Source organism: Pleurodeles waltl, chromosome 3_1 (genome assembly GCF_031143425.1).
Source record: "Pleurodeles waltl isolate 20211129_DDA chromosome 3_1, aPleWal1.hap1.20221129, whole genome shotgun sequence".
Classification (NCBI taxonomy): domain Eukaryota; kingdom Metazoa; phylum Chordata; class Amphibia; order Caudata; family Salamandridae; genus Pleurodeles; species Pleurodeles waltl.
This window is the reverse complement of record NC_090440.1, coordinates 1,528,204,469-1,528,276,557: the sequence shown is the minus strand read 5'-3', so window position 1 is coordinate 1,528,276,557 and position 72,089 is coordinate 1,528,204,469. Positions and strand designations below refer to the sequence as shown.

The 72,089-nt window shown below is 46.6% G+C and overlaps 1 protein-coding gene across 1 annotated transcript; it reads right to left on the bottom strand.

Moving 5' to 3' along the window:
• Positions 1–41,577: 41,577 nt before the first annotated feature.
• Positions 41,578–65,242, bottom strand: PTAFR (platelet activating factor receptor). Its single transcript, XM_069225112.1, has 2 exons — positions 64,631–65,242; positions 41,578–44,747 (listed from the first exon to the last, which is right to left on the bottom strand). Exon 2 carries the CDS (start codon positions 44,695–44,697, stop codon positions 43,639–43,641), a length of 1,059 nt encoding a protein of 352 aa, XP_069081213.1. The 5' UTR covers positions 44,698–44,747; positions 64,631–65,242; the 3' UTR covers positions 41,578–43,638.
• Between the last annotated feature and the right edge of the window lie 6,847 nt (positions 65,243–72,089).

Here is a 72,089-nt window from a genome sequence, read left to right as displayed (position 1 = left end):
CTTCACTGCAGCCAATTCACCCACCTCAGGGAAAATGATGTAGCTCCTCACGTATTTCATCAGGGCAGACAACACTCTGGATAACACCTTCGAAAACATGGGCTGAGACATCCCAGAAGCAATTCCCACTGTTGTCTGAAATTACCCACTTGCCAAGAAATGGAGTACTGACAGGACCTGCACCAGAGGGGGAATCCCTGTGGGTTGGCGGATGGGGGACATCAGGTCGGGCTCCAGCTGGGCACACAGTTCATGTATAGTGGCACGGTTAAGACGGTAGGTCAGGATAATGTGGCGTTCTTCCATTGTCGACAGGTCCACCAGCGGTCGGTACACGGGAGGATTCATCCGTCTCCTCGCCAAACCCAGCGGACGGTGCCTAGGAAGGACAACATGGAGCACACAGTCAAGCAACCCACAGGTACGTACTCACAGCTAGCACAGTAAACGATTCTCTATGCAGTGAATGGCGTGTCTGAGTGGCTATGCAAGGCCTAGGCCTGTGTGACGCAGTTGAAATTGAGCCATGTGGACCCTCGAAATGGCGGCTGCCTGACCTGTGAAGTGTGACAATGGGATGTGAGGTCAATGCGCTGGCGTGGCACACCGCGGCGGGCGGCGGGCGAAGACCGCGGCGCGAAGCCGCATTGGTTAACATTGAAGCCTATGGGTTTCAGGAGCCAATGGCGAAGGGCGCCGGCGGTGGCGGTACGCACCGCCGCGGTACGCACCGCCGCGGACGTGACCGCCATTTTCTATCTACTTATCCACTTGCGACTTGAACTTTCACAGGAGAGGACCTATACTGCAAGTGTTGCTGTGACCTCGGTCTGGAAGGGACAATGGCTGCTGCGCCTGGGGAAAGGGCCCCTGCCTTCACTGGAGAGGAGTTGGAGAAACTTGTGGATGGGGTCCTCCCCCAGTATGCGCTACTCTACGGTCCTCCAGACCAACAAGTGAGTTTAATTCAATCTGGATTTGGGGCCACTGGCTGGCTTGGGGGCCTGGCGGGGGGCCTGGCTGGGATGGGGGGCGTTGGGCCTGGCTTGGGGGCCTGGCGGGGGGCCTGGCGGGGATGGGGGGGCATGTTGGGGCTGGTGGGGGGCCTGGCGGGGATGGGGGGGCATGTTGGGGCTGGCGGGGGGCCTGGCGGGGATGGGGGGCATGTTGGGCCTGGTGGGGGGCCTGGCGGGGGGCCTGGCGGGGATGGGGGGGCATGTTGGGGCTGGCGGGGGGCCTGGCGGGGATGGGGGGCATGTTGGGGCTGGCGGGGGGCATGGCGGGGATGGGGGGCATGTTGGGCCTGGTGGGGGGCATGGCGGGGGGCCTGGCGGGGATGGGGGGCGTTGGGCCACTGGCAACGAAAATGCAGACAAACTTGAACGTGGTATTTCTCCCTCCCTGTACGTGTCACATAGGTCCGCGCCCATGAGAAGATCGGGATTTGGCGTGCCATCGCCAAGGAAGTCCGGACCCTGGGGGTCCACCATCGACGGGGCACCCACTGCCGCAAGAGGTGGGAGGACATCCGCCGCGGGACCAAGAAGACCGCCGAGTCTCTGCTGGGGATGGCCTCCCAACGTAGGCGGGGTGCCTGCCGTCAACTGACCCCCCTGATGTTCCGGATCCTGGCGGTGGCCTTCCCTGATTTGGATGGGCGGGTGAGGGCAGCACAGCAGACACAAGGGGGTGAGTACAAGCATTATCTACTCTGTTGTCGCGCAGTGGAGGTGTCTGGGTGGGGGAGGAGGGCTGTGGGTCCCCCTAGGCCAGGGCGATATCTGTAGGCTGGGCCCCCCCGTAAGCCCCTGTGTCCCCAGCCACCACCCTCAGTAGTTTGTCAGTACAGCCATCCCTGGGCCGTGTCATCCATGGGTGCAGTTGTCAACTCTAGGCGTGTAGGGCATGTTCCACGGAATGCGTAGCGGACCCCAAGTGCGCAACTTAGTGCAGGGGGCATCTGTGTCTGTCATGTCCGCTAACTGTACCGGAGATCCATGTACTCAATATCCCTTTATTTCTCTCTCCCCCCCCCCCTTTTTGTGTGTCTTTCTGTGCTTGTGTGCATCAGCATCATCAGGCGGAGGAGAAGTGGCATCGGGGCAGGAGGGAGCTGCATCTCACATGGCCCAGGAGGGCCATGCCACAGAGTCAGACTGGACCAGTGAGACGGAGGGTGAGGGGAGCTCCACAACGGGGACGACTGGACCCTGCAGCGACACGGACACGTCCTCGGAAGGGAGCTCCCTTGCGGGGGTGGCACCATCCGTGCCCCCCGCCATTACAGGTACAGCCGCCACCCAGCGCACCATCTCCGCCCTCCCAGCAGCCCCTCAGCGTTCGCCCCGTGCCCGCTCTGCCAGGAAGGCGGGCATCTCCTTCGCCCCAGGCACCTCAGGCCCTGCCCCTGTTACCCCCGCTGCCCTCAGTGAGGAGGTCATTGACCTCCTCCGAACGCTCATTGTTGGGCAGACTACCCTTTTGAATGCCATCCAGGGGGTGGAGAGGGAGGTTCATCGCAGCAATGCGTACCTGGAGGGCATTCATTCGGGTCAGGCTGCCCATCAGCGATCGTTCCAGGCTCTGGCCTCAGCACTGACGGCAGCCATTGTCCCTGTCTCCTGCCTCCCTCTACTAACTCCCTCCTCCCAGTCTCCTGTTCCTCTGCCTGTCCCACCCACACCATCAGACCAGCCTGCACACACCTCAACACCCAAGAGAAGCTCATCCAAACATAAGCACCACAGATCACGCAGACATTCACACACGCAACATTCCGATGCAGACATGCCAACAGTCACTACCACCTCTGTGACCCCCACCTCCTCGTCTCCCTCCTCCCTCCCTGTGACGTCTACACTCACACCTCCATTCACCTCACCATCAGCCAGTGTTTCCATCACCAGCACACCCTCCACTCCAGTCCGCACACGTGCAGTCACCACCCCCACTGCCATTTACACGTGTCCTCTCCCACTGTGTCTGTCACCCCCTCTTCCACACCACACAAACGCAGCCACCCACCCACCCAACAGCCATCCACCTCACGACAGCCTATCCCTCCTGCACCTGCACCCAAAGACAGCAAACGTGACTCACCTACAACCACATCCTCTCCCTCCACTCCCATTCCCACTGTACCTACCACTCTCCATTGTCCCAAGAAACTCTTCCTCGCCACTGCTAACTTCTTTCCTGACCCTGAGCCCCCCCCTCCTTCTCGTCGGGTAAGAAGAGCACCTCAGCCACCACCAGCCCTGCAGCCCCCTTTACAAGGGTGCAGGGGTATTGGAGCCCACCAGCCCGCATGTCTGGATCTTCGCCCAGCAGCAAGGGGACAGCCAGCCCACCCCCTGGGAAGAGGAGCAGAAGGCGGAAGGGGCGCCGCAGGAGCCCGGCTTCTACATCCCCCCCGGACACCACCCAGACACAGTCACCAGCCACAGCTCCAAAGGGAGGAAAGGGCCACAGACTCCCGACTAAGGAGGGCAAGGGCAGCAAGTCGAAGAGGTCAGGCTGCAGGCCTGCTGCCCAGGAGGAGCCCACCACCCCCATAGCCGCTGCCCAGGGAGGACCCAGCCCAGCTGGCCAGGAGGGCCCCACCACCCACAGCCCAGGTGGGCATTGAAGGAGCACCATCCCCGCTGCCCAGGAGGGCACCACCAGGCAATGAGCAGTTGGCCATAGACCGGCCGCCGGCCCCGCCGTCTCAAGAACCGCTGAACTGGGCCCCGCCGTCTCAAGCACCGCTGACCTGGGCCCCGCCGTCTCAAGAACCGCTGAACTGGGCCCCGCCGTCTCAAGCACCGCTGACCTGGGCCCCGCCGTCTCAAGAACCGCTGAACTGGGCCCCGCCGTCTCAAGCACCGCTGACCTGGGCCCCGCCGTCTCAAGAACCGCTGAACTGGGCCCCGCCGTCTCAAGCACCGCTGACCTGGGCCCCGCCGTCTCAAGAACCGCTGAACTGGGCCCCGCCGTCTCAAGCACCGCTCCGCTGGGCCCCGCCGTCTCAAGCACCGCTGAACTGGGCCCCGCCGTCTCAAGCACCGCTGAACTGGGCCCCGCCGTCTCAAGAACCGCTGAACTGGGCCCCGCCGTCTCAAGCACCGCTGACCTGGGCCCCGCCGTCTCAAGAACCGCTGAACTGGGCCCCGCCGTCTCAAGCACCGCTCCGCTGGGCCCCGCCGTCTCAAGCACCGCTGAACTGGGCCCCGCCGTCTCAAGCACCGCTGAACTGGGCCCCGCCGTCTCAAGAACCGCTGAACTGGGCCCCGCCGTCTCAAGCACCGCTGACCTGGGCCCCGCCGTCTCAAGAACCGCTGAACTGGGCCCGCCGTCTCAAGCACCGCTGACCTGGGCCCCGCCGTCTCAAGAACCGCTGAACTGGGCCCCGCCGTCTCAAGCACCGCTCCGCTGGGCCCCGCCGTCTCCAGCACCGCTGAACTGGGCCCCGCCGTCTCCAGCACCGCTCCGCTGGGCCCCGCCGTCTCAAGCACCGCTGAACTGGGCCCCGCCGTCTCAAGCACCGCTCCGCTGGGCCCCGCCGTCTCAAGCACCGCTGAAATGGGCCCCGCCGTCTCAAGCACCGCTGAACTGGGCCCCGCCGTCTCAAGCACCGCTGAACTGGGCCCCGCCGTCTCAAGCACCGCTCCGCTGGGCCCGGCCGTCTCCAGCACCGCTGAACTGGGCCCCGCCGTCTCCAGCACCGCTCCGCTGGGCCCCGCCGTCTCAAGCACCGCTGAACTGGGCCCTTCAAGGCAAGACCCGCTGAACTGGGCCCTTCAAGGCAAGAAGCGCAGAACTGGGCCCTTCAAGGCAAGAAGCGCTGGCCCTTTGGCAGACGTGGCAGGGCAGGATCTGTCTCGGGCAGGGCTGCAGGATGTCCTCTGGCCAACATGCCTCCTCCAGTGGCAGTGGGGTCTGTTATGGACTGTTTGGACTGTGGCTTTGCTCTCCCCAGGATGGCCCAGTGGGCAGGCCACCCACTGTATGGACTGTATGGACTGTGGCTTTGCACTCCCCAGGATGGCCCAGTGGGCAGGCCACCCACTGTATGGACTGTATGGACTGTGGCTTTGCACTCCCCAGGATGGGCCAGTGGGCAGACCACCCACTGTATGGACTGTATGGACTGTGGCTTTGCACTCCCCAGGATGGCCCAGTGGGCAGGCCACCCACTGTATGGACTGTATGGACTGTATGGACTGTGGCTTTGCACTCCCCAGGATGGCCCAGTGGGCAGGCCACCCACTGTATGGACTGTATGGACTGTGGCTTTGCACTCCCCAGGATGGCCCAGTGGGCAGGCCACCCACTGTATGGACTGTATGGACTGTGGCTTTGCACTCCCCAGGATGGCCCAGTGGGCAGGCCACCCACTGTATGGACTGTATGGACTGTGGCTTTGCACTCCCCAGGATGGCCCAGTGGTCATGGAGTCCCCTCGTGGATCTGGCGTCGTGTACTCAAGTGGCTGAGGTGCCCCCCCTTCCCTTCCCCCTGAGGTGCCTGTCCTATTTTCTTTCTGATGCCCCTGCAGTGTTCTCTCCGTGGAGTTCTTGTCGTGGGACTGGGCCTTGCCCCTTTGCACAGGACCCCTGTGGTCCACGGACAGTGGTTGGACTACATTTAGTAGCTGTATATATTTTGTACATAGTTTATTTATTTATTGGGATTACTGGTGTCCATATTTCAATATATCTGCCCGTTTATGATCTCTTCTTTTGGTCTTTGCATTATTTCGGAGGGGGGGGTTTGTGGGTTGTGACAGTGATCTGTGGGAATGCATTGATGTGTGTGTTGTAGTGGGTATGGGTGGGTGGGTGTGTGCCGGTAATCTTTTCCCTCCCCTGTGTCGTAGGTGCAGTACTCACCGATGTCTTCCGCGCCGCCGGGCGTGCTCCTGGTACAGGAGCAGGTATAGGAGTGCGGGGATGACCTGCAACTCGGGTTCCATACTGCCGGAATCTCGCGTGGAGTGCGTAGAGGTGAGCGTTTTCCCGTTCGTAGTCTGTTTCCGCCGTGTTTTTATCGGCGGTGCTCCCGCCCCGGAAAAGGTGGCGGATTGGTGGGTCGTAATAGGGTGGGCGGTACATTGTCTGCCGCCTGGCTGTTGGCGGGGACCGCCGCGCTGTTTGTCTGTCCCGCCGTGGCGGTCGGAGTGTTAATGCGGCGGGCTGTGTTGGCGGTTCCCGCCAGGGTCAGAATTGCATATTTTGGACCGCTGGCCTGTTGGCGGCTTGGCCGCCGCATTATCACCGACCGCCAGGGTCAGAATGAGGGCCAAAGTCTTGTGATTTAACGTGAGCATTGCATTTCACCACGGCAATTTCAAGAGGTAACTGAATCGCATGTAACAAATCCTTAATTTGTTCACCATTTTTCACAGGAGAACCAGAAGATGTCATGAAACCTCTCTGTGACCACAATTGGCCAAAATCATGTACAATTCCAAATCCATATCTGCCGTCAGTATAGATAGTGACTCTCAGATTTTCAGCTGCGTGGCATGCCTTGGTAAGGGCAATTAGTTCTGCCACTTGTGCGGAATACACTCTCTCGAGCCAGGAAGCTTCAATGATACCAGCTATGGTACATACAGCGTAGCCGGCTCTCAGCATTCTGACTGAGTCTCCCAAACAGGATCCATCAACAAACATAATGCAGTCATTTTCTTTTACCTGTGTATCTTGAATATCAGGGAGGGGCTTGGTACATAGTTCTGTTACCTCAAGACAATCATGCTCCACTTCCTCTTCATTATTAATTTCGGTACTCTCAGCAGGAAGTAGAGTTGCCGGGTTTAATACAGTACATCGCTTCAGTGAAACATTAGGTGACCCCAGTATAATTGTCTCATATCTGGTAAGTCGGGCATTTGTCATGTGCTGAGTTTTGGTTCGAGTCAACAAAATTTCAACTGAATACGGAACCATTACTGTAAGGGGATATCCCATCACTATGCCTTCACACTGCGTGAGGCTTTGACCAACTGCTGCAACTGCGCGCAAACAACCCGGTAAGGCTGCTGCGACAGTGTCCAAGGTAGCTGAAAAATATGCTTCAGGGCGATTTGCATCTCCATGGACCTGTGTTAAGACAGACAAAGAACAAGCATCACGTTCATGACAAAACAGTAGAAAAGGTTTCGTGTAATCAGGCATACTCAAAGCTGGTGCCTTGCACATGCACTCTTTCAAATCCATGAATGACTCAAGCTCTTCTTTGGATAAGGATATGGTATACGGCTCATCCTTAATCTCTTTACCTGTCAGTTTTATCAGTGGTTTAGAGATAATTAAGTTGGGTATCCACTGGCGACAATATCCCACCATTCCCAAAAACATCCTGACATCTCTCTTTGCCGTCGGGGGGTTCATTTGAAAAATGGCTGTTATCCTTTCCTTTGATATTCTCCTGGACCCTCTTTCAATCAAATGTCCTAAGTACTTCACCTCTTTTTGACAGTACTGCAGCTTCTTTGGTGACACTTTATGTCCATTCTTCCCCAAATGGTTCAGTAAGGCGATTGTGTCATACCTACAGTCATCTTTTGTCCTGGACGCAATCAGCAAGTCATCAATGTACTGTACTAGTGTCGAATTGAAAGGCAGTACTAAGGATTCTAAGTCCTTTTTCAATATCTGATTGAAGATGGACGGTGATTCAGAAAACCCTTGAGGAATTCTGCACCAACTGTACACCATGTCCAGGAATTCGAAACTGAATAAGAACTGGCTGTCCTCATGAAGAGGTATCGAAAAGAAAGCTTGTGACAGGTCTACAACGGTGAACCATTCAGCATCACACAGGACCTGAAACATAATCACTGCTAGATTGGGCACTATGGGGCAACACTTCACCACAATCTTGTTTATTTTTCTCAAATCCTTCACAATTCGAACTTTCCCACAAGGCTTTTTCAGACCTATTATCGGTGAATTACATGGGCTACTCAATACTTCCTTCAGGACTCCTTGCTTTACATAGTCTGTGATTATTTGTGACACCTGGATAAGAACATCCTGTGCCATGTGATATTGTGGCACCTGGGGAAACACTGCATTTGGTTTCACTTGTACTTTAACTGGTTCTACTCCTTTTATCAGTCCCACTTCTTTTTCTGTCAGATCCCACACTTTCTCTGTCACTGTTCCCTGTAACTCGGCAGGTAAGTCAATCACTGTAAGCATCGGGAACAATGTAATCAAAGGGTAATCTTCATTTGTAGTTCCTGTCTCTAACTCTGTGAACTGACCATCATCTCCTTCATCATCACTGTTTGTCTGCACCTCAATTCCATCATTGGAACAGGTAATCGAACATTTAGTTTTACACAGTAAGTCCCTTCCCAGAAGGGATACTGGACTTGAATCGCAGACTACGAACTTATGCAGTCCCTGGAAGTTGCCAATCTCAACTTGCACTGGATCTGTAATTGGGTTTGTCAGGTACTGGTTTGCTACTCCGACCACTCTTATGGTACGCCCTGAAAGTGGCAATTTCGGAACCTCTGCACTTCTGACCGTGGAGCGTGTAGCTCCAGTATCAACCAAGAATGAAACCTTGTGACCCATTACCTTTCCTTCTACATAGGGTCCCCTCTGATCTACCTCTAAGGACGCTGCAAGCCTGCACTCTTCACTATCTGAACTGTCATCGGACCATTCCTCATTCATTCCATCTTCACCACGCAATGGGAATTGCTGTACTCTATTATTTTGGCTCATTACTTGACCTGTGACCTGCTGAGGAAGCATCACCTGTTGCTGTCCCATTGGAGCCATTGGTAGTTGCATTTGCTGTCTAGGTACCATGGGAACCTGCTGTTGAACTTGCTGCATTTGTGCTGGTTGAACAAGCAGCATTTGCATTTGCTGCATGGACTGTAGCCCCTGCATCTGAACCATGTTATTTTGGAAGTTCGGATTTTGATTTCTCAATTTTGGACCGCTCACATTTTGCAATGTACCGACATTAGTGCTTTGTTGAACGACACCATCCTGCACCACATTTGGGCATTCCCGCTTCCAATGCCCCAAGCCCCCGCACACGTGACATGGTGACATTCTTTTCATTCCTTGTGCGTCATTTTGAACCACAACAGTATTTATGTCTGGACCGTGATTCACAAAACCTCGACCTCTCGGTTGTACCTGAAACACACCATTTCCTTGCGGTTGCTGCTGTATCATCTGTTGAACTCCATTACCCTGCATTCCTGCCTGCGCTGCCCTTATCTGCATCACCATCACTTTCTCCTTCAGCTTTTTCTGCTTCAGCTCGATCTCATCACTACAGTTTTTCGCATACCGCAATACCTTATCAATCGGTTTCGCTTGCCAACAGATCAAATGATTCTTAATCATCTGACTAACCTCTGGTCTCAGCCCTTCAACAAATCTGAACACGAGATGGTTCATGTCTTTCGGCTCAATGGTCTCAGTACCACTGTAATGTTTGAATGCCTTCAACAATCTCTCATAATAAGCATGTATTGATTCCTCAACCTCCTGTGAGGTCCAGTCGATTTTCTGCCAATCAGTCACTTTCGACGACACTTTCTGCTTCAAAAATTCAATCACTTTATGATAGTACTTCATTACCTCCTCAGAGGGTGCTCCGGTCACCTTATCCCTTTCCGGCTCCTTCGTCGGCCAGTCTACCCTTCTCTTGCACTCGAGCTATAAGTCGGGCGGAACAATGATCTCAAACAAGGTATTCAAGTCTTCCCAGAGACACTTCGCAAGCTTCACAAACCTATCTGTTTGTTGGTACCACTCGATCAGTTTCTCCCTCAATCTGGGGTAATCATTTGTAAAAGATAGGATGTCTCCTCTGGACCACAGTACATGAATTAAAACCCCACCAGCTGTCTCTCTTATTGGTAGCAATTTTACAGATTCCGTATCTGGTGTAGTTTTGGCTTTACTCGATCCCGGACTGTCACCTTTCTCCTTGTCTCTTTTCTTTGCCCATCTGCCTTCCCACTTTTCTAACGCTCCCCGGATTTGCGCACTTTGCAATATTTCCTTTAAATGTGCTTTCATTCCGGCAGACCTCATATGCTCGAAGTCTTTTGAATCAAAGTACAACCTGTAACTTCTTTTTAAATGTTTAGTGTTCTCAATATCAATATTGTACTTGTCTGCCAGGTTCGCTAATTTCTGATGTACCTTGCCTACTTCTTTAGTAATCTTAGGACACAGATATCTCAACTCTGCTTCTGTGTATGACTCTAGTCTGTTCACCCCCATTGTTCCTTCCACTAATTCAGCAGATTCCACGCCCAGTCTTACAAAGTTCAGATAATCATTTTTCTCTGACCTTTCCGGTTCTACTGCCGTTACTGTAGTCTTTTGCGTAGTAAAGGGCTTCTCTAACCACTCATTCAACTGTTGTACCGTAAAACCTTGCAATGAGATGTTCCCTGCATGCATCATTGGACTGTGAAGCCTTCGTACTTGTTGTTTGTGGGGTTAATATCCCTAGCCCTGCCTGCCTCATTGCTCCCAACGGTGTTTCAACTGGGCTAAGGTCTATCAAAGACCTTGGGTTTTCAACCGCTTGCTCTCCTGAGGCCATTAACTGAGGAGTTCCTATGGACCCTCCTCTTATTATATCTTAGGTCATTACTCCCTGATCACATACACCAGGCTTACCTTGTGCATATAATGGCACCAGCGGACCAACAGTAATTGGCAACGATATTGGAGCTGGTGTCTGACCCGGTCCCAAACCTCGTGGAGCTGCGACTCCAAAGGTCTGGCCTTCTGAAGCCGGGGCAGGTATTAACGGAGGTCCAGCTGCTGGGTTATTTCCTGGTATCAGTTGTGGCTGTGGCTGGTCCAGTAACTGTGGAGTTGACTCAATCTGCACTAACCTTGATTTTGTATATATCGGGTCCGGCTGCACTATCAAGTTTGTAGTAGTCTCCAGTACTGGGATGTCTGGGTAGATTCTCTGTATCTGCGGTGGAGGTTGCAACTGTATCTGCATGTCTGGCGCAGTTGGTACACTGTCACCATTCTGTATCGAACCCGTATCACTAGTCTGTGCTGTATCAGTAACTCCCTTCTCCTGCGTCTGGTTTCCAGGACCCGCACTAGTGCTCGGAGCATTGTCGCTTACCGCATAAGGTGGCAGGCGATCATGTAATATCCGATCCAGAAATTCTTCGTTATCTGAATCTTCCTCTTCTTCCCAAGCTCTTTTAGTCTCTTTAGGCTTACTAGAGTCTTTGACCGTTTTGCATGTGGCTTTCTTTCCCTGTGCCTCGTCTCCCTGTGTTATTGCTGGGAACAATTTTAATCCATCAACTATTCCTCGTCTCCACATTTTACTCTCGTTGTCCCATCTAGCCTCAGCTAAAGTCTTTTCTGCCCTTTTTATTCTCCTTTGGAATTTTTCTTGCCGCTGTTTAATGGCCATTAAATCCCAAATTGCTAAAGCCTCATACTGTGCTGGCCTCGGAGGTGGTTCCTGTACACTTAACATCCACCTTAGATTTTCTAGCACCCTCGTATTGAACGTCCCATGTTCTGGGAACGCCAAACATCCCTCTTTTTCTGTCAATTTGCGCCACTGTTTCATTCATAAACAAGGCGCAACACCTTTTTCCTCCATGACTATATAAGCTGGAGTTCCCTCAGTCAGTGTAGGCTCCCCTTCACTCGCCATAATGTAGGCGTCTCCCTTCAGAGCACTCTTAAAAGCTTAGACAAAATTTGTTTTTGCGTCTTTTTTTGTTGTTGTATTTAATCAGAAAGTTACTTTAATTCCCAGGATACTCTTCACCCACCTTTCTCAATCTATTGCCTTTCACGGACGGCAGCCAATCCATGCGCGACCCCTCTCGACAACTGACCTATCTCAGCGCGGCACCACTGACGCCACACTCACACACTGCAGCTGACAAAGTCTGCGGCTCGTCCGCCCCTCACTGGATTCACACCAAACTAATGCAAAAATTACTGTGAGCACCTCAACAACAACAACAACACAAATCTGACAGTTTACTACAGGTAGGGTATCACATCCGCTTCAGAAATTTACAGAGTTTTCACTTGAAGCCTCGGCCGCTACTCTCTCCTTCTCAGTTCCCGCACCCGCAAGCAGAATTCGACCCGCAAATCCTACTCTCGACTTGTCAATGGTTTGCTCTAGTGCACTTTAGAACTTGCCAAATCTCCATTGAAGGTTTCACACATACAACTTGACTCAAACTCAACTTGTCAACCACGCCCAATTGACCTAATTAAACCGCACAAATTACAACATAAACCAAGTGTCTCCTACACTTGTCAATATACTCTGGAGTCTTAGACCACGACGGGTCCGTACATGAACAACCAACCACATGGATAATTTTGAGCACAAAGCTCCAAACTCATATGAAGTACGTCGACTTCCCTACTCTCATACTGCAGAGTACGCCCACTCCTACTAAAACAACATTTACCTGGCCTAAATACATACAAACTTCACAATTCACCTGCAAAAATGCATAAGCTGAGCAAGCGCAAACCCTACACCACACAGGCTATGACGCCAAGAACATCCCCAACTTACTTAGGCAGGCTCCGAGATCCCGGGAAAGTCATGGTGAATTTAGAAACACATCATACCTCCAATTTGCATTATCTCAGAAAAACAGTTTAAACAATGATTCTCCGTCCTGGGGCTCCAAAGGGCCAAACCGTCACTCTGCTACCAGAACTGTTAACGCATCCCTTTATGATAATTTATTACACATCAGGACTCGTTTTAGGCCAATGAATCTTTTGACCCAGTTGAGAGACACCTTAGGACGAGATAGCTAATCAATATGTCAATCAATATGTCAATAATGTCATCAATATTTATAATACCAATACATTTCACTTTAGCCAGAGTCATTAATCAATTCAAGACGCTACCATGACCTTTCAGCCATGAATAACCACACCAGTTTAATAGAATGTTATGTTTTATTCCCTATTAATTACAATCTAAAAGCAGATGCGTTAATCTCAACACCAAGAAACATAATAGCATAGTCCCAATATGGCAACTTTGGTAAGATTTCATTAAGGCGAGAATCACAAACATCAGAACATAACACGGCGTGAACATAGATCAATTTAGCAGAGTCTCATTAATGCGTCAGTTCAACAAAGCATAGATTCGGTCGGTTGTCTATTTGCGTCAATTTAATGAATACCTGTCCTAACCACTGATTAGCATCCGCATGTTGGGCTTCATGCAAACAATTTAGAACACCAGTTTGGAAAACATCTAGCTAAGGTCTCTGTCAAAAGAAAGCAGTTGGTACCTAGAAAGGAAAAGCAAACAGACAAATTACAAATGCATTGTCATAATTACCCTCCAAGGATTAGGTCAGCACACGGGTTCAGTCTTCGTCGTCAGGACATCAGTCAATCGCCATCTGTCAAAACTCGGCTCTGGGGCAAAAGGGCACTTCCCTCATAAGGAGGTAAAGTGTAAATGGGCAATTCTAAGGGCGAGGATGGTTATAAGTAAACCAACAAGTCACCAAACAGAGTGACAAAGTTTCTGGATAAAATCAATAGCATTCCCTACCTAATTCCCAATGGCTTCCCGTGACATGGGTTTTTATCCCCTATTCATTGTACATTCCCCCAAAATTCTTATTGGACATTTGTTATACCCCACTATCTTTAACCTATTAGAAAACACATTAGGTAACCCAACTCTTCACCCCATATTATTTTATAAGTCTTTGATTGGTCTTCCTAATCGACGTCTTCAGAGGTGGCACGTCCGGTATGATTTCATCCTTCCGTAATTCTTTGCACATCTTTGGTCAGGAGTTCCATTGTCTTCACCGGTCATGAATGACCTTGTACATTACATTGATCTACACTGTTTCAATTTACTTTTAACATTTATTCTGCAAACGAGAGAAGGCGGTGAGAACGGATCTTACATGGTTACATTCATCTTCTAATTTGAAGAAAAAGAACAGGCAGGATTGTGTCCCTTTGTGAGTCAGCATAATGAAAAATAGAAAAATGCATTTAATATGAGAGCCAAGCAGCTAAGCTTCGGCTCATGCTAACTTAAGGCCTATGAGGATTTCAGCACAGATTCATTAACGCAAACATTAGTATAACTTATTTTAAACATAATATAAACATTTTAGTCCTCATTATTAGTCTACATATACATTGGTGGCCACTCCCCGCATTTCAAGTGCACGTTTAAGCAAAATTACTATTATTATAGTTTCTATGCAGCATTATCACACATAAATTCATAAACATTTCATGTTAATATAGATTATATAAGCTACGCTCTCTCATTACAAAACAAGGTATTTTAGGGCACAGTGAAAAGAAAAGCATATTTATCAATTTAAACGAGTTAGGTCAACTTTCAGTATAAACCCTCAAAATTTGAAGTGGAAAAGAAATCAAAGGAGGGAAGCGACTAAAAACAAACCTGGAGTAGAACCCTCAGCTCAAGGGTCTGTGATGTAGACCACTAGACAACAAGTAACCCTGCCGTGTTCTGTCAAGACATACCTATGACATACACCCCACAAATCATGAGACCTCAATGTTCCTTCACTGCAAAGGTTTAACAGTCAAAAGAAAAGTAAATGAAGAGGCACAATGCCATGACCTACTGGGATTTAAACCTTCCACCTTGTGAGTGACAGTCCAAGAGCTTTACCAGTAGGGCAGAAGTGACTCTAGTCTGCGCTGCATCAAAATGTAACTATAACATTTGAACCAAACAAAGATCTTGGCAGTCTGACTCTTTAACATAGTGAGACCATTGCAATAACAACTTCTCTCTCTCTGTCTTCCATCCCATTATGGGCTGGAAGAGAGAGACAGACAGACAGAAAGTAAGAGATTCAAGAGAGGGAGAGAAATTGAGAAAAAAAAAAGAGATTGACAGAGACACCTCAAGAGAGAGGGAGAGTTTTTTTAGGCTTTGATGAATGATATACATAGAATGAGATATTTTAGGACAATGTGAAAGTAAAAGTGTATTTGTCAATTAAAACAAGTGAGATCATCTTTCAGTATGAACCTTAAGTATTTGAAGTTGAGGGGGCGTGACCACACAGGCCAATTTGACGGGCGCGTTTTAGGCAAACTCTGCAGGATGTCGACAATCTGCCTTATACATGGACCTGCTGCGGGGTAGGCAAACATGTCAACCGGCTTGGGGGACTGAGAAGTGCTGAAAGCAAGGGCCTGGAGAATGTGGGGGTGCGCGTCCTGGTGACGTGCACCATGGTGCAGGGATGGGTCGCTGAGAGGACGCCTGATTCGAGGACCGGACGGCTGGTGGTGGTTCCATGGTCTGACACCGGACTAGTGCTGACTGCAGTTGGCAGTTTGTCAGCACTGCTTTGATCCTTTACTCTTCACTCTGTGGCCTGGGGAGACTGGCTGCCTCGCCATGGGCCAGAGTAGGCCATCGCCACTGGCGCAGGCCCAGACGAAGATGGATCAGTACACGATTCCCAACCTGGCTGCAGATGATGCCGCTGGAGCGGCTGGCTCCCCAGACCTCAATGCCATCCTTACGGCGATCCACGACTCACGGGATGCTATGGAACACAAAGTTGACGAACTCCGAGTAGACCTCCCATTAATCCAACAGGACTGCGGGAGTGGCAGGGAGGGTCACCGAGGCTGACAAGTGTATTTCCACAATGGAGGACAATTTGGCCACCCTCAAAAAACAGGTATTGAAACGTATGTCTTCAGTGACCGTACTACACAAACGAGTGGAGGACGCGATTAACCAGGCACAGAGCAACAATCTGCGCTTGGTGGGCCTACCAGAGAACCTAGACAACCCTGATCTAGCTGTGGCCCTTAAGAGGTGTTTTCGCATCTGGGTGAATGCAGAGAAATTACCCCCCACATTCATCATAGAGCGGACACACCGGTTCCTGGTGCCTAGACTGCCTGTCGGCACTCCTCCCCACCTGGTAATCCTGAAGATCCTGAACTTTAGAGACTGTTACTCGATCTTGTGCGATTCCAGGACCCAGCCAGATCTCTGATACTAGAACTCCAAAATCTTGATCTTCCCAGACTACTCGAGGGCAGTGCAGCAAAAAGCGCAGATCTTTTGAGGCCGTTAAATAGAAACTGCGAGCGCTGAATTTCCTACATATGCTGCTCTTCCTGGCCCGCCTGGAAGTCATTTTTCAATCCTATACATATTTTTTTGAGACTCCGGAGCAGGCGTGGGAATGGGCGGTGGAGAAACGCACCCTGCAGACCCAAGAACCAAACGAGATTCTGGGGAGCTTGGGGGGACCACCTTGCCAGCCCGATCACGAAAGAAGTGCTCCTGTTCCCGGATGTCACGAGCTGGTTGGGGAGCGGAATGGATGCCGGTAGACCTCGCCGCTGTGTGAGGTGTGAACGGAGGACGGCCTGAATACTGCCCTGGTGGCTACTCCTACCGTTTTTGGCTCGGGGGAGGAGATGCCGACTCCTTCAGACTGACTGCAGGTGCTGTGGCCCGGCTTTTGTTGATTAATCTGCTTCTGTCGACAAATCCATATCTAAGGCATTGTTTAGCTGCAGTGGTCCCTAAAACTGAGTTATATCAGCTTGCTGGGATGCAAGATGTATTGGAAGGGGTGACAGATGCTTTGGTGGTAGAAAAATGGGGTGGGGGTGTTGGGGGGTTCACGGGGAGTTGTGTTGTGTTGCTATATTTTCATTAATCGCTTGTTTTCTAGGTTAGCTGTGTTCACAGTGAGTATCCTTATGGGAAACATATTGACCTTCTCTGCCCATGGCACCCCACGCGCTCAGCAGTTTCGATCACATGAGGGAGCTTGGCTGAGCCCACCACATTCATACATTCTAATACCATTCCCACAATACTGTTTTAGAATGTTAATGGTCTGCTAGATCACATCAAGAGATCAGCCGTTCTGCGATATATTAAAAGGTATCGCCCTGGTGCTGTTCACCTGCAGGAGACCCACTTGGTTGGTCGCCAGTGTACATATCTAGGTCGTTTTGGCTATGACCGGGTGTATCATACTGGATTCTCCAGAGGTTCTAGACGGGGCTGCCCTCATGCTCCATGAGTCGTCGCCCATGTTGGTGGCCTAGACCCACGCTTACCCCCAGGAGAGGTTCCTTGGCATAGAGGACCATCTGGCCATCAAACAGGCCAACCTGCTTTCCTGTTATGTCCCTCCACATTTGCTTTGGCCCACTTTGACTACGCAGCAGGCCTTACTGTTGACCTTTCCAAAGGGTATCACGATCATAGAGGGCAACTTCAACGCAGTCCCAGACCCTACCCAAGACACTTCCGCTGACCCTCACCCCGGTCGGTGTTCTGGAGCGGCATGCCTGTCGACATGGACGGACTCATTGGGCCTTTGCAACATGTGGCATTTCTGGCAATCGCTAGTGAGTGCGTTCACTCATCAGTCTGTGGCCCACCACATATTGGCGTGGATAGATCTGATATGGCTCCCAGTGGTGGATCTCCTGGCCATGACTCCGGTCCAGATTTTTATCTGTGGTATCTCTGACCATGCTCCCATTTTGATGGGCTGGGGCACCCCCTCACAATCCCAGTGCCCGATGTGGCGCTTTAGTGCATGGTACCTGAAAGACCTTGAGTGTTGACTTCATAGAGCAGGAGCTAAAGAACTACTTCAGAGAAAAGTCTGAATCGGTGGCAATGCCAATGACCCTCTGTGTGGCTGGCAAACCCTCCCTGAGGGAAATTATCAAACAATATGTCAGGCGGCGAGAACCCCAGTAAGCCCAATTGATAACTGAGTTAGAGAGCAGGATAATGGACCTGGAGCGTCGGGGTCTGCGGTCAAACGGGGGAGAACTGGGAAGACAGCTGGAGTTCCTGCATGCAGAGTTCCACCAGGCATCCCTCGCGGAGGCTAGACATTGTTGGCAGACCTTTAAGCAGAGGGTATATGAATTAGGTGACAAGATGGGGAAGCTGCTATACTGCAACCTGTGACGTCTCGGCCCAGGTGGTGCCGTCCATCAGGGACGGGACGGTTTCTATGCAGTAGGAGGTGCAGATGATCGCTCATACTTTCGCCTACTTTTAAAAGGATCTCTATGTGCCAGTCCCTCAACCCTAGAGGAACAGGAGAACCCCATTCTGGGGGATATTCCACTGCCCTCCATCCTAGCCACACTGGCTAAAGAGCTAGATCTACCTTTGACAAAGGAGGATGTAGAAGATGCCATTTCAGGCCTTCAGTCCAGGAAAACTTCTGGTCCAGATGTCTACCCTGTTGAATAATATAAGAAGCTTTGCTCACAACTGGTGCCCCATATGCTGAACGTGTATGAGGAGGTGCTTCAATGTGGCTCCTTCACCCCAGGTCTTGACTGCGTCACGATCGTGGTCATACCGAAGGGTGACTTATCCCGGGATCAATGTTTATCCTATCGCCCTATTCAATTGATCAACACAGATTTAAAAATATATGCTAAGATTCTGGCGACCAGAATGCCCAACACGTTGCCCCATTTGATCCATCCCGATCAGTTCAGGTTTATGCTGGGCAGGGGTACACGTCATCGTATATGACAGTCCCAGGTGGTGCTCTCGCAGAAGGAGAGACTGGAGGGTGGGTTGGCACTCCTTTTGGTAGACTTCCACAAGGCTTATGATACCCTGGCTTGGAACTTCCTTGAAGATGTCATGGTGTGAATGGGCTTTGGCCCGACATTTTGGAAAATGTTCCACCTCCTTTATCACGACACCACAGGTGCGGGTTAATGGCGTATTGTCAGACCCCTTTCAAATTTGAAGTGGAACGCGCCAGAGATGCCCCCTCTCCCTTCTGCTATTTGCTTGCTTATTGAACTGTTGGCTTGCCTTCTACATTGTGACCTGCTCATCAGTGGCTGGAGATGGGGGTCAGATTTAAGGATCGCTTGTCCCTATACGCTGACGACATCCTGGCATTTCTGGGGGTGAGCTCCAGACCCGTTATCTTGAGCTCCTGACACTATACGGCGAGGCCTCAGGGTTGAGATTGAATCTCAGAAAGCTACTACATGTAGAGGTGTGAGGAAACGCGGGGCTGTGTCTGGTGCCCGGATATTCTGGTGAGGCGGAACTCATTTAAATACTTGGGAATCCACCTATCCCCTCTCCAAGATTCAAGTTGGCTGCTAAACTTCCAGCCCTTACCCCAGGGTCTCGCCAGGGACCTGGCTCTCTGGCGTCACCTGCCGCTCAACCCATTAGGCTGTAATGCTTTCTTCAAGATGATCTGTCTTCCTTGCTCTTGGTATGTCCTGACAAACTTCCCCTATTTGGTGCTTTGTACTTGGTTCCGGTCTCTCACCTCCAAACTCGCCTCCTTTATATGGACTAGAGGGCGACACAAAGTGGCTTTTTGCTCTGCAATGAAATTTCCCTACGAAGGCGGACTGGGGATACCAGATATCTACATATATTATCTGGCTGCTCAATTATTACAGATCAATGAATGGTTCACTGGTCGGTGCGATGACCCGGCTTATTGTCTAGAGCTCTATCGCCTGGGGTTCAAGGGCCTGCTGGGCTTGCTGTGCGGTGGTGCAATCCTGCGGGCCGTGCCTGAATGTGCTGTGCTGGAGGGTGGCCTTACGACTAACGGGGTGGTACAGGCGCTTTACTAAGCTGACACCCTTATGGCAGGGCACATGGTTGGGGCAGGTATCCCAGCTGAGGGGCTATAAGCAGTGGGAAAACCATTGGGATTACCTACCTGGGGGACGTGTACGATGGTGACCACCTGAAATCCTTCCAGCAATTGTAAGACCAATATGCCCTGGCCAATGCCCAGTTCTTTCGCTTCTTCCAGCTGCACCACGCCCTGCGGGCCATCTGCCGTCTGTCCTGACCCTTCCGGATCATAGCCCTCTTGAGGCGAAACTTCTTATGAACCACATGGGGAAGGGAGCCATTACCCAGATCTACTGCTCGGTGCTTACAAATGCCCCTGACGGCCTCCCTGAGTTGCGGGAGAGGTGAAGGGCCTGGGTGGGGGAGCTAGATTAAGACAATTGGATAGAGGCGTACCTTGCACCCAGAGAACTGGCGATATCCGCACGCTTACGGATGGTGCAGACCAACTACTTCCATATGACATGCTTGTCCCCAGTGCACCTACAACCCATACGCCTGGTGACATCTCCCGGCTGTTTCAGATGTGGTTACCTGGAGGTGCACCTTCTGCATGTACCTGGGGATGTCGGGAGGTGTGTCCCTTTTGAGAGGTAGTGGAGCGAGAGTTTTCTGAGGTTCTGGGACACCCGATTGAGTTGACTGTCAAGGTGCCACTGCTGGGGCTTCTGGAGAAGTTGGGGGGGTGCAAGAGCTGATCAAACTTTTGTGAGGTTGCATGTCTGGTGGCCAAAAGAGACATTGCACAATCATGGAGAAGCCCTATGGCACTATCGGTGCTGAACTGGTGAGTTGGGATGGACTAGTGGTCTCAATTATAAAAACCAATATATGAAGCGCGTGGTTGCCCTTGGAAATATGAGACAATTTGAAAATTTAGGGAAAATGCCAATCTCATCATGGTTTGCTTCTCTGAGTGGAATAACTTAGTTTATGTGGGAAAAAGGGGGGATTGTTGTCAATTGTACTGATCTGTTTCAACTGATTGAACTGCTATGGACTCACTGTCTTGTTTACTTTCAAATGAAATACAATTGGTTATAAAAAAAATATTTGAAGTTGAAAATAAATTTAAAAAGAGAAATGACTACAGACACATGTGGAGTAGAACCCTCGCCTCTTCATGTGAGGGTCTGTGACCTTAACCATTAGGCCACAGGGTACTTGGTACTTTCCTGTCTCAAGACATGCCTATGACACAGATCGTGATAGCACAGAGATGTGAATGTTCCATCACTACGAAGGTGTAACAGTCAAAAGAAAAGTAAATAAGGATACACACTGCCATGACATACTAAGATTTAAACCTTCCCTCTTGTGAGTGACAGTCAAAGAGCTTTACCAATAGGGCAGAAGCTACTCTGGTCTGCACAGCATCAAAACGTAACTATAACATTCCAACCAAAGATCTTGCTAGTCTGACTCTGAGTTATTTGTATGGAGAGTTCATTGCAGTAACAATCTCTCACTCGCTCTCTCTTCCAGACAAAAAAGTGAGAGATTGTGAGAGAGGGAGAGAAATTGAGAGAAAGAGATTGACAGGGAGAACTTGAGTGAGAGAGTGGGAGAGAGATTTTTTAGGCTTTGATTTATGATATACGCTGAATGAGGTTTGAACTGCCAATTCGAACAGGCAAGTGCACCCACTTGCCAGGCCCAAAACTTCCTTTTTACTTCATGTAAGTCACCCCTAAGGTAGGCCAAGGTAGTCCCATTGGTAGGCTACAGTGTATTTAAAACGTAGGACATGTGCTGGTGTGTTTTAGATGCCTGATAGTGAAAGACTGCTAAATTTGTTTTTCATTACTGCAAGGCCTATCCCTCCCACAGCGTAACATGGGGATTGCCTTGAAATATTTTTTAAGTCTAATTTCCCAATTGGAACAGATAGAGGCATGGAGTTTGGGGTCTCTGAACTCACAATTCAAACATACATCTTTTGGTGAAGTTGGTTTTGGAATTGTAATTTTGAAAATGCCACTTTTAGGAATTGGGTATTTTCTTGCTTAACCATTCTGTGCCTCTGTCTGGCTGTGGAATAAATGTCTGGGTCAGGATGACAGTTGGGCTGTTTGTGAACTCACTCTAACAGTCACATGAAGGAAGCTGAGGTGTGCCCTGCATATCCTGATGGGTTTTCTGAGCTAGAGTGGTGGGAGGAACTGATACTGCATAAGGGTTGTGCCTGTCCTTACACAAAGCAGTTTCCAACCCCCTGGGGTGTGTCTAGGGCCGGGGCACGAGGGTAGGGTATTGTTCACTACAAAGTCTTCTCTTTGAAGTTTGCCTATTTTAAAGATAGAAATGGGTATAAATACTGGGTCACTGACCCCACACCTTTAGAACACTTCTTAACTGCGGACATTCTACCAGGAAGAAGAGCTGGGTTCTATAGGAGGGACTGCCACTCGGCCAGTTGCTTTGTTGTGCTGGCCTGCTGCTTGATGCTTCTGCTCTGGGAGTGAAAGAACTGGACTTTGCTTTCTAAATCCCACTCTCCAAGGTCTTAAATTGAGCTTGTCTCCTGTTAAGAAGTCTCAGGGACATCAACGTCTTCAGCTGCCAGTCCCTGGGCTCTCTTGTTGAGAATCTGACTTATTTACTGGTACCAAATCAAGTCTCTGGGCCCTTGGAAGTGAGCTCTGGTGAGAGCTAAGAAGAAACTAAGCACTTTGACTCCAGAGTGACTTCGGAACCGTTTAGTCTCTCTGAGTCCAACGACCTGCAACACAGGCCCAATGCCACCACAGCGCTCTGAAGTCCACCATAGTGTGAGTCCAAAGTGCTGTGTCACTGATGTCCATGCCATATGACACCAACTACGTCGTAGCAGCTGCTGCCCCGCGGTATGATCGCGACAGTGCAAAGTCAACACCTAGCATCTTGACCTGATGGATTCATCAACCCAGCCGGATCATAAGGAACCGATGCCTTGCCACTGATGCCGCATGGCCTCCCCTGCAACCATAAGGAACAGACCGCTCACCTCCCTTGCATAGCAGTAAGAAAACAACGCCTCTCCGTAGCAGTAAGGAACTGATGACTCACTAGCTCCAGTGACGCCTCACCTCCCCGACTCTGTGCAATGTCTTTGTTTACTTGTCTTTTTCCAAGGAACTGTACCTAGGGTCTGTGCAACTCTGTGACCAGCCCACACTATCTCACGTGTGGCGCAGAACTGCTGGAAGTGACTCAGTCGAGACGCCATGAAAGTCCTTAGTTGGAGCTATTGTGTTTCTAAGGGTTATACTAAGATGTAATCTTTGAAAATTTTTATCTTTACATGTGTACATTGAATTTTTGTAATTTTAGTCTTGTGTTACTCAGATAAATATTGGCAATTTGTTAAACTGGTGTGGAATACCTTTGTGGCGTTTTCACTGTGTTACTGTTTGTATGTGTACAAATAATTTACACATTGCCTTTGAGATAAGCCTTACTGCTTGTGCCAAGCTAACAAGAAGGTGAGCAGGGGCTATCTTAGCTGTGTGGCTCCCTTACCCTGGACAGGGTGCTACCCACTGTCAACCTGAGACCCCATTCTTAACCGAGGGGTTTTAAATAGTATCATAAACAGTGTACTCTTCACTATTAAGTCTACCTTTAATATCCTAAAAATAAGGAATTATTAAGTATAATGCAAGATCATGGTTATGTGATATTTGAAGGGAGAGAAGAAGAAAATAAAGGGGATACATTTTCCATTCAAAAATATGGGAGATGACAGTTTTTTCACAAATACATTTCTTTCTCAATGATAAATTCCTAATAGACGAAATTGGGGAGATAATCTACCGTTCCTCTCACCTGTCTGTATACTCAACTATTAAACTGTTAATAAAAAAACATTTTGATGTGCAAAGTTCATAATGGGTGTTCAATAAAAACAGTGTAATGGAAACTCTTACTCAAAAAGATAAAACATATAGACCAGTGGATTGTTATACAATACCATTAACCCATTTCACATTAATTAGTGTGGGATGCATGTTAGCTGTTCTTAGTGCAGTATTAACAAAGATCTCTTTTGTTAAAGCTTAGCAATGAAAAGGTACATACAATATTGGAAATTCAGATACCCAACATGAAAATAAGTCTACAGAATATAAATATACTCCAGGAAGTGTGAATTGTAACTACTGAAACATTACAAGCATTACAAGCAGGTTACAGAATTAGATTCACAGACCACATTTCTGGTTATGGTGGGAGGCTAGCAGGTTGCATAATTGTGAATATTGAGAATATATTATGCTACCACTAGCCTGGAAACCTTACTCAGACAGGACAAGGGGAATGATTTACATATACACATAATAATACTATACCTAAGTGTAACAACACTATTTTTGATATTTACTATTTCTGATTGTAGAGTTACACCAGGTATAGACTTAAATGTCTTCAACCACTCAAATGAGTGGGATGGAGCCACCTACAACATGACTTATGAGTGTAAAATTATTTCTAACTCTCCATATGAGCGTGAGGATTTACACCATTGTGGTGGAGATCTTCATATGGGAAGGTTAGTGAAAGTATTAAAGTTTATTATTTGATAAACAAATGCATAAAATATATTTTAATGTATAATATAAATTCATTTACAGAATTTATTATTGTTGCAAATAGGTTCCGCCCATTGAGTACTCAAGGATGTTTTGCTTTGTGATCACCCGGTTTTGGACCTTTATGGTGAGTGAGTTTCACTACCTGAGTCTCACTTCCACTAATTTGATAGTAAATTGGACTGCTCATGTTTACCACAAGTGTCTGCCTTTTAAGATAAGGCTGCTGCGATGCAGCAAGGGTAAGGATTAGAAATTGGGTCTCTAGTTGGCAGATGTATGCACCCTGTCCAAATAGGGACCACAAACCTAGTTATGGTGAGTCAGTTACACTCCCTAAATTAACCTGTGCTCACTCCTTGGTAGCGTGGCACAGAGCAATTAGGCTTAACTCAAGAGGAAATGTGCAAAGTATTTGCGTAACACTTAATCACAGTAACACAATTAAAGACACCACAAAAAGACTCCACGCCATTTTAGAAAAATAGAGAATATTTATCTAAGTAAAACAAGACAAAATGACTAAAATCTAATCAGTAGAAGTCAAGATATGAATCTTTAAAGATTAAATTCAAAAACAGTGCTTAGAAGTCAATAGCAGTCAAAAGGTTACTTGAGGTCGCAATGGACCAGTGGAAATCCCAAATCCAGGCCGACCACCATGGAGGATAGGCCGGCTACAGGAGCCAGAGAGGTCCTGCTGCAACAGTACCCTCGATGGAGCATTTGTTGACGTTAAAAGTCCACTGTGTTGCCATTGAGACGTGCAAAGGGGATCCTGTGTGATTAACCTACTGTATAAGAGAGATAGGCCTTGCCGCAGAAAAACAAATAATTTAACAGTTTTCACTACTGGACATGTCAAACTGAAAAGTACTTGTCAAACCTTTTAAATATAGTGCACCCTGACCTTGGGGCTAACCAGAGCCTACCTTAGGAATGACTTATATGTTATAAAAAACAGTGTCCACTAGCCAGGTTGAAATGGCAGTTTAAAACTGCACACACATGCTCTGCAGTGGAAGGCCTGAGACATGTTTACAGGGCTACTGTAGTTTTGACACAATCAGTGCTGCAGGCCTACTAGAAGCATTTAGTCTATAAGCCCTGGGCACATATCGTGCACTTTACTAGGACCGTACAATTAAACTAAATATACCAATTGTGGATAAGACAATTTTACCATGTTTAGAGTACACAAAGGCTGAAGAACAGGAGTTTGGACAGAAAACATTAATGAGAAACCACTGCATGCATGCCAGGTCTAACACGTGTCTCCCCATAGCTGAAAGTGGGGAGAGCTACCCAACCCGTGGGAGTTCTCTTTGATAAGGTGGAAAAATCCTGGACAGACCATCAGCATTGGCGTGGTCTGTTCCAGGGCAATGTTCCACCATAAAGTCCATTCTCTGTAGGGAGATGGACCACCTCAAGAAGTTGGGATTCTCACCCTCATTTGCTTTAACCATCTGAGGGGTCTGTGGTCAGTCTGAATCCAGAAGTGGGTGCCAAACAGGTATGACCTTAGCTTCTTCAGTGCCCAGACCACACCAAAGGGTCCCCTTTCAACCTCACTCCACCTCTGTTAACTTGGAAGTAGCCTCCTACTGATGGAAGCTACAGGTTGATCCAGACCCTCTTCATGAGGTCCTCTTCATTTAGCTGTAAGAGCACAGCCCCATGCCATGCTCTGAGCCTTCTGTCTGCACAACAAACTCTTGGGGAGAAATCAAGGGCACTGAGGACAGGTGCTGTCCACATAGCTTCTTTTAGGGTATCAAAAGCTTTCTGGCACGCCTCTGCCCAGATCACCTCGTATGGCTGCTTCTTGGAAGCCCGCTCTGTCAAGGGGGCAACAATCTTCCCATATCCCTTCATGAATCTCCTGTAATATCCAGTGAGGCCTAAAAAGGCCTCTGTCTTGGTTTTGGGATGTTCCCGAGCCAGAATGGTCTCAAATTTGGCCTGAAGGACCTGCACCTTGCCACCTCCCACTTGGTGTCCCGAGTAGACCACAGAACCCTCCCTAAATGGCACTTACTGTCCTTGGTAGTAAGGCCTGCCCTTTTCAGAGCCTGAATCACTTTTTTCAGGTGGCACAGGTGATCCTCCCAGCTAGACATGAAGACTGCAATCTCATCTAGGTAAGCAGCACTGATGTTCTTCAGCCCAACTAGGATCTGATTTACCAACCTTTGGAAGGTGGCATGGGCATTCTTCAGCCTGAAAGGCATGACCCGGAAAGTGAACTGCTCTTATGGTGTAAAGAATGCAGACCTCTGTTTGGGTCCAACTGTCAAGGCAATCTGCTTATATCCAGGCGTTAGGTCAAATATGTTGAGGAACTTAGCAGCTCCATGATGATCTATGAGCTCATCAGCTTCGGTGATGGGGTGTACGTCAGTCCTGATGACTGCACTGAGCCAACAGTAGTTCACACAGAAACTGAGTTCAAGTGTGACATTTCCTAAGAGTTTTGAGGTCCACCAGGTAGGTGACATTGCTCCTATGCTCCTTGACCTCATAGGGCCCACACCAATGGTCGTGTAGAGCACGGGGCTCCATAGGCTCCAAGCCCACAGCGTTTCATGTCCTCCTGGATGGCTTCTGGGTTGTCTTGGTAGAGCTTCCTGAAGTGTACTCTCTGTTTGTGGCGGGCCAGCATGGAGCTGACTACATCCTGGAGACTCTCCCAGGAGTTTGCTCTTCTTCACCAGAGTGAGAGGCCCTCTCACAGGGTGCCCATACAGAAGTTCAAAGGGGCTGTAGCCAACCACCTTCTGTGATACCTCCATGTAGGTGAACAAAAGACATGGCAAAAGGATGTCCCACATGGGTTCAGGTAGACCCATAATCATATCTTTCAGAGTACAGTTGAACCTTCCAACCAACTTGTCGGATTGGGGGTGGTAAGGAGTGGAGAACTTGAATGTTACCCCACACTCCTTCCATGTGGCCTTCATGTAGTTGGACATGAGGTTGGTACCTCTGTCAGATATCATCTCCTTGGGGAAACATTTCCCCATCAGAGCTCTGGCCACAGTGGGTGCAGTCACTGTCCTCAGAGAGTAGCCTCTGGGTACCAGGTGATGTGGCCCACCAAGACCAGAACTAATCTGTTGCCCATGGCTGACTTGGGGTCCAGAGGCCCCATGATCTCTATGCCAACCTGCTCAAAAGGTATACTGACAGGTCAAGGTTGTAGGAGGGCCTTGCATTTCCCCCCTGACTTACCATTCGCCTGGCAGGTGAGACAGGACCTACTAGGGGAGGACTGCCTCATTTGAGGCCAATAAAAGTGGGTGACAAGCATCTCAAAGGTCTTTTCCTGCCCCAAATGACCTGCCAGTGGCACATCATGAGCCAGACTCAGTAGGAAGGACCTGTAGCACTGGGGGATCACCAACACACGTGTTGCCCCAGGCACAGTATTTTATTTTTATTTTTATTTAAATTGAGTTTTATCTTTTCAGAAAACAGTACAGAAACAACATGCCATCAGCCATCAGACTCACAGTACATTATGTTGCAACACTTAGGCAAAGCAACAATTTACGGGTCATTGGTGAGTCCATCAGGGTGTTCCAGTCAGTGAGCTGTTAGAGGGCCCATATGTGTCAGGTGCAAGGAAGCTGACAGCCCTTCTGCATATGTGACCAGCGTGTCTCTACAATATACCATGTCCAACATTCATAGTTTATATTTGGGTGCATAGCGTTGGCCCCAGTGCATGGCCACCCTTCTCTTGGCTAACAAAAGTGCCACCACTACAAGTCTGCGCGCTTGGAGCTTCAGCTGCTCAATCAGACCCAGTAAGCACATCTGAATAGTGTAGTCCACAGAATCTGACATCACAGTATGCAGATTTCGTACCACTTGTAGCCAGAACTCCCTGCAAGGCCACAGCTCCATGTTAGGTGCAGGAAATCTGCATCAGTCATGCCACACCTTTGGCAATGTATATCCTCTTATAGCCCATATCTACATAGTATGACAGATGTATAGTACATTTGCCGTAAGTACTTAAAGTGTATGATGTGTAAGTTACAATTTGGGGTTAGCAGCCCAGTCAATGTACAGTAGAAACCCCATTCCTCCTTGCTCAAGGGTGTGTCTAATGTGGTGTTCCACCTTTCCATCACTTTGTCCATTAGCGACAGACTGCCTCCTTGTTCTGCATTGTATAGTTTTGTAACCATGTGGCAGCGAATAGGACTATTAATTAGCGCCTGCAGAGCACACAATGGGGCATATTTATACTCTGTCTGCGCCGAATGTGCGTCAAACATTTTGACGCACATTCAGCGCAAACCTTGCACAATATTTATACAATGATGCCCGTGAACGCCAAAAGTCCGCCGTATGCGTCATTTTCTGGATGCGGGAAACCGCCTTGCGTTATGACATGCAAGGTAGGCATTCCCGTCCAAAAAATGACTTAAACACCTGTGTGCCATATTTATGCTACCGCGCAAAACTCCCGCATGGCCGGGAGGCGGAGTTGGAAAATGACGCACAGCCCGATTTGCATAAAAAAATAACGCCTGGGTCAGGGCAGGCGTTAAAATGGGGCAAACACACCAGTACTTAAGGAAAACACACAGAAGCAACAACAGAGCTCCGAAAGGAAGACATGGAGGTGCTTTTCATCCAGCATGCACACAGAGCACAGGACCAACAACAGCAGCTTCCACAACACCAGCAGGGACCCCAAAGGCAACGCAGAAGGCAGGAGAGGATATTCTGCACCATGACAACCCATGTGGGACTCCGCAACAAGACATCATCCAGAGGTACAGACTCAACTGGCAAGCCATTCAGCAGCTGCTGAGCCACAGTTGGCACCCAGCTTGCAGACACCCACACCATTCCACCAGAGACCAAGTTGCTAGCTGTCCTACACATGTTGACAAGTGGCTCCTTTCAAACCACTGGTGCCCTGGTTGCCGGGATCTCACAGCCCTCATTCTCTTCCTTCCTACCCAAGGTATAGGATGCCATCATCTCCCTCACACCCCGCCACATCAGCTTCCCCAACATATAGCAGAAGCATCAGGAGACCAAACAGGACTTCTACCAAATCAACGGCTTCCCATGCGTGCTTGGTGCCACTGACTGCACACATGTACGCATTGTGCCACCTGCTGCAACTGAACATCTATACCGCAACAGGAAGCACACACACTCCATCAATGTGCAGGCTACTGTGAATCACCGGGGTTGATCACCAACATTGTGGCAAAGTATCCTGGGAGTGTACATGATTCATTCATCTTCCGTCACTGCACCATCAATCAACACTTCCAGGATGGACGATATGGAAATGGCCTACTTGTTGGTAAGTACAGAAACCCGGTTATATACACACTGCACAGCAACCCTCCAGGACACACAACACATACACCACTACATTGACACGTGGCCAAGAAGACACTGATGTTGTGACACTGCTAGTCATGTGTGATATCCTCACCCAATAGGATACACACCTATGGACAAATGACAGTTCCAAATAACAACAGATGCCACTCCGCAGACACAAGGTAACAATTTAAAAACAACACAATGACAATGGCATGGCCTTAACTGGCAGTACAACTTGGAAGATTAATCTTTCAATATCACATCAATAACACTCAATCAAACACCCTTCCAACCAATAAGTACTGTGTAAGGTGTGTGCAATGTGTTTTGCTGCAGGTCAAACACCATGAGACACATAGCATGATGATGATGACCACAATGAAGGTGACATGGAATCATTGAGGCTGTACCAATATCTCACATCACTCCTGCTCTGACATTGCCCACTACCAATAAGCAAGTGGACTGTGCTAAGAACACATATTGATGTGACAATATTGAAAGTGCACATTCCTACACATACGGTTAGAGACAATTACACATATACACAACAGATGTACAGGCATATGGACCTTCTGACACTCGAAACGACAACCTCACAACCAAGTTAGCCAGCTGAACTGGACCAGGTTCAGTAGTATAGGTACACGTTTGAACATTAGTCAACTCGGCAAGGGCAGAGAAATAGGTCTGCAGAGAACATGTCACACATGGGATATTTGTGCATTGTCAATTGTCAACACATCAGTGCTGCAAACTTATGGAGATGTGTTATACAATGTCACCTAGCCAAATCAAAGGGCATCACTGATGTTTAACAAATTCAATTGCATATGTTAAATTGGATGGGATGTCCAGGCCATATAGATGCAACTGTGTTACCACCATTGTGGAATAGATTCTGTGTATGTAAGTATCATGTCACCCCCAGTTAAGACACATGGACACCTCTTTCACGTGACATAATGCAAGGGACTACACAATGTACTGCAACTCTACAAACATACAACTGACATCCGGTCAATCAGCTAAACACCAGTTCAGATAATGAAACAACCCAATGCTGATGGTACATCCTAGAAGCCTAGGATTCCGCACAATAACACAAACACAGATGAGTCACAGACAACACAAGATAACAACTGCCATGTAAAGTGATAATCATGGTGCTAGCAACATCAAATTTTTCTCACTCATTTTCTCTTTCAGCTGATCAGGGGTATGGGATCCAGCCATGAATCATGACCCCATTTGTAAACCCAAGCACAGCCTCGGAGCATGGCTATAATGAGGCACATCGGAGGACACGCACCATAGTTGAGAGGACTTTTGGCATCCTGAAGTCAAGATTCAGGTGCCTCGACATCACCGGAAGCAGCCTCCTATACTCCCCAGAAATGGTCTGCAAGATCATTTTGACTTGTGCCATCCTGCACAACATGTGTGTAAGGAGGAACATTCCCCTCCATGAACCCGACCCACAAATGGCTGAAGAGGAGGAAGAGGAGGACGTTGTCCATCAACATGAGGAGGACCATCCAAACACAGCTGCAGGATTGCGCTGGAGGCAACACATAGTCCAAAACTTCTTTTAACTATAGTCACCATCACCACTGTCTTACCATATGTCATTAAACACCTATTCTAATAACTATATCATGGTCTGGGTAATCATTTTTGCATTACATTATCCTTAAGATTCATAATCAGAGTGTAGCCTCATGGAGCATTGCAGAAATACATATTAGGATCCTGAAAAATCGACATTACATTTGATGGGCATGAATGTACACCCAACTGTAAATGACATATAGCCTGTCCATTTCACATTTGAAGGGCAATAGCAGAGGACCACAGCTATTTCACACATACATGTTGGCAACATGGTTCATTGCAGCATATGGCACACAACTAAGACACCATCATTCACTAAGGAAACAAATGGCTCATACATGAGGCAGTGGATGTGCTCTAGCATTGGTAACAGGAAGGTATGACCAGACCCTTGACAGCAGTAAGTGTGACATCAGCTATCTTTGCAAGCAGTATGTGTGACAAGAAATCCATGTAAGCAGCAAATGGATAGCACGAGTGCCCCAGGTATGACTAGCATTGCTCACAAGACATCTCCTGCACATGCCAACCCAGGTCATAAGTCCTGTCATTGCCATGTTCTCTGTCTCTCCCCACCCTTCTCGAGGGGGCCCTGGAATGGACTATTTGTACCAAGATAATCCCTCATCTACACACACCCAGACTCACATTCTGACTCCAGTGTGCTTCCCTTTTTAGTATGGTATGCCATAGTCATTGTTCTTCTGTCTTCATGGACTTCTGGTCGGATAATGCACTGCCTTGTAGTCTGTAGGACCTGTAATCTCCTCTCCATTGCTTCCCATGTGAAAGGTACTGTTAGCCCTTTGAACTTGACTCTCACCTACAGGACTTGTGAGAGACTGAAGCTGCACACACCTGTGAGCACCGCCATGCAGACCAGCCATTTGAACATGAACTGCCCTTGCAGCTGCCTGGAACGGCATAGAAACTGCCATTATATGTATATCACTGTTATGCATTGCCGTATGAATCACTTGTGTAACACAGGCCTTGGGTTTTTGTCTAACGTTGCAGCACACAGGACAAAAACAGTTTACATTTTCCACAGGGTTGTTCCACCTTTGACCAGTCTCAGTCTGCTCACTGTGTATTTGCCTTGTTCATTTTTGTTCCTGATTGACCCTGCATCATGTTAGCCTGACTGGTTCCTGTCTTTGCATTACCATAAAGGTTCCCTGTGGCTACATTTGTCTCATAGTTGCTTTCCATGCCCTCACTCTCCTCCTGGGGTATTGTGTCAGGTAGGTCTACAGTGAGTACTCAAATACATTGTATAGCGTAATCAGTTTACTTATCGTATCATGGGGTAGAACTTGTATTCAAATAGCCCATCCCTTGTCTGGGTTTCATGTATGCATGAGGTTCAAATAGCGACAGTGTACCATGGCTGTATGCATGGATTGGGTATGGTGCCTCCAGTACAACAAACAACGTTAGATAATGTGCATGAAATGTCAACACATGTTTGTACCCTGACGGTCCACACACTGATTCACATCGCCCCCAAAATATTGATGGGGCTTGCATGGTGAATAGCTGTGAGATTAATCAGCACAGAGGCACTGATGTTCCCGGATGCAGTGGGAATTTTAGAGGTCACCCTGTGTACAAATGTTGTGAGGAACCCTGCCGGTTTAAAATGACTGATTCATTAACGTTGTGAGGACACCCAGGTTGCCCTGTTGTCAGTCTCATTAAACTACTGCAGTGCCATAGCTGGACTATCCCCATGTGTGTTGTCTATTCCTCTTTGGATTTCATTCAATTCAGCTGTGAAGGATACTTTGTTAATGCAGGGAATGGCTCCACAGACTCATGACTAGACCTGCACATAACTGTGACAACATGGACCCCAATAATGCTACACATTGGCCCACACACTTGAACTGGACACCTTTGTGCAATTAACCACTGGAAATATGTGAACACATGCTACTTGGTCTGCTGGTCCTCCACTGCCACAGGAGAAACATAGGTCATTTATACGACTCAAACTGTGGAGTGACATTACATTTGTGGATTAGTTTTGGGACTCGGTGGCACAAACACCGTACCCACATAGCATTTTCCAATGCCTAACTCATGGGTAGTATACAAACAAGTGCTCAAGAAGTGGTATCCAACATTCCAGGACATGTGATGGCTTAGTCTTGGAACATTGCCATGATCAGCCATCTTCTATCTAGCCTGTGCATGGTTTGTCATTGGAGATGCTTATGTCCCAAAAATCTAGGAAGTTCACACAGCATTTGTTGCTATGTGTATGACAAACACATTTCCTTTCTCATTTCCACACTGAATAGCATCTGATGCTTGGCCACATTGTCAACACATGCATACAAGCACATTTATGAAAACACGTCTTGTGATGTTCACACAGTGGGGCAACTAAATTTGTAAGAGCCAATTCACACACATTGACACACAGGCAATGAGTTACTGTATTGAGTTGCGTAGCCTTGCTATCCTCTATTGATGCACAACCTGCTCAAACTGGGTAATACCAATTTGTATTCCACACGTTTGGGCATCTATTGTATCAGTGAAGAGTGCAAATCCAGTACAACAACTAGAGGATCATGGTCCGCAGTAGTATGATCTGCCACATGTGCCCATACACCAGAATGCACAATGTAGGTGCAAACAGCCTATCTCTGTAAAGTCACACCTGTCATGTGCTAAAAAATTTGAGAAATGACCCAAACCCAGCAAAAGATGGACATTTTGACTCATACATGTCAAAAAAGACGCACATGCGTCAAAAAATGCTGCATATGCGTCGAAAAATTACGCTCACTGCCATGATACATCCATTGGCCCTGAGCAGTAATTCCCACACTGTACCCCATGAAATTGCTTTACTATGAAAAATATTTCAAAATATGGATGGGATGCAGGGTAATTTCTAAGAATGTACGTAAAAAAAAAATTACGCACAGACTGTAAGCGTTATAGTATTTTGATGCATAGGAATAAAAATGCACCGCATTTGAGGCAGGAAGTGATGTAATAGGATATCCTGTTTACAGAATTAGTACAGTGGGTGTACTTTCACTTTCACTTTGCAGTCTGTGATTTTTCTTGACTGTATGGCTGTGTTTGGACTTCTCTCTCTGAATATTGTGAATTTGTCTCCTGTTTGCTCTTTATATTGTCTTTTGGTGTTTTCTAAGTGTCTGTGGTATCCTGTGTAAGTGTATTTTTTGTCATTTCTGGTGTCTAATTTTGCCTTTGTACTGTTGGGAGTCTGTTGGGGGTAGTGTTAGTTTGGGGATAGTTGGGTTGTTGTAGTGTTATTTACTTTTCATTTCCGTCTCCTCCTTTCCCTTCATTATCCTCTGTACCCCTTAATTCCTTCTTTTTTTTACAGGCATGTTGGGTAGGCCACGTCTTGGTAGAATGGGAGAGGAGGAGCTGGGGGGATTTATTTGGCTGGTGTGCCACTTCCTTCCATTGATGATAGAAGCAGGTGGCCGGGTGATACAGGGGTATCACACAGAGGCAAGGAGGCTCCGGTGGGGAAAGGTCCTTTACCATCTTAAAAAAATATACAACACACTGCGCAACGACCACCGGCTAAAACACCTTTGGGCTGACCTGGTTACCAGAGAGCAAGACCTGCTGGACCACCTGGGTATTGTGATTGGTGGCCCTGTTGGTGAGTACAATTCAGAGTAATGTGCACATTTAAATGCTCTGTAGTGACAGTAGCAGATTTGTTCATATTCTGCAGACAATGTTTTTGGACATGTGAAATGCAAGTTAAACATACAGTGGCCGTGAGTTATACAATAATTCCTACACATTACCGTCATTAAGCAATGGCAGGCATGAGACATGTTGATGGGCTACTTAAGTGGGGAGCTCAATCAGTGCTGTAGGCTCACTAGTAGCATGTAATTTACAGGCCCATGGCACTGGTAGTGCACTTTACTAGGCAGTAAATATTCCAATTGTGGATAAGCAAATATTGTCATGTTTTGCACAGTGAGCACATGCACTTCAGCACTGATTTGCAGTGGTAAAGTGCCCAGAATCCTAAAGTCAACAAAACAATCATCAAAAAGGGAAGGAGGAAGGCAAAGAAGTCTAGGGTTGCCCCTGCAGAAAAGCTCAGGTCCAACACTTCTAGGCCTTATTGCCCATAAAAGCAGGGTGCAGATATTCACAAGTAGGGCATGAAGAAATTATTGTTGAACAAGTTCTTAAAGTGAAATATCCCTCAAAACGATTTGCTGTACATTTATTAAATGCTAAACATGGATTGGTAGCAACTGGAAAAAAACTTCTTACACTCTTTTGAATATTTATTTCCAGTCCTCTCTAATAGCAAGGTTCGATTTTAAATTATTATTTTAGAATGGAACTTTCATAAAATTGGCATTTTTTCTGCCTAAAGTTTCTGCGAGTTTCCTGCGACCTGGGCTGGTAATGGCTCTCCCACTGGGAAATGCATAATGGAGCAAGACAGCACACAAAGGCACCTGGGTGTAAAGGGAGTGGGTTTTCCCTACAGGATGGCTGGGGGAGGAGTTAGGCCCTGCTCTGGTTGCAGTTCAAAAGGTCTCTCCCCAGCACACTACAGGCACAAGTCTTGTGTGTCACCAGAGAGCTGGAGTCAAACCCAGAAAAGACAAAAGGGTAATCCCCCAGCCACAGATGGTCTAAATATTCATTTGAAAAGCTTTATTAACAATATATTATTGACATTGATTTTTGATAAACATTGCAGTGCTTTATTTACCATAATGATTGTATTTAAACATGATTATTGATCCTTATGATATAATGGTGATTATTAACATGTGGATTACTGGTCTTTTTATTGTGGTGACCCTTTCTCAAAGCCAGTAGGCTTGGCTTATATCTTGATGTAGTGACTGTTGACAAAGCCAATAGGCCCACTTTATTTAAAGTGGTACTACCTTATATTGTGATGTTCTATCTGCTGTTGGTGAGAGGTATTGTGATTTTGAGTATCATGACCCATTAGGGGGAAATGCGATTTCAGAATGTCACTGGAGGTACTTCTCTATGCTCGAAACATATATCTGTAAATGAATGCATAATATGTAGTGGTGTGTATAGTAAATGTACTTTTAGAAAATGCACTGACTGGACAATCTTTTATTGAGTGTTACTATTGCATGCCAGCAAATGGTTATTACAACCCTCAGCACCTCCCTCGGCTAGGCTTCACAGACTGCCCAAATAATAACCCAATTTTGTGAAATTATTCACCTAGAATTATTAAAGTAAAATCTCAGAGGAAATTAATTTATCAAATTGAACATGTATTAAATAATTAATTTATCTTGTAAATCATTTTTAAACAATAATAAAAGGGTGTCACTCTTACAAACATTTTTAATGTGCAGTAAAGTTTGTTAAAAGTTATATTTTGAATTAATGTAATTTATTTTATATTTGTGGACAAGGCTTGTCAAGATAGCAGACAACACGTTTTGCTGAACAGCTATGATGTCCTTTATCTTAGTCCTTCAAGAGCCTACTGGAATTCCTGCTGAATGTGCCTTTAGCCATATGGCAGAAACTATCTGAAACGTCTTGGCTCCAATTAAAGTCGCCTTTAGGAGCAGATACCACATTTCCAACAGCGGGAATCGATTGAGTGGGGCCAGCTCCTCCTCCTTTTATCGCTCTGGCCTGGTGGGTCCCATCTATGGCGCGGGTGGATACCATTTTGTGATGTATACGGGTTACCGGACCCGAGCTTGGACCGCCAATTGCAGCCGAGGAGCACTGGTGGATTTGTTGAGGATTTTGTGTGTATATTATTATTATATATATGCATATTATATATATATATATATATACACACACACACTCATATATATATATACACATATATATATACATATATATATATATATATACATTGCATATTACTCCGCTCCAACCACACTTCGGTTAGAAAAGATGAGCCATACCAGCAGAGTCACTTAATCGGTTTTTACTGGCAGTCTTTCAGGGAAACACAAAGCATTTCGACCGATCTCTGGTCTTGGTCACATGACATGTAGTTTCTATTGCCGTTATTTGAAGAACTATGACAGTGATAGACATAAACAAAAGACTTTGCCTACCAGCAATATAACGTTACTAAACAAAAAAGCTAATTCAAGGTTTTTGAGATTTACTGAGAAGACTGGTTAAGTACAGTGCATGACCTTTATGTACACATGCATTGCAGTAGTGAATTAATGAATGACGATGTCAATTAGGAATGAAAAAGCTATCTATGTATGTCTGATTAATGCACAATTGTATTGAATTGATACTCACCATTCTTGTTATTTGAATTATCTTTTTGGTTTCAGTACATCTAAAAAATCTTTGATTCAGCGAAAAGTGTTATGTATTGCTACTATAAATATATATATCACTAAAAGGAAACCTTAATCAACTTTCACCAAATAAGGAACAAAGTAAAAAGAAAATTCAAATTCACACGACTCCTGTTGTTTGATGCATTATATAGAATGTAGGTGTATCCAGGAAGAGACCCTCACCACAGAATGATACAGTGGGATTTCTACTCCTTTTATCAGGTTCATGCAGTTGCCTGATGGCATATCAGGGAGATTGGAAAGCGTAGAAGCTCAAAACCATGAAAGAAAGGCATTCTACTTCTGTTCCCATAGATGGCTAAAACATTCATTGCTTTTAAGAACAGTGTTGGGGTTGTGTTGGTCCATTTGTGGTGTGGGAATTGTGGAGGTATGGTCAATCGTCTCCACTGCTGTAAGTTGATCTGTTATCCACAATACCACATCCTGAAGCTCTAACTAACTTTCAGGCACCGGCAAAGATCCTTAAGAGGAGTAGTACTCATGCCTAATTAAGCATAAAAAGAAAAGATCTCTGCTTTGTTTTGGAAGTTTTTTTATAAGGCCTTACATTACATTTAAAATCTATATGTGGCTGTCATGTGGTGTAGCACAAAGAGACTCGTTCGATTTTTCTCTCATTCCTCGTTGTTTTAATTTAATTCAATCGAAGCAATGAACACAGTTCCTTCATCGTCAAACTAATCAAGAGTAACAACCAATAAATACATCAGGCAAACTTTGCAGAGGGGACCCAGTCACCTAGATGAACCTTCTGATCTCTTGGGGCACAGACCTCCTGTTGGTAGCCCAAACTGGTCAGATATTGCATTATGCTATAGGTGAGTCTCCCACCATGATCGCCATTTCAAGCATTAAAGTCATCAAGAAGTACTTTTTCAGTTAATAAAGAATCATGAGCTATGAAATCCAAAACTTTTGGGGCCAGATGTATCAAAGATTTGGTTTGCATTTCATAAATAGCGAATGTTATGAAATCGCTACTTGAGAAATGCAAAATGGGATGTCTGAATTTTGCGATTCGGTAATAGCGATTTCTTAAAATTCGCAAGTGCTATTACCTAATCGCAAATAGAGAATGGGACTCCAATCGACCCTATGGGCCTGTAGGCCCATAGATGTGAATGGTTTTGCATTTCCCAATTTGCGAATTCCAGTTATTAATTCGTAAATTAGGTAATGGAAAACCCAGGGTGCTGGGGGCCTAAGGCCCCCTCTGATGCACCACCAAAAATATTTGCAGACATGCGAAGCACACACATGCCTTAGGGGCATGTGTGCGCTACATGTCAATTTTAAAAATGCATTTATAATGCTTACCACCAAACTTTAATTTGTGTTAATTGCATTTCCTAAATGCCCAGTTCGCATTTATGAAATGCTTGATCCATGTGCTTTGGAAATCGCAAATAGGAATTCTCTGTTTGCGATTTCCTATTTAGAGAATCGCAATTTGCGATTCTCTAAATGGGATCACAATTTTAAGAAATCACCATTTTTGCGATTCCTTAAAATTGCACTGCGAAAGCCTTTCATACACTGTGAAAGGCATTTTTGCTTTCGCAAACAGCTGAATTTTGCGATTCGCACCGTTTGCGAATGCAAAAACATTTAATACATCCCGCCCTTGGTTCAGAATTAAAAAACTCCACGGTGCTTCATCTTTCTTACAAGAGGGAGGGTGCTGGTACTTGATGCTCTGTGTTTGAAGTCCAGCATCAGGGAGGTGGAGGCACGTGCTGCACCGACCTAGCACAATAGACTCCTTGAATGGATGGAGTGTCACAGAGCCCCAAGCCTCTAAACGTGCCTTGACTGCATCAAGCAGCTTCAGAACCCTCGGGACTTTAGAACTGGACAGCGCAGGAGCAGCAACTTCAGTTCCTAGTAAGGCGCTGTTGCTGTAACATGCTGTAATGAAGCCTGGAAGAGAGCTGCAGTGCCTGGTGTTCCTGACTAGCCCCTCCGTGCACCATCCCTAGAGCGCTGTTTGCACTTTTTAGTTTGTTTCTACGGTACCCTTGTTTCTCGTATAGCTTCTGTAACTGTAATGCTGGCTGGGTTATTTAACTATCACGAGTGTATATATACTACGTCGATACACCCATCCTGTGATTGTATCTTATCACTAAACGTTTTGTAAAGTGTTTCCAAATAAATGGAACATAAAGGCAGCACCTGCATCAGTACAAAGCAGAATATTATGAATGGCTATTTTAAAAATGATTTGGGAGCAAGAATTAGAACTTTGATGGTATTGGCAATTCCTCGACTTTGTGGAGGTAGTTCTAAAACAGGAGGCAATGTCACTGGTGACTGGAGGGACTCTCAGAAAACGTGAAGAATGTTCAACAGTAGCAGCAAAGGGCGGGACAGCGCATCTGTGAGCTGGAGGGTAAGTCTGTAGAGATGAACACTACCATTAAGTGCCCTGCAAGGCGATAGCGACAAAAGGGATCCACATACTTGATGCAAGAACTGAACAGTTAGAAAATGTGGGGAGAGGGTCACTCATCAGCCTCCGAAAGGTCACTAATGATTCCCGCAGAGACCATTAATTGAGATGTGCAAGGTGTTGTGAAAGGTGGTAGGGAGATGCGGCACAGCAGATGGTGAAATTGACGCAATGTCCGGTGCAGTGATGGTTGCCCTGGGATCGTACTTAGATAGCATGGAGCCCACCAACTTCTGCTTTTTTCTGATGTGCATAAAATACATGCTGGTGAAGAAAAGAGACCTTTTGCAGATTTAGAACAAATTAGTGGCAAGGAACCTGGAGGGCTTAATAGGCATCCCCGCATGTCTGAGGGTGACAAACAAGGGGAAGCAACTTGAGATCTCCATGGTGGAGTCGGGGAAGTCCTTCCTGGACAGTTTGCCACTTCATACTGGGCATTGAGGTATGATGGGCAGATGCACTGTATGTTGGGAAACTGGCATGGGCTGGGGGTCCTTCTGCGGATGGAGGTGGGCATGGGATATGATACTTGAATCTTCATTTTGCTTAGGATTTGTTTTGTTGTCTCTCTGCTTTCAATTTCCCTCTTTTTGAGTTTGATATAAACCCACTGGAGTTCGTAACTACAAATGAAATTGGTGAAGGGTGACAGTTAATTTGTGATTGGATTTACAATTGCATTTAGGCCACTGCGTGGAAATGGTGTCTCAATTTGTTGCCTTTATTTTGCAATGACCAATACTGCAAATTGTTAATAGATTAAAACATAAAAGTCATGTGAAATTTCCTCCACCAGAACAATAGTATACTCCTGTAACTCTAAAACTGCCAGTGCTCTTGTACCTCCAGCCCTACCATACCCTAGTACCTCCACCTCTTCCCTGCATACAGCCTTGAATGTCTCTTCCTATCCTAGCATCTCTACCCCTGCCTTTCCTTAGTACCTGTACCCAGGTTTGTACCCTAGCATCGCTACCTCTACATATCGCATAGTACCTCAACCTGTGCCTATATCCATTAACTTTTACCTCTATTTACTGATATGCGTACCTAGATGCTATCTATTGCTGGCGATACCTTAGTACTACCACCCCTTTCTGTACCCTAGTATTTCTACACTTCCCAATACCACAGAGCTTCTACCTAGATTATAACATAGCGCCCCTACCGCTGGCTACGCCCTAGTTCCTCTATCTTTGCCTAAACCCTGGTCTATTTATCCCTATCTATACTCCAATATCTCTTCCCCTTCCCCATTAATCCGTTCTCTTTTCACGTTATTTCGAGCCGTTTTCTTTGCGATGTATTCTTGTGACGGCCAAACCTTATCCTCTCAAGTAAACTCCCACCCACCCAGTAGAACAACAGTTCTGCCTCAGCACACCTGGAGTCACCAGTGACCTCCTCCACACCTCGGTGAGTGCCCCCAATACCACCACGCGCTCTGCAACAGATCTGCACACAGTAAGGCACATGACGGTGCAGTTCTTTAACACAGTTAGGTACGTGGACAATTCACAAATTTGAAGCATTCAGTCACTTTATTTAGTCTTTACAAGAATGTGCGCAGCTGCTTGTACACCGCATCTTCGGATGCTAAGGTCACACAGCTGAGCTAGCTGGTGCTCCTGGTTACTCACGCATAATCAAACGTCAACCACTCCCTGTAGATCCGGAACTTTCCTTCAAGGCTCAAGAAGAAGGTACAGAAGCAGGTCTGGGGGCCCATGTCTTACAGAGCATCTGGTGTATTTGTGTGTTTCTTTTTATCTCTCCTGCTAGGGCCTTTCTCACTAAAATGTTGCCATTGGAATGTTTGCTACTGAATTAAGTACATTGTATGAAACTGATGGCTCTCTATTGATCTCCACCGTAGTGGGGATTCCAGTTTGTCAGCTGTGAATATCTTTTACTGGATCAAGTTGGTAGCACGTGAGTTTTTTGCACATGATGAGATACTGCAAAGACCATCCAACAAATCAATTTTATGGTCATGAAACTAGTTACTGGTGTCTATGATAGCACACAGTGGAGAAGTGTGGCACAATGGTTAGAGCAGGCAGACCCTGATGCAGAGATCTGGCCCGGGTTCCATTCCCACCTTGGAGGGTCTTGGGCTCCATTCCCTTGGACAGGATAATTATTGCCTAGTGCCTAATCTAATTAATGGGTCCCCCTCTGTAATTCTGGGCAATAGCTTGCTTAATCTCCACAACAGCCCTTGAGCTTGGATGCCTGGCTTCACCCTGGGGCTGTCCAGGAGTGGGTTCCTCACAGGGAAAAGCCAGGAGGGGTTCCACAGTGGTATGCGTACAGCGCCTTGAGACCCTAACGGGTGAGTAGTGCGCTATACAAGTGCATAGTTTATAGTTTTACGAGAGGCTGTTGTGTGCTGTACCATTACTATGCCACATAACATAACATAACATGACATAATGATGCCTTTTGGTTTTGGGTTCATCTTGAAACTAGCTACTGATCCCAAGCTGTCACTATTGGTTTTGGATACTTCTTGAAACAGGTCATTTGTGTCTGACAGTGTCTTTTGCTTTCAGGGACATCTTGAGACTGGGTACTGGTGCTTAGTGAGGTCTAGTGATTTCAGATGCATCCTGGATATTGGTGCCTAACAGTGTCTATAGGTTTCAGGTGCATCTTGGACCTAGTCCTTGGTGTCCAATACTGTGTGTTGGGTTCAAGTACATTTCATAAATTGATCTTTGGTGTCTGATGGTCTGTATTAATTTCAGTTCATACGGCTAAGTGACCTGTAGGCATGTCCTTTCTGGTTTCATAGAATTCCATGCCCAAAGACCCACACAGTATAACTGCTCATCTAGAATTTCCACCAAGGCACAAGGTTATGCTTCACTTCTTCTTTCAACTCTAACCCTCAGCTCCATTGCATTGTTCCCAGATAAGTCAGACATTGGCCAGTGCATTTGGTGGACACAAAGCATTCCTCTAATCCCATCAATAAAAAGTGTCCACAGACAGATACATTATAAGGTTGCATGTGAAAAATCTGCTCCTTTGTTTCCGCTGTTGAGGCCGCACCACGTTCTTCAAATGATTTTAGAGTTAGAATCAAGGCTTTTGTGGAAGCACTTCAATTATTTATGTTCAATTGTCTGCAAATAAATGTATTTCCACACTCAGCAAAGATAGCCCTGGAAGACCATTGCCGCTGACGCTCTGACCCTGTCCAGCGTATAAATCGAAGACTCGAATTTCTTCCCTCTCTACCGTATGGAAACAGCGTTAGAAGTTAAGGGTTACCTCATAAAGGTCAATGTTACTCCTCCAGTGAGTCACTAGCAGCTTGTCATTGGTAATGAGGAAATGCACCCTAAAAAGTAGCACCTAGTGTGCGTGGGCTGTGCTGTGCTTTCCTCTTTTATAAGGTGAGCTCGTTTTAAGTGCAGTTATTTCACACTGGAATGGAGAGTACCTTTCCTTTTGGTGTCCAAACATTGCTCTTTGGCCAGAAGGATTCTTGGGATGTGTGTGAGCATACGACTACTACAAATTATAAGGAATACATGGGAACAAATATTCATGCCTGCAGCAATTGGTTATGAATTTAGTTCACTGCACAGTGTTTTAGTGGTATCATGCCATCCACACCTGTCTCAGTGGTTTGTTTGGAGCACTTCCGACTACTTGTCAAATTCCTGACATGCTCTGAAAGATGGTGCCTGAACTTTTTAGTTAGAAAGCAATAGATGACAGGGTCCAGCACACAGTTTAAACCCATGAGACAAAGTGTCACTTGGTGGACATCGTTCAGGGCCTGACGGAAGGCACAATCCTCCTCTCTCCATAGGTGCAACACAGTTAAAGTCCAAGGCCCATGGACCACGTGGTGAGGAACAAAGCAAATCACAAAGACTCCCAAGACAGCACACACCATCCTCAGGGCACGTGTCTTTGCGTTGACACTTTGCCTTATTTGAGCAGGTTGTGATAAAAGAGTCTTAATAATAATTATATTACATACAACTATAATCAGGAAAACAATAAAGAAGGCAGCAATCAGTAAGAAGTGGATTACTGCCACTGGTTTGTTGTTGTCAGAACCGTAACCTTCAAAACAGCGGGTGACATTGTGTGACCCAAAACTTTCCACGTTTGTTCCGGTGACAAAGAAAAAGTAGGAGGCGCTAGACACGATCAGGATCCAGACTGTGACAGATATGCAGAGGCCCCTCCACCTAGCAGAACCCTGGGCGGTCTCCACAGGGCGGGTCACGGCTTGCAGTCGGTTGTAGCTGATCACCCCTAGGAAGGCCACTGAGGAGTAGGTGTTGATGAAGAAGAAGCAGCCGGCAATGTTACACAAGAAACCAGGCATGATCCAGTCGCCATTGTGGTGGTAGTACACGACCCACAGTGGCAAGGTCACCAGAAAGAGCAGGTCCGACACTGTGAGGTTCAACATAAAGACCTTGATCTCACTCAGCCTGCGCGTCGGATAAATGTGGGTAAAAATCCAAAGAACGTAGGCATTAGCAATGAAGCCAACAATGAAGATCAGGCTGTATGACACAGTGAAAAGCAGATATCTGAACTCTGAATCCACCTGACAAGAGCTACTGGAGGCCTCCATTGGGGTGGAGGTGGCATTGGTTATCATGGCCATTATTTTGTATGTGGGTTATCAGCTGAGTGAAGGTTGTGCTGCTGTACCACCTGCAGAAAGGAACAGAAGAAAAATAAAGCACAGTTACTTCATGAAGTGTCTTCAGTTGTAAGATTACTTGTCCATAGTTTTATGTATGCAGAGACATCTGGAGAAGAAATAGCTACCAGCCTGACCATTTTCCTAAATATTTAAGTGCCTGGCCATACCTGTTACTCTCTAGTTTTAACCTACTTCTGCTCTACCTGCGTTGCTGACTTTTGTTGTGAAGCATTTTATTCGTGCAGAAGTATTAATTTCAACATAAGAGAAATGCTGAATAAGTTAAATCTGCATGTCCATATACCTCAATATTTGTCAACACCCATTTGCAACCACCCTTGTCCCCAAACTCTTTCCTCAAAACCCTACAACAAACACATTCCCTTATCCTTCCAATTGTGGATGTGCCTTTGCAATCTAAAAGAAAGGAACTATCCAAAAGGAATATATCTGCTGGCAACAGTTGAAAACCAATCTGTCCGATCGGTCCCAGTAACCAAAGAGACACAGGGCTTTTAATCTCAGGTGGAAAGTCAGATCCATGTGGTTCCTTTCTACATCTTGGAGTTAAGGATGTCGTTTCACAAAGAAGTCAACATTTTCCCTGCCCATAATCTTGCTTTCCACACAAACCCTAGTACACTCTGTCAAAGTGCTTTTTTGCTTCCCCCTAAATCAATAATGGTGTATTCTTCTTCTTGCTTGACTTTTCAACAAGGGACGGAAGCTTGTGTTATCAAAGGTCTGCACCCCTTGACATACCCAATTTAAGCGTAATGTATCAGATCAAGGTGTTTTAATCTAGATTTCTGGAGAGCGTCCTCAAAAGAATCTGTGCATCCACATTTAGTGTAGCTAAGGCTTATAATAGCATCTTGACTCTGTCAACGTAGAGATCACTCTCCCTAGGGATCACTCACCTAAGGAGACCCCTAGACCATACTTTGAGCTTCCCAGGAAACAAGAGTTGATCCAGAAAGACATCCTAAGGAGGACTCAACTCCAATGTAACAAAGTATAGAACTGTCTAACCATAGCAACTTTCATAGAGAGGGAGGAGCGGGGATGACGTTTTTGAGTTTGATTGATGAGATTGTCTAATGTGTATAGTTGGTTGAATCAGCAGAAGAGACAATTGGATGTGCAGGGAACTTGCTGCAAGACATTGATAAATTTCGATCTGCCATCCAGCAGACATGGTCCGTGGTACTGACCCAGCTCACAGCCACTGTTCGTTTCTCACATGGAATGTAAATAGACTAGGTAGTAAGACCAAGAGGGGACTGGTAGTGGCCTACATCTGGTGCCTAGAACCTGATGTAGTTCTTCTCCAAGAATCACATTTACAGGGGAATCACTGTCAATGTCTGGCCCATGGAGAATATACCCCTCTAGCACATGCAGGGTACACATCTGGAACTAGGGGAGAAGCAATCTTGATCAGAAAACCACCCCCTTTTCAAACACAGAGGATGTGGGTGGAGCCACAGGGGACATAGGTGGCGGTCCAGGGCCTCTGGGGCAGATAGAGTAATACTAATAACATTATTAGCATGTATGCACCCCCTGCCTCCAACAATCTACCCGCACTAAAGTAACTGAAATCCTACTAGAGGCTACTTCCTCCCTACATGTCCTTGAGGGAGACTTTGATGACGTAATGTCCCCAATAATAGATAGATCCAGGACTTTGGCTGTAACGACTAAGACCACCTCACTGGCCCAATTCGTGGGCACACTGGGGCTCACAGACTTATGGCATCATCAACACACAGGACGGAGAATCCACTAATACTCTGGGACACACAAGGTTTCTTCGAGGCTAGATTATATTTTCACCCCAGCAGGTGAGGAGGGAGTGGTACTCTGGGTGGACTGTCTGCCAGTGGACTGTCAGATCATTCTCCATTGTGGATCGCTATGGGGCAAAAGCCCTGCACGATTGGCAAGGATTGGCAGTAGAATGCCTTGGAAATAAAAGATGAGGTGACCCTGAGTAAGATTCGGGTGGCTTCTGAACTATATTTTACAGAAAATAAATATTTGGTGAATTTGGCGGTAGTTCTGTGTGAGGCATATAAGGCAGTGGTAAGGGAAGTGTGAATATTACTGCATACAAAAGGGAAAAAACAGTGAGGTAATTAGAAGAGTTTGAACACTGCCTCCTGGCGGCAGAAGCTAAGAATACAATATATTGCTCATGCATCTATACCCATACATACAGCATAGCGCATCCTGCCTTAGGGATAGAAGGCCTGCCAGAGGGGTGACTTACCTATATTGGATGCAGTGTGTAATGGACAGGTGGAAAAGGCTGTGTGCCATGTCGAGTTTGCACTTTAGGGTTGCATCAGAACACTCAGCCTGCAATGGCAGTGCTGAGTGTGTCTGGATACATGTCCCTTGAGGTTGGCACAATCTGTGCTGCTGCCCTCAGGGGCCTACACTTAGTACACCTTGCCCTGGGTATCTAAGTACCATTTACTACGGACTTAAAGTAACAGCTAAAGGTGTTGCCAATTGTGCCAATGCATCACAATAGTCTTAGGGAAAGAGATATGGCCCAGGGAACATGGTTAGCACCTTAGAACTGAGACTACATCAAATAACAGGCAAAAAGTAGGGGCTAACCATGATAAAAGAGGCATTTTCTTGCATGCATGCATTGCAACGTGCGGAGAATACTCACAGATTTCCAAGCAGATGCTGAACATTGGAGAATGCACCCCCCTCATACTCATGAGCAGACCCGCAATGTTTGAGATGATTATCCTCCCGAAATTCTTATATGTCCTCCAGAACACCTACTACTGAATTCCTGAAGAGGTATTTGCTAAGATTGATGAAGTGCTGAGGAAACTGCTATAGAATAATGCTCACCCCACCCCCGAATAGCCCTCCAAACTCTGCAGCACAATTCATAAAATGAGGGAATAGCCCTTCCAGATGTCTGGGTCTGTTATTGGGCTTCACATTTGTTTGTCATAAACGACTGGGGGCATGCAGAGGGCGACCATCCAACTTATGCACTAGGGAGGCTCCAATTTCAAACATACCCCTAGTAACACTATCTCTACGGGGGTAGAAGAGTAGTGTGCCTGTTACCGGCCACGCAAGTTACCCTTAAAGCCTGGAATAAGATGACAACATGCTTAGGGTGGGCACAGAAACTTATGTGTGAAACCCCGCTATGGGTGGGGAATGGTCTCAAAGAAATTGTGAAGTTGAAGGGTTTCACTGCATGGGATTACATTAATAATTTTAGGCTAGGCGATCTACTTGAGGCAGGTACCCTGATGCCGTTTTCATCACTCCAAGCAGAATTTCAACTGAATGACATGCAGCATTATACATATTTGCAGCTCATACACGCATGGGGAGCAGAGAATATACCCTCAGACCTTCCAGATTGCGCACCCCTAGAAAGGAGGCTATTGCAGGGAGAAATACAGGAAAAAGGGGTCTCCGCTATATATGAGACCATTAATAACAATATGCCTGACACCCTCCAAAAGCTAAGAGGTAAAATGGGAGAACGAACTAGAAGATCTGAATTGGGGAGCAGCCCTAATGCCCCAACAGGAAGTGGCAATCAAGTCCAGGCTAAGGCTCATGTAACTCAAAATCCTACATCGAATATACTGTGACAGAGCGCTATTATTTAAAATGGGTAGAGCGACTTCATCAGAGTGTCTAAGATGTAGGGAACAACAAGGGAATTTCTTCCACACACTTTGGACATGTCCAGGGAAATACACCTACTGGGGGAAACTCCTCTCAGAATTGGGCAAAGTAATAGGGGCAGTAATACCAGAAGACCCAAAATATGCGTTTTTGGACATTCCCATTGATCTAGATCGCCCGTGTATCAAATTAATATTCTGTAATGTTGGCCTGAAACTAGCAAAAAGAGATCTAGCGAAGCATTGGGGTGCCCCCTAAGATACCCACACTGCGTGAATGGGAAATAGGCATGAACCTCTATATGGCGGCAGAAAAGGCCACATATAAGAGTAGGGTTTGCCCCCTCAAGTACCGCAAGATATGGGGTAGCTGGATAGATTATTATGACCTAGATATACAGAATGAAACCTAAGAGTAGACGTTCAAGTAAACCATCTGACCACACGGATTTGTCATATGTATCCTATCAACTTGCTAGTGATATCGTGTTACATGTCGCTTTCTTACTGCAGTGAGTAGAAACACCTGATGTGCTAATGTCCTTCTACTGTTCTTTATTATATGTTATGGGCGCATGTTGGTGCCCTCTTTGTCAATGTTCACAAAATGTCATAAAAGAACTTTAAAAAAACACATAGCAACTTTCACCCAATCATTCTTGATCACATTATGCTCGGGGTCTCTCAATGTCTGTATTGTTTCCCTATTAATGTTCACCTATAATCATTGATTCAGCAACCTATGGGCTTTTCTTTTTGTTGTCCAAATAACCTCTGATTCAGACCCAGGGTCAAATTTACTGATCAAAAACATATTCAGTGTGCTCTTAACCTTGTCCAGTTCTCTATAATCCTTCTTGAAACCAGAAGGTTGTGCTTGTCCTCAACCACCTTAAAGTCCTCCTCTAAACTATTCTACAGAGGTGTCACCTGCCTCATGGCTTCAGAGGCCTAGGCCACAAACCAGCTCATTAGCACTGGTGCAAAGCTTTCTAACCCCCCCAGTAATTGTGGTAGCACTCTGGCTGGTGCGTGAATGTCAATCTGTCACCTGCATACATAGAAACTGCACGAGTGGTCGCACCCACGGTGATGCCCCACTCCTGCAACACTAATTTGAGTGTACAGGCCAATGGACTACCTTACCGTGTTTGTGTCTCCACCATCCCGCTATCCAACACTGCCCGGCCTGTATACACTCTAGCTGTTGGATGCACGGGCAGCAGCTTTGTTTGCTCAATCAGGACACAATAATAAATTAGCGTTCAATTTTTGTTCCAGTTGTTTGACTGTTAGCCATATCACAAATAGCTAAGAAGAAAACTGAAGTTTAAAACCAGATAGATAAGAAGCTCGAAGCACCATTATCTAAGATCAACATCAGGAAAAAAAAAACATTGCGACATTGCCTGAAATTTCTCAAAAGCGGAAATATGTACTTCCTTCTCAGTTCTACATCGAATGAACAAACAATAAAAGATGCAAGACATACTATGACTCAGTGCTGAGTTTTTAAAAGAGAAAAGTGCATGAGCCCAAAGTTTTTCTTAAGATTCTGTAGCCGAAATCCGGGGTTGCCGAACACCAAGGCTGCCTAGGTTTTGATTTTTCCTCAAGCCACTTTCTTCCACCATCCTACACTTTCTGTCTCTTTATATATTTCTCCTTTTGCCATAGTTGTCTTACCTTTCTTTTCCTTGTCCTTACTCATTTTTGTCTCTTTTCTCTCACTTGTTCTTGGTCAAAGCGTAAAGGTAAGGGCCTCCCATGGGTGGTCTGTGGACAGACCCACGCAACAACCCATTGGGGCATAATTGACAGCCCCTAGCACCTCTTTGCACCACATTAGCGTCATTTCTTTTTACACTAACGAGGCCAAATTCCCTGCGCCATGTTTAGAAGGTGGCACAATACTTTGTAACTATTTGCGTTAAATTATTCTCCTGTTAGGGGGGCTGAAAAATGGCGTAACGAAATCTAACAGATTTCTTTGCGTCATTTTTAATGACACTTTTAACACCTACTCAGAGCAGGCGTTAAAAGGAGGCACACGATTGATTACAGTGGGCCTCAATGAGCTTTGCAGGATGAGCTTAAAAAATGTTGATGCTAATCCTGCAAAGCTCCGGACTAGAGTCAAAAATTATGACACTAGTCCCCTAACTACAGCAATGGTGTGCCATATTCTAAATACGGCGCACACATGGTGGCATTAGGGAGGTGCTAGGGGGTGCAAGAAAAGTGGTGCTGCACTGTGTGCAGTGCCACTTTACTTAAATATACCCTATTGTTTTTACGCAACATCCTATCTTCTAACATTTGAAAGCAGGGCACTGTGCTAAAATTGTATGCCTCCTTGAGGCTAACGCAAAGCAGTAGAAGATTTTTATTTTTCCCAACCTTCCTCTAATTTGCATGTGAGCTGCACTTTAAAGCATACATGCAAAGTGGGGAAAGTTTTTCTGTTAGTCTAAGCATAGGGTTTTCTGCTGGAAGAGCAGCCTTCCAGTACAAAACACATACTAGACTCAAGCACACACCTTTGCAATATGATGCAGTGTAGTCAAATTGGGCATCAGCACTTAGGAAGAAAGCAGCACTGCCAAAAGTTAGGCCTTTCCCCTTCTTGCAACACAACATGCCAAATATGGTTGCTGCACTGTACTGCATGAAACACTTTTTTGTTTTTTTGCTGCTTTAAACAGCACCACCTGTCTGGCGATCATTTATGAATATGGTGAAGGTCCTTCCACAGGGCAACAAAGTAATGTACTCTGTTGCCCTGGCGGATCTGCGGGCCATCCGCCAGGATTTAAATCAGGTCCTGTGTGATTTACTTCCATTCACAGAATGTTGGCCCCATGCCCTGATATTGATCCTACCCAGCCCTGGGCAGGCTGCTGCCTTGATCTACAAACCTGGATGCTGCCCAAACTTGGACCCTGGGAGGCAATGCCTAATAGGAGGAATCAGAAGGAGAAATAAAAGATGAAGAGAACATGGGGAGGGTGGTGCTTGGGAGAAGCCCACCACTGTGTCCTTGCAGGAAAAATCTCTAAGTCCATTGTGACAAGTTTTACAAATTCGTGACAGCCTTGCAACAAAGGTTGGGTCAAAGGTGCTACTTAACAAACGAATGAGCTACAAACTGAACTTACCAACGGATTTGAGGGAATTGGAGCTGTACTGAAGTTATCAGTGTTGAACTGATATGAGAATGGAGATGGAGCATGCTGGCGTGGCCAAGAACAAACAGATACTAAAGATCCCATTAAAAGAAGATGGGAGAGGGGAATGTGAGAGGATATTTGGTGAAATGTACCATAGGAGCTCCCAAACTGAAAAGAGAGTCTGTCTATGAGCAAAAACAAGGGTGCTATCCCTTAAAATAGCTAAAACTGAGATTGGTCATTGGGAATCGGTCCACACAATCAGGGAGATGTTGTGAGATGGCAACTTGAAGGATAGAATGCTGAAGGTGCCCAGATAACAGGACAAAATAAAGAAAAGAGGCACTTCCAGGCCAACAGGGACAAAAGATGATGCAACCTCTAAACTCTGTGGTGAGAACACAGGCTGAAATTCTCTTCCCAGCAAGCTGTGTATAGTAATGCATATAAAATACACATCTTCTGGCACAGGGAGGATACTCGGGAGCTGGCTGTATCTCTGAAGATGAAGAGGACTGCAATCTCTAGAGAGGGTTTGAACTGCCAGCAAAAGAATGGAATCGAGAAAGTCAACCTGTCACTGGGGACATGGTTTAAACATGCCCAGATGAAGGTATTCCCATGTCAGTGAGACTCTGCACTCATACGTGCACGAGAAGTCAGTTTTAAGCTGGATAATTACTCTTAGATGTGCCACCTGAAACCCTCACACTCTTTATGTGCTTACTGCCAAACCACCATTGTGATTACTCACCCCATGGACACCAGTCTCCTTTCTCGGTTACAACCTCCCCCCTCGTTACCCTACATCCCTCACCTGGTAATCCAGTCTTTTTTTATGGTTTTATCAACCTAAGGCACTGATGTCTGATTGGCCATGGCTGATATCGCAATTAAGGAGCATCTTTCTCTGTAACGAGCGAGGAGACCCAACCGGGGCAGGGGTCAGGAACAACAGAGGTGGACCAACAGCAAAACTGGGGATAGATGCCTTTTGCAAGGTAATTTCTTGTCTAATTATAGATATAAGCGTGGCTTGGGTACCCTGAATCTTTTTTTTTTTTTTTAATGCAAATAAAATCTGAATACGTAAAATATACATCATAAGGGCAGCTGTTGGATTGCTTTAATTCTTTTCTTATTGGTCTTTTGGGAATTCATGCCAATATGTTGACAAGCAAGCAGACCGCTTCATCTTCCAGTTCCACATAGGTCCACTTGGTCTGCCTTGCAGGGCAAAGAAGGGCTTCCCTCAGACAGTAAACACTTTAAATACATAAAATAAATAAAGAGCTTAGAGGATCAACAATCAGTCAATCATGAACATCTTTTCGATAATCCTCAACTGTAGTTATCAAACGCATATCCAGGTAGACACAAGGCTAGTTTAGTGTGCAGTAATGAAGCTCGTTCCACAGCTGGGAAACCTAGCTGGTATCAATGCATATCCGTGTTAAGTGTTAGTATAAAAATATGGAATTAATTTTACAGAGCAAATGAATGTTGCCAAAATTCCAATCCGACGTCTAAATAATTAATGATTTGTTTAACTTTAAAATAATGTATAAACTGTGTCCCCTTTCTCTTATGAAGATGTGCGACACTCTGACGACGGTCGTGAATGGATGAAGGAGGCACCAAAGGATAGTCTTCATTATCTTGTAACCGGACAGCAGTGAGGTAGAAAGGACGCCTCGCCTTCCCGATCATACTCTTCTCTTCACTGGACTAAATGCTCATCGTCCCAGTTATGGCACAGCACACATTTTAACAGCCTCTTTACCTTTAGGACCGATCAGGATTCAGGGAACAAAAAAAGATGAGACACAACAATACAGTTTCTCAGAATCTGGAACATTTGTGTGGGAAGGCGCTACTAGTTTACTAACTAGGTGCTATTAGCCTCCTCCAGAACCTTTAACAGCTCTTAGGACTGATAGTTTTGATGTCAGGAATCTGGGCTGGAAGGCTCCACAGCTACCAGGAGGTCTTAGGCTTCAATTATAACAACTGGAGTATTTAATCGAGGAACCCATAACTGGGAGCTACGTATGCTTTTTTAGCACTTGATTCACAGGGGAGCGAGGTAGAGCAGTCCAGGGCCTATTTACGGGGGGTGTTGGGAGCTAGAGACTCTGCATGCAGCAACACAACAAACAACACTTAATAAATTGTGGTACAGCTAGTGCCTTGCCTTATAAAAAGGAAAATACTTTACCACACACAACTAAACACTACACATAAACGTACAAATATATACAGACAGAATGGAAGGCGGAAATACCAACGTTGACACCCTCTAAGGGGCGACACAACCAACAGGGGGCACACACTAGAGACAGGTCTCACAAATCAAATTTACCCTGCAACCTTCTGTACTGGAAGCTCCTTCTTCCACGTGTGGCACACCCACGTAGCCCTTCCTTTAGGCCATGCTGTTGCCCAAGCCCTCACTGCCAGACTGGCTCCCGTCTCACTCTGGCACACTCCTCTGGTGGTGGCAGGGTAGTCAGCAGACTTCTCCTCCTACCCGCCTACCTACGTTTTGGGGAGGGGAGATTGACAGTTCTTCTGCCCCCCAGCTCCTGGGTCTGCGCTGCGGTGTCAGTGGGATGTCGGCAGGTGTGCTTTACTCTCCCCCGGACACAGGCCCTGAGAGGAGGGGCAGCGGCTCACAGAGGCATCACTGGGGTTCTGACCCAACCCGGGGGACCAGAAGTATTGGAATACAAACTGTGCTCCAACCTGAATAATCCACCAGAGTGCTTGCCCTTCTGAGAAGTGTATGGAGCTGCACTGGGTAATGCCGTGATTGGGGGCGCAAGGGGAACACTACAAATTACAATTGGTCCTATTTGGCCCTGGTCTTCTCCAGAGGTGGGTCAATGGATTTACTAGCTGAGGTGCAGAGCATCTCAGCCAAGAGACACTAGGGACCCACCGCACAGTGGTTCCTTGATTAAAAAACACCAATAAATATATCTCAAGCTCCTCCAGCTGGATTTGGAAGAATAGGGTTTGATGCATTTTGCCTCTGGTGGTTCTCTAAAACCAACAGAAGTATTCGTTTTTGGCCTTCTGACCTCTAAGTGTCTGATATTTTCTTGTAGAGCTGTTTCATAACTGCCTTCCCTCTGATGGGGGAGAACTAAGGGCCTGCTTTCTTGCCCTTTTTAGCACCTAGCCTGCTTTTAAACCTCTACTGAAGCTCCAGCAACAAGCTGCATCCTTCAAGCAGAGGGAGCTATGCAGATCTCAAGCCATGCATTTGTACCTGGGTTCCTAGCAATATCATTAGCCAGGGACTTCTTTTAGTAGTACTGCATGGCCTTTAAGGCAGGTTACACTCCATACCCGCAATCTTTAGGTTCCACAGCATCCTGGTCACTTGTAGGCCAAGTGGTTATTTGTCCAGTATGAATCCGAAAAGTCCTTCTCCATAAATACCCTCCGGAGGGCTAGTCCACAGAGGTTTCAGGGGATCCTTCTCCTTCAGGGTGCAGTGTAGAATGATAAGTATGTAATTGGAATTAGTGTGGTATGGAACCTTAGTATGGCATCCTTTAGCATTGTTTGCATTTGTAATCATGCAACAGTTGATTAGATTTATGTGAACTATAGGGATACTCAGGAACGTTGATCGGGGAGCTCCGTATAAATTTACTTAACCAACTACAGTTTTGTCTGCAGCAGCTGTTGGACCATTTGTGTCCTTGGAAGCGCAGGTCAGAATCCCTGGCAAGAATCCTGGATGAAGACAGAGGGCCAGTGCCACCGACTCTGGAGACACAGGCGCTTCACTCCAGACCAAGAATCATCCATAAGTAGTCTGCCTGTACTCATGTTCTTCAAGTTCCAGTTCTTCTCAAAGTCTATCCCTGGGTCAGGGATTTTTAAGTGGGATGGAAAATTCCAGAAAGTGGACATCTATTCTCAATCCAAAGAGGACACATCCTCGCTCCACCCCTGACCCATCACTCCTGCACAACATCTTGGGTTTTTTCAAGATGGGGACTTCAAGAAGCCAGTAGCTCTCTAAGAGCCACTCCCAAACGGGTTCCCTCACATAAAAATTTCAAAGGGAAATTGTAGGAAGTTGGCTCTGTATATACTATTTCAAAGTAAGAAATAGGGTGCACAGAGTCCAAGGGTTCCCCTTAGAGGTAAGATAGTGGCAAAAAGAGATAATTCTAATGCTCTATTGTGTGGTAGTGTGGTCGAGCAGTAGGCTTATCAGAGGGTAGTGTTAAGCATTTGTGGTACACACACAGGCAATAAATGAGGAACACACACCCAAAGACTTACTCCAGGCCAATAGGTTTTTAGATAGAAAGATATATTTTCTTAGTTTATTTTAAGAACCACAGGTTCAAAATTTACAAGTAATACTTCAAATGAAAGGTATTTCACTCAGGTATTCTAGGAACTTTGAATAATCACAATAGCATGTACAGTTTTGACAAAAATGAGCTATTTTAAAAGTGGACACTGTTCCTGGGGGAGGTAAGTAAATGTTAAGTTCACAGGTAAGTAAAACACTTACAGGGTTCAAAGTTGGGTCCAAGGTAGCCCACCGTTGGGGGTTCAAGGCAACCCCAAAGTTACCACACCAGCAGCTCAGGGCCGGTCAGGTGCAGAGGTCAAAGAGGTGCCCAAAACACATAGGCTTCAATGGAGAACAGGGGTGCCCCGGTTCCAGTCTGCCAGCAGGTAAGTACCTGTGTCCTTGGAGGGCAGACCAGGGGGGTTTTGTAGAGCACCGGGGGGGACACAAGCAGGCACAGAAAGTACACCCTCAGCGGCACAGGGGCGGCCGGTTGCAGAGTGCGAACAGGCATCGGGTTTTGTATTGAAAGCAATGGGGAGACCCGGGGTGTCTTCAACGATGCAGGCAGGCCCAGGGGGGGCTTCTCGGGGTAGCCACCACCTGCGCTAGGTAGAGGGTCACCTGGGGGTCGCTCCTGCAGTGGAGTTCGGGCCCGTCAGGTCCTGGGGGCTGCGGGTGCAGTGCTGTTTCCAGGTGTCGGGTCCCTTGTTACAGGCAGTCGCGGTCAGGGGGAGCCTCTGGGTTTCCTCTGCAGGCGTCGCTGTGGGGGCTCAGGGGAGTCGTCTCGGCTACTCACGGGTTCGCAGTCACTGGGGAGTCCTCTCTGTAGTGTTGGTTTTCCGCAGGTCGAGCCGGGGGCGTCGGGTGCAGAGTAGAAAGTCTCACGCTTCCGTCGGGAAACATGAAGTCCTTGAAGTTGTTTCTTTGTTACAAGAAAGTTGCAGAGGGTTGAACAGAGCCACTGTTCATGGGTGTTTCTTGGTCCTTGGGTGCAGGGCAGTCCTCTGAGGTTTCAGAGGTCGCTGGTCCCTGTTGGATGCGTCGCTGTTGCAGTTTTCTTGGAAGTTGGGAGACAGGCCGGTAGGGCTGGGGCCAAAGCAGTTGTCGTCTCCGTCTTCACTGCAGGGCGTCAGGTCAGCAGTCCCTCTTCTTCTTTAGGTTGCAGGAATCTGATTTCCTGGGTTCTGGGGTGCCCCCAAATACTGAATTTAGGGGTTTGTTTAGGTCTGGGAGGACAGTAGCCAATGGCTACTGTCCTTGAGGGTGGCTACACCCTCCTTGTGCCTCCTCCCTGAGGGGAGGGGGGCACATCACTATTCCTATTGGGGGAATCCTCCAAAATCAAGATGGAGGATTTCTAAAGGCAGGGGTCACCTCAGCTCAGGACACCTTAGGGGCTGTCCTGACTGGTGGGTGACTCCTCCTTGTTTTACTCATTATCTCCCCCTGGACTTGCTGCCAAAAGTGGGGGCTGTGTCCAGGGGGCGAACACCTCCACTAGCTGGAGTTCCCTGGGGCATTGTAACACAAAGCCTGAGCCTTTGAGGCTCACTGCTAGGTGTTACAGTTCCTGCAGGGAGGAGGTGTGAAGCACATCCACCCAGAGCAGGCTTTGTTTCTGGCCTCAGAGGACACAAAGGCCCTCACCACATGGGGTCAGAAACTCGTCTCTCAGCAGCAGGCTGGCACAGACCAGTCAGTCCTGCACTGAACAGTTGGGTAAAATACAGGGGGCATCTCTAAGATGCCCTCTGTGTGCATTTTTTAATAAATCCAACACTGGCATCAGTGTGGGTTTATTATTCTGAGAAGTTTGATACCAAACTTCCCAGTATTCAGTGTAGCCATTATGGAGCTGTGGAGTTCCTTTTTGACAAACTACCAGACCATATACTTAATATGGCCACAACTGTACTTACAGTGTCTAAGAATAGACTTAGACACTGTAGTTGTAGGGGCATATTGCTCATGCAGCTATGCCCTCACCTGTGGTATAGTGCACCATGTCTTAGGGCTGTAAGGCCTGTTAGAGGGGTGACTTACCTATGCCACAGGCAGCATTTTGTGTGCATGGCATCCTGAGGGGGATGCCATGTCGACTTTGCCTTTTTCTCCCCACCAACACACACAATCTGCAATGGCAGTGTGCATGTGCTAGGTGAGGGGTCCCTTAGGGTGGCACAACATATGCTGCAGCCCTTAGGGACCGTCCCTGGTCACAGGGCCCTTGGTACCACTGGTACCTTTTACAAGGGACTTATCTGTGTGCCAGGGGTGTGCCAATTGTGGAAACAATGGTACATTTTAGGTGAAAGAACACTGGTGCTGGGGCCTGGTTAGCAGGGTCCCAGCACACTTCTCAGTCAAGTCAGCATCAGTATCAGGCAAAAAGTGGGGGGTAGCTGCAACAGGGAGCCATTTCTTTACAGAAATCCTGAAGAGAATAGGGACAAATGGTTGGCTGCTCCACTATTATTTTTCTGGGAAAGACATGCCCAGTCTTGTCAGTCATTGTGAATGTAAATAACTTGTACAGATCTTGTCCCCACCCTTCTCCTTTTCTGTAAACATGTTCAATTCCCTTGAAATGGGTTTAATTTGTGAGGGTGACTTCTGATCTATCTGTTGGCAAGTAAAGTAAACCTGAATCGCATTAGGGGCTGACAAAAGTAAGTACTGCAATACCTAAGGTACATGAAAGAGTGTAAATTTGACCAAATAAATATTAGACTTGCACTCTCACCTTTGACTACCCATGGAAAGAGACAAAAACACTTTCTCTAATTTGAGTCAGTGCAAAATGGTTATTTTGGGGCAGATCTCATGAACAGTATGAGTGTAGTTAAGCACTTGGGAATGACAGTAAAGCACTACAGACTCACAATATAGCCAAAATAAAAAGGGTATTTTTTTGAATGCCCAAATAAATTATAACTCTGCACAGGACACTGTTATCAGTTTATTCAAGGGCCCACTTGTGACATGCTATCTGTGTGCATATATTAGAAAGCAGACCTTTAGCATGTACATAAGTACACATGCTTGTGCAACAGTGATTGCATAATACCAGCTCAGATCCTCTTACCGCAGCTGTGTAACAGTGGACCTATATTTAAAAGAACAGCACTGGACGTTTGCACACAACACCCATTTTACCACAGACGGCCGGAGCATGTATTTGATGACAAATATATCAGTCATCAGATCTATTTTCTAAGGCTGACGAAATCACATTCCTGGTCTCTAGCATCTGCTAGTATAGGTGCCAACCCCTCCGATGACATGCAGCAGCATCCCCCTTTAGAAAAGCTCCAGATGCGTTAGGCTTCAGTTCTGCAGTGTCCAGGGCTACACACCAAGCAGCCTCACACCACCCTTTCTCAAAACATCACAGGATTGAATTGGATCAGCGAACTTCACTGAGCCCTCCCCAGCCTGTAGTGAGTTAGGAAACTGTGGTGCGATAAAGCTTGAGCCTGTGCAGTGCATGCATCGACATGGACCCTGTATCATAAAGTCAAATTTGTAATACACAGTGCAAGCTCCAGCTTTCCGTTTCCCCTTTCAGTGCAGTGCCGGTTTTTGTTGCTCACATCTGAGGAGAGGAAGGGAGCTGTGAGGCTGTCTGGGGGAATCATCGAACACTAGCAGCTAACGGAGATGAAGCAGGGCCTCCACAGGCAGCTGAGAAGTGAGAACAAAACGCACTCAAGTGTGTGTGTGTGTGTGTTTTTGAGTGCGTGTTTGTGTGTGTTCATGTTTTTGTATTACAAATGAGCAATTGTGCAGACTGACTCCTAGCATGTTGCTGCCATTAATATATGTGCCCACACGTGGACTATTAGGAGCAATGCCTCACATCTTGAGGCCATCTGTGGCAGGATGTTGCCCTAACTGGGTGAAAGGCTGGCACGTGGAATACTGGTCTACTTTGGGGCCACCCAAGGAAAATGTTTTAGCATTCTGAGGTATGTGAGGTGCACACAGTGGGCTAAATGGTGATCCTTGCCTACTGGTAGTTACTTCTGGCATACTGGTAACATACATGGTGTGGTGGTTCCTAGAGTGACCCCTGATATACTGATGGCCACATCAAAATAGTGGTAATTCCTCCCTTAGGCGCCAAGGCATGAGATGTTGATAGATGAGCATGTCAGGCAAAGTTTATGTGTGTGGCAGCAGTATATGTGAGTACCTAATAGAAATGATAGAACTGTATGGGCACTGAGCATGTATTTACTACAGATTATAAAGTTTTGATTAAATGAATCACATTTATTGGTCAAAAATGCTGAGTGCATTTGATATAAAAATGTGTGTGCATTTCCAAAAAATAACAAGTGATGCTTGAGTATAAAATGATCCATTTTCAAATAGATATCTAATGCAGATACGCAATCATACTGTTTTCTGAAACTCTAATCTGTAAAATTTGCATTTCCGTAAACTGAGTGATAGCATTGCTGCATGAGTCTGCAAGAGGTGTTTAGATCTGCTACTGTAAATCCTGCCTGAGATTGAGAGATGTGTGCAGTTGTTTTATTTTTACACACAGCCATCTTCAAGGAGATTCTCAGTTATAACTTGTGAAAGGCAGTCTACTTGAAATTGGTGGGAAGGAAAAGGGAAATGTAGAATTGCAGATTGATGCTATGGTAAATGAAAGACCATGTAAAGTTTAATTTGCTAAACATCCCTTTTCACTTATGACTTTTGAGACAATTTTTAGGAAAACAGTGCTGGAAAAGTGCTCGAGTTTGCCAATATTTTCCTAAAATGATCGTAGGGCAGGGTGACCTGAGGAAGGTCAGGCTTAGTTGGTACTCCAGAAAGGTACTAGAAAATTATATAGGCACCCAGACTGAGTATTTGCTTTTTAAAAAACTTATGTGAAAATCTTCTAGAAAATTCTCTATTTTAACCTATTTGTTAACCTTTTTTCAGGTTTGAAACCTGAAACACGTGAAGGCAAGAGAGCTCGCTTGTTTTGCTCGCCCATTCAAATAAGAGGCAGTAGCTTTGCCCCCCTACTTTGAGTGATCGCCAGTCGCTTCTGATCACTATCCAGGCTAACTGAAAGTTCTCTTATGTTCAGTCACTTCTTTTTAACAAAAGAGACCCTTCTTGTTAGCAGGAAAAACGAATCACTACCTAATGAAACCATACGAGTACCAAGCAGAAAAAAAATGAATTTGTGTATAAAGTATCCCTTTTGCATTTCGGCTGTTACAAAATGGCTACTGGAAACATGTTTAATTACTTCAAGTGCAAGAAAACAGATTTAATTGAAATTGCTCACGCTATGAGCACCAAATGTAAGTTTTGATAACATTAACAGATTCAGACTGCAGCAGAGCTAGGGTTATTATATTGCCCCATGTACGCAGGGGCGGCTCTTCCACTAATATGGAGGAGCGTCACCCCACTGCTGGTAGCAGAAGGAAAAATAAAATAACAACGGAGCGTTTTTATCATTTTATTTTTCAGCTGAGCCAGTTTAGGGTGGGGCTTGAGGGGATTGGAGGGTGGAGTGGTTCGTGCACCAAAAGTGCGCTTATGTGTTTGGCCGGCCATGTTGGGCCGGCCAAACACACATGCATACATTGCATTTCTCCTCCCGGCTGTACTGCACAGTTGTGTGGAGAAATGCACAGAGCGTCACTCCCTCTATGAGCGCCGAAGCGGGCCGTTCATACCAATCGTGACGCTGCTGTCATGCTGGTGACAGCAGCTTTGTGATTGGCTGAGGGGAGTCTGGGAGCCTGTGCACTTCCCAGACGAGGACGGCGGAGGAGACAAACCTGTATCCGGAAGAAACAGATTTTTTTATTTTTTAAAAAATGTTTTATCCCTCCTCCCCACCCTGTTCAATGGCAGTCGCCACTGCATGTACGTCAAACTTATTGCTAACCCTGGGCTTCCATTTCACACATTAGCGCACTCTGCCAGTTGCACTTGCAGTTTGTTCAACTGGACCTACACACCTGATAACAGTGATTTGTTAAAGGAAATCCTACGATTTGATATGTGCCGTTCAGCATTCATAAAGCAATCTGGCAGCCCTATTTATGTCATATATGGATGTGAGGTGCAAGTACTGCAGCCTTATATGGTTGTCTCAAGGCAGTCAGACATGGAAGGGCATGCTGAGTGCACTGTGTTGTGAACTGCAACATCTCATTTCTCTGTCCATGACTGAAGGGCTGTTCACTCAGTGTTGAAGTTAGAGGGTAGGGTCTTCATACAAGAGTCTGGAGCCACTTAGGTAAGTGTTAAGTTTATTTCACGTTAGGCCCTCAGAGTACAGCAGCAACAGGTAGGTCTGTCAGGGCCCAATCCTCCCTCCAACTGTTTGTAACGCCTAGCTTCCACTGCAGACCACATGCTAACATGCTATTACATCATTCACGCTCAGCGTTCCAGACACCAGCTCAGACTTACAAAGAATTTGGACACAGGATGCTACACATTCCACTCCTTTCTAAATGGTGGTTTCCTCCACAGAGATCAAAACATTATGTGAATATGATTCATGACTCACTCCAGCATTACTTATGCACTCATTTACTTGCCCACATCAACCCACCCTGCCAATCTGTGCATTGTTCTGTCCATTCATTGATGTCACCATTTTTCTATACGTGTATACAATAGCTGTTTGTAACTGTGGGTGTAGACACCTGTGGGTACAAGAGGAACTGTATGAGTGTTGTCTGTCTTTATATGGGTGTTTGTATGTGGATTGGTTTCTGTATATCGGTTGGTTTGTGTGTATGGTTTCATTTATACTTATTGGTCTCTGTGCATCAGTGACTGACTACTGATGTGGGTGCTGGGGTCCATATGTGTTTATTTGAATGTGGACACAGGTGCACGTTTGTTTTCTGGATTGTGTACATGGGTGCCTGCATGTATCCTGGTCTACATACATGCGTGTTTGAACGTCTGTTGGTCTCTGGACATGGATACCTGAATGCCTATTGTTCTTTGTGAATTGAAGAGTGTATATTTGTTACTGTGTGTCTGGATGAGTGCCTTCATGCCTGATGGACTGTATGCACATGCGTCTGTAGGTGAGCTGATTCTCATGTGCATGGATACCCGTAGTGGGGGTTATCTAAATATGTTCCCCTGCCTGTCTGCCCCTTTGTCCTTCTAACGATCCTCCTTTCTCCATCCATCCACCCAAGTGTGGCTGTATCTGTTTTCTGGAACTGTTGTGTTATCTATGTTTGTAGGATGACAATGTGAGCTACATAGGGAAATGTGTTACATGGATGATTATGTGTATGGGTCTACGTGCACAGGTGCCTCTATTTTTGTTGGTCTGATTGCATAATGTCTGTGTTTGCTGGTCTATGAGCGCAGCGGACTTTGTGCTGACTTGCATGTCTCTTTCAATAATTTCGCTAGAGAGATAACTGACTGGGCGTTGACTCCTCCCCCCCCCCCCATTGTTTTCCTCAAATGTGATTTTCTCCTCAAAAGGGTAAAGACTAAGACTGTAGGTTACCAGAGGTGGTTATGCATCCATCCACCCATTCTTCAACCATAGATCCATCTATTCATCCATATGTCCGCCTCACCGTCCATGTTTTAATGTGTACCACTGTCTATGACCGTGAGAGTACTGGTAGGTATACTATATGTGTGTGTCTATGCGAAGATGCACACATCAGTGGTTCTATGTTTGGGTTCTTAACTGTCTTCTGGTCTCTGTCCACTACTGTTTCTGTGCCTGTTAGTCTCTAATAGTGTGTACTTGTATAACAGTATGCATGGTACCGGTATGACTTTTGGCCTGTGATCATGAATGCCTGTATCTCTGCTGGTCCATGTGCTGTGGCCTCTTTATGTTTACTATGAATGCAAATGATCGCCTTTTTGTTTTTGGTCCCTTCGCCTGGGTGTTTTATTCGCCTGATGCTCAGTTTCATGAGTACCTGAATGTCAGTTGGTATGTCTTCATAGCTGACTATATATCTTTTCACGCGTGACTGTACATCTGTTGCTTATATTGGCATCAGTATGTCGATCTGTATGCCTATTGGTTTACCTTTACAGCTATCTATAACTGTTTTGAAATGAATATTAAGTATGTGTGCGTGGTTTTGGTGAGCTTGTTAGTGTCTTCGTAGGTGCTTGCATGTTTGTCTGGGTGCATGGTGCCTGGACGAGGTTGTGCTTGTCTGCGTAATCTTTTTGTGAATGCGTACATAGATGTTGATTTTCTCTATGGAAATACACTATGCAAAAGCCACGCCAACTGACTTTGTCAGTACTCGTTCCTACATATTGAGCAACGCTATGAAAACGAAGAGTTTTCTTTTCAAGATATGAATATCTTACGCAACATTTTCAGGAAATGTGTTTAAATGTGTACATCGAAGGAGACGAACAGCTGTTTATTAGTTGGAAAATGTCAAAGAAACATTTACCATCAGTTAAACTAGCTTTGATGGCTATTTCAATGTACTGTGATTGTCCTGGTGAATATAAACACTAATTTTAAATAAACGATCGTAATAAATCAGGCAAGGGTGACGTCCACGTTAATAATTATAAAATAGGTGTATTGTACTCGGGATGCTAACCAAAGATTGTAGAATTTACTACAAGTTCGAGAATCACCACGCGCGGTGAGCTATCCTGTTTGTAGAGAATGATTCATATCATATAATTATAAATTACTAGGTAAATAGCTTGCTTACCTCGGACTTGTAAATTCAGTCTGACGCGGGGTCTTGCCCGCAGCGCATCCGTTTCCGCGCCTGTGTTCGTTCGCAGCACCGTGGAAGCGGGGGTACCACACCCTACACAATATGCGCCGCCCGGTGCTCGGGCGCTGGCAGGAGGTAACCCAGTGAACTGCTGGGTGTCCGGGTGCTGGCAGGAGTGTGCCCTGTGAGATGCAGGATTCCTGGGTGGTGGCAGGAGGGGTCACAAAGTATCACTTCACCCTGTGCTCTGCTAAGAGTCCGGGCGTTAACAGGAGGAGTCCCAGCACCCTCTTTCTTGTGAGCTGTCGACGCTCTAGTGGTCGGTCAAGCGGTCACACACACTTTATACCCCATAAACTGGGTGTTGACAAGAGGGGTCACCTGTGAGCCCCCTATTTTCCTGCGGTGACTGGAAGGGGTCACACTCACTTTGAACCAAGTGAGCTGGGTGTCCGGGTGCTGACAGGAGGGACACGGCACCTGTTCCACAGGAGCTCCCTTGTGTTCGTGGGCTGGCTGGAGGGGTCTCACTCACTCTACTCCCCGTTAGACCTGGGTGCCTGGGTGCCTGGGTCTCGTCTGGCCGCTCGCTCAGAAGAGAACAGGAACCGTCTGACACCCCCGCAGGGACCAACGCAAGAGGAGTGTCTCAATCAAACTGAACTATTAGAGGGAAACGGCACACAGGAGAGCCCTGCACTGAGCGAATACCCGATCCATTACCGAATCACTTTGCGAGGCAGCTTGTCAGCTATTACCGTCATTGAGAGCGGGCTCGGCTGTGTCTGCATGCTCCCAGAAGCGCTTGCGGCTCCAGAGTACGGGCGTGAGGGCCCGCGGAAGCCGTCGACTAACCCTCCAAGTATGTGCGCTCCCGTTTCCTGTCAGCGCAGCCCTTTCCCGGCGAGGCACCTCTGAAGCGAACATTACTTAGGCCAACCTTTGAGATGTGCAACTGCCACAGGTGACACTGAGCCCGAGTTTCGGTTTTATTCTTAGATTAAGAAGTGCCAAGGGCAATAATTATTTACGGTTCGTGCTACAGCAATAAAACGTTTGAAAGTCATGTCTGACAACTTCACTCAATCGTCGCCTGTAGGTATCAGTAGCCACTCCTTCGCAGTCCCAATGCCCGAGTACAGCTTTACTGAGCGATGTAGTACGGCAGCATTTGTACCTTTTGACTTCTGGGCACTTCTACTTAATTACTACTGGGAGCCAGTGACCCCACCAAAGCACTTTCTTCAACGTAAACCTCAAAGCAATACACAAAAATGCAGAAACAAGCACACACCATACAAATACACCCATTACGACATTTTATTTCACGCCAAAAAATATTAACATGAAATTTTAGTTTTAATGGGAAGGTTGTAGCGTTTAAGCTTTGATTTTATTTCTAAAAAAATGAAACGACATACTGGACTCACATATTATTGTGCCGTTTTTGCTCGTAACGCATGCTCTCTTTTTGATTGCGCACACCCTTGTTCTAGACCACCAATCACCCATAGTAGATTTTGTTTGATGTACGTCTCCTATGAACCAAGCTAAGGATATCAACTTAATGTTTAGCTTCCAGTTTCAATTGTTTCACGTTTACAGAGGGTTTTAACAATTTCAATTGAATATTTAGTTTTTTATGTACATGTCCTATATTATTCCACTAATATTACTTAATTTTCCAAAGAATCAGGAATCCCTTGATTATGCACTAAGAACACCTAGGGGGTCCGTGGACTCCAGGTTAAGAACTGCTGGTATAGCAGTTTCCTGCTGCTTACACCTTCTGGTTGGTTGAGTAAGCAGGTACTCAATTAGCTATGCATGGAGAGAAGAGTGATGCTTAACGGGTGAACTATGACATACTGTAGTCTTATTTGTAGTCAAGCGTGAGACTGAGGTGTAGTAATGAAGCGCAGCAGTATTATAACAGGTGTGCAGCGTCTATCCACTTCATTTCAGAGTGACAATCTGGCGAATTCAGATGGGAAACTGGTGAATTCCACGCGCACTAAGCATTCCACCCAACCAGTCCAGACTACATTCTAACACACTCATTCAAAACTAAAAGGAACAAAAGAAGGAAAGAAAAATAGAGCTGTATAAACTTACACACATTTTTATCACCTTCTCAGGGTGATTATTCTTTGAGGCACACACCTCCTCTGAGGCAGTGGCGGCCGGCAGCTTTGGGAGGGGGGCGGGCGGGGCACACACACACACACACACACACAAACATATACACACACACACACACAGACTCATTCTTTCACACACAGACACGCACGCTCATCCATTAACAACACTCATTCCATTCAAACAAGCACGCACGCACCAAACTTTCATTTTACAAGATCACACACATTCATTCTTTCACACACACATGCGCACGCACATCCATTAACAACACTCATTCCATTCAAACATGCACGCATGCACCAAACATTCATTTTACAAGATCACACACATTCATTCTTTCACACACACACACACACACACACATCCATTAACAACACTCATAACACTCAAACATGCACGCGTGCACCAAACATTCAATGTAAAACATAACACACATACACACACACACACACACACACTTACCTTTAGCTTCCAGGTCCCAGGAGAGTTGAGACTGCTGCCTTCCCTCATTGGCTGACCTAGGGTCAGCCAATGAGGGAAGGCAGCAGTCCCAGCCTCGTCACAGAGTGGGATGGGGTCAGTGAGACTGCTGACCCCACCCCACTCTGACGAAGTGTCACTGATTGACACTCGCCCTGGGCCTGGGCGCTTCAGGGCTTAAACTGAAGCGCCCAGCCAGAGTGTCAATTGGTGACGCTTTCCTCGTCACCCAGGAGAGGGCCTCGAGGCACCTTTGCTGGGCCGAGGAGGTCACGCCCGTAGGAGCTGTGATCTCCTCAGCCCAGCAAAGTTCAGCTCAGGCAGCCAGGAGTCTGCGCAAATCGCGCATGTCTGCTCCTGGCTGCCTGACCTGAACATGAAGAGTGTCTGTCAGGCTGACCTTTGTTCTGCCTGACAGACACCCTTCATGGGGTGGGGGGGCGTGGACCCTCCGCCCTAAAGGACGGGCCGCCACTGCTCTGAGGATGACAGGTTGAAAACTTCTAGACAGGGCACAAGTCCAAAAAAGGAGCTGGGTTACTGCTTTTAAGACAGAGATCCTTTTTTTAGTTGCGTTTGGTTGTATGATGGAACCATGCATACGGCAACCACGTTTGCCTGAAGAATGCGGTCGGAACAATGACTGTGTTGTTTCCACGCATGCCTTTACCAACATGCCTTTACAATGATTTAAAAATCGTTGTAAAGGCATGCCTATTAAAGGCATGTGTGTAAACGGCATGTGTAGTTGCCGCATGCCACCCACATCCTAAAAATAAAAGTACCCCGGCCCCCCACCTTTAAAAACTACCCCGGTACCTTCCATGCACCCTGGGACCTAAAACCGACCTCCACCCCCAAAAATAAAACAACCCAACCCCTAAAAACAAATTTACCACGACCCACCACCCCCACCCCTAAAACAGAAGTACCCCAACCCCCACCTTTAAAAACGACAGCAAAACCCCCCATCCACCCTGAGCCCTAAAACCGACCCCCACCCCCCAAAAATAAAACTCGCCAACCCCTCAAGACAAAACTACTCCGACACGGCCACTAAAAACCCAACCCCCACCTGAACTGAATACATAATTACCCCAACCCCCCACTCCTGCCCCTAAAAGCCTGAGCCCCCCACCCGCCTTAAATACAAAATTACCCCAACCCCCACCCCTAAAAACCCACCTCCCCACCCGCCCTAAAAACATAATGACCCCAACCCCCAAATACAAAATTACCCTGACCACCCACCTGCCCCTAAAATCCCAATCCCCCCACCCACCCTAAATACAAAATTACTCCGACCCCCTCCCCTAAAAACCTGACCCCCTAAATACAAAATTACACCAAACCCCCCACCCCACCCCTAAAATCAAAATAACCCCGACCCCCACTCCCCCTATAAACCATAGCACCGACCCCCACCCCGCCCCTTAAAAAAATAAAATAACATAACCACCCCAACCCCTTCGCCCCCCACCCCACCCCACCCCACCCCTAAAAACTACCCAAACCCTTTCCCAGCCCCACATACCTGACCGCGTCCTCTCCCGATGGATCTTCCTTTTTCTCTGCCTTAACCACGCATGTGTCGTTGTTTAGCACATGCGTGGTTAAGGCAGAGAAAAAGGCCTGCGTTATTCAGGCAAGCATTGTTCCGCTTGCGGGAACATAGGAGGTGGCAATAGCGTGGCAAAGAGAGAAGAGTTGCCCAAAGTAAGATCATTTTCAATGTTATTGAGAAAACATTACTTGGTGTACTTTGCTGTAAGGGAGTGAGTTAATGCATGCACTTTCATTTGCTCCAACTTTGCCATGTGACATACCTCTTCCCTTAATCATTGCTCTCTTAATTGAACATAGGCTATCCTAGCAGATAACTTTGACATGGTACTGACTTGCACTTTTGAGTGCCAACGAACCCCCACTGTGTGCAATGGCATGCAATGATTAATCATCCCAGGTGGTAGCCGCATTGTCTCTTCCTATGGACATTGCTAGCCACTTGGAAACATTTTATAAAGTCTGCAGCTATGTTTAGCTTCAGTTGTAGGATGCCATCTAATGCGTTTGAGTGGGAATGAGGAGGTTTGAAGGCTCTCATGATCACTGTGTTTGTGTGTCGAAATTTGGGTGTCTATTGAGACCCCCAGAATACTACAATACAGATTAGCCAATTTTATTTAGTGACCCTCTCCTTAGCTTCAATTCACTGCCTGCCTTCTGTTTCTGAGTATAGCCTTCTGACAGCAGCATGCCTATCCGCCTTAAACTCTTACTGTATTTCCGCGAACTGCTCACAACTCATGTCATGGCCCACAACCTCACCTGCTTTAAACCCCCTGTCCCTGCTACCTAACAACACCTAATATCTGCCAGCCTAGCTATATCACCAACCATTTGCATGAACTCACATATCTCCCTATCACAATCACACTTAACTCCTATTAATTTAATCAGTCACAAAGAAAAAGGAGTAACTGTATGCAATGTTTCTTTTAGATCACTTGGCTAATCCCAATAACCACTGGATTACCCTCTAACCTTGGGTTCTAGAGTAGCGTGCTAATTGCCATAAAGCATCTCAACACCTCGTGAGGGGTAGTAAGAGCTATATGCATGGCATACAGGTTGTATCACTCCCGGTTTAGGAGAAGCAGGGAAAGGGACGCGAGGTTCAGGGCTTCTTCAACCCTACAAGGTGTCAAGTGTGGAAACACACCTGATAAGGTCCCAGGCGAAAAACTACATAAAAACGCTACTGGGCCCACCTCATTCTACTTATGATGCCCCCAGGCGCCAATGTAAAGGGCTGAAAGGATAGAATATTTCATTCCTATAGCAGAGAAGCTGTGATATCTGTCTCTCGGTGTAATTTTGGGCTTCCTTGGTGGTTGAACGGATGCCTGCTGACATCCTGCGAGAAACCCTACCCGTTTACTATGAGCTGCAACCTGTTGTGTGCACGGCGCCACACACCTGGAGGGAGACAGACGCACTTTAAAGTTCTAGCGGCGCCTGAACCCGGGCACTCGGTGGCCCTTGTTATTGACTCCTGGCACCGCACACGGTGTCAAGGTGCACTGACAGTGTGGCATTTGGGGAAGAGAGCGGGGGGGAGGGGGCAGGTGGCACACTATACAACCTTTGCCATTACACTACACATCACAGTGCTGCGGCCTCCTGACCCACTGTTCCCACAGCCCATCGAATTGTCTGCATTTATCCACTGTTTTTAGACAATGTGTACCTGACTCGGGCACCATGTCCACAGCTAACAATGCAAGGGAGTGCCAAGGAAGAATGGGCGCTGCGATGGGCAGTGGTGGCAATCAGTGGCTTCATTTCGTTATTGAAGGCCTCTAAGACAGGTGAAGTAAATGAGAAGAGACTGAGGGAGCATACGAGACAGACTAGATTTTACGTTGCAGACGTTAGGGACCTTAAAAGCTGAGGCAAGGGACCTGCCTGTAGGCGCTCCTTCACCCGACAAAACAGGCCTGATGCCCGGGATCAATAAAAATGGGAATTCTGAATTGTCAATAAAAATGTGTGCTAAATTATTGCCGCATACTCAGCGTTCCTTTCAACCCTATGCTGCTGAAAATACAGCGCAGATCAGAGCCATGCAAAGGACTCTTAACAGTAATAGGGGAGCAGAAGGAACTACGGTGCAACTACCTCTTCTCTTTCTCATCCTATTATTGCTTCATGATTATTACATTGTCAGCCCCCTCGCTGCTGACTCATCAGGACCTTGGTAAGGACAGAACAGAAACTGGTGACTGTAGCTTTGTAGAATGTGGCATGGTGAGGCAGGAGGTGGTAGCTTTGTAGAATGTGGTATGGTGACGCAGTTGGTGGTAGCTTTGTAGAATGTGGTATGGTGAGGCAGAAGGTGGTAGATTTGTAGAATGTGGTATGGTGAGGCAGGAGGTGGTAGATTTGTAGAATGTGGTATGGTGACGCAGGAGGTGGTAGCTTTGTAGAATGTGGTATGGTGAGGCAGGAGGTGGTAGATTTGTAGAATGTGGTATGGTGACGCAGGAGGTGGTAGATTTGTAGAATGTGGCATGGTGACGCAGGAGGTGGTAGCTTTGTAGAATGTGGTATGGTGAGGCAGGAGGTGGTAGATTTGTAGATGTGGCATGGTGATGCAGGATGTGGTAGCTTTGTAGAATGTGGCATGGTGACGCAGGAGGTGGTAGCTTTGTCGAATGTGGTATGGTGACGCAGGAGGCAGCAAGTGCCTGATTAATTTTACAACCAGCATGGGGTTTTGCTGAGTCACTTCACAGAAAGCAAACCACTAGAGAAGCCTGAGTAGAGTGGGATTTGCCTATGATGGTTGTAGGGTGGAAAGTCCTTGGCACGATCTCCATGTTCTTTCTGCTCCTCATTTAATAATTTGCATGACCGAGTATGTTTTCCTGTTCATAGGACTTGTTTCACAAGCCCACTGACTAGTACTCTACATGATGTGTTTTTGCACTCCACATAGCCCTAGACTCTTTTGGAATGCAGTGTAGGGGTTCACCCAAAGTAGTACTTCTGTTATGATGGTTAACTGGTGTCCCAACCTTCAGGCTGGAAACAACTATCAGATAGGGACAGAGGATCTATGGTTGTGGGGTTCAGGCCTTTTTATCTATACCCTAAAGAGGGGTCATTGTCTCCTGCTCCTCTGTAACGGCCACTTATAAAGGCCTTTGCTGAAAAAGGATTTATTTGTTTATAATCTCTACCACAAGGATATGTCCTATCATATTCCAATGTTTCAATTTTCAGTCAGGAAACAGTCACAGCTAGAAACAACAAGTGACATAGC

Coding starts and splice junctions, on each gene's coding strand:
- PTAFR (XM_069225112.1), bottom strand. CDS start 44,697: ATGGCCATGATAACCAATGCCACCTCCACCCCAATGGAGGCCTCCAGT.